Source organism: Chrysochloris asiatica, unplaced genomic scaffold (assembly GCF_000296735.1).
Source record: "Chrysochloris asiatica unplaced genomic scaffold, ChrAsi1.0 scaffold00027, whole genome shotgun sequence".
In the NCBI taxonomy this organism is placed as follows: domain Eukaryota; kingdom Metazoa; phylum Chordata; class Mammalia; order Afrosoricida; family Chrysochloridae; genus Chrysochloris; species Chrysochloris asiatica.
This window is the reverse complement of record NW_006408545.1, coordinates 23,062,115-23,123,066: the sequence shown is the minus strand read 5'-3', so window position 1 is coordinate 23,123,066 and position 60,952 is coordinate 23,062,115. Positions and strand designations below refer to the sequence as shown.

The 60,952-nt window shown below is 40.4% G+C and overlaps 1 protein-coding gene across 3 annotated transcripts; it reads left to right on the top strand.

Moving 5' to 3' along the window:
* Positions 1 to 21,967: 21,967 nt before the first annotated feature.
* On the top strand, positions 21,968 to 43,725 carry PRDM1 (PR domain containing 1, with ZNF domain). Of its 3 annotated transcripts, none has more exons than XM_006839963.1 (7): positions 21,968 to 22,106; positions 23,821 to 24,069; positions 30,589 to 30,708; positions 34,601 to 34,853; positions 40,226 to 41,334; positions 41,840 to 41,968; positions 42,371 to 42,959. In XM_006839963.1, the coding sequence occupies exons 2-7, from the start codon at positions 23,887 to 23,889 to the stop codon at positions 42,944 to 42,946; spliced, it is 2,370 nt and encodes a 789-aa protein (XP_006840026.1). In that variant the 5' UTR covers positions 21,968 to 22,106; positions 23,821 to 23,886; the 3' UTR covers positions 42,947 to 42,959. The 3 variants fall into 3 exon arrangements, with proteins under 3 accessions (XP_006840026.1, XP_006840025.1, XP_006840027.1); XM_006839962.1 differs by lacking the exon at positions 21,968 to 22,106 and adding an exon at positions 22,191 to 22,232 and having other exon boundaries at positions 42,371 to 42,946; XM_006839964.1 differs by lacking the exons at positions 21,968 to 22,106; positions 23,821 to 24,069; positions 30,589 to 30,708 and adding an exon at positions 34,164 to 34,392 and having other exon boundaries at positions 42,371 to 43,725.
* Positions 43,726 to 60,952: the final 17,227 nt, after the last annotated feature.

The window sequence follows — 60,952 nt, the reverse complement described above, 5'->3', positions numbered from 1 at the left end:
TACTTTGGACATATTGTCAGGAGGAAACAGTCGCTGGAGAAGGATGTCATGCTGGGTAAGATGGAGGGTCAGAGAAAAGAGGAAGACCCCTAACGAGATGGATCAGTCAGGTGGCATCATTGATGGACTCAAGTGTGGCAGCAGTAGTGAGGTTGGCCCAGGATCGGACATTGTTTTGTTCTGCTGTGCATGGGATCACTATGAGTCGGTTCTGACTCGATGGCACCTGACAACAACAATGTTACCAAAGCTCCTTTGTATATATATGTGTGTGTGTGTGTGTATTTGACATATATGACCTTTGAATCAGTTCCAACTCATAGCGACCCTATATAGGGTTTCAGAGTAGCAGCTAATGAGTTTGAAGTGCTGGCCTTGGGGTTCAAACCAGCCTTGTAGTCCAGAGCTTATCTTAAGTGTTGTAAAGTTAGTTCCAACACGTAACGATCCTGTTTCGGGTTTCTGAGAACAACTGGTAGGTTTGAACCACCAACCTTTCAATGAACAGTCCAGGGCTTATCCTACAGTGCCTCACCAGGATCTGTATCTATCTGTCTGTCTATCTCAAAGGTAAGCACTGCCCTGTGAACCCCAATGTCAGCAGTTATAGCCCACCCACCTCTAACAGAAGAAAGATGAGATTTTCTGCTCCTGCAAAGATTTACAGCCTCAGAAATTCTATACAGGGTCACTTTGAGTTGAAACCGGCTCAAGGGCATTTCAGCAATATATATCCCAAGATAATGGTGAAAGAAACTGCACACTTTAAATGCACACAAGTACATACACACCTCTGGTTGTTTTTCCTCTTGTTAACTACCAGGAGATGAAATCTGGGATGGGAGTTAGGGAGGCATATAGAGACAAAAGCTAGGGCCTCGCTGCTTTGGGATACCCAGATGCTGACATTTAGAGCATATTTTGGCTTACTTTGGGAATGTAAGCAAATATAAGGAGGGAGAGATGAAGGATGCAAAGATGGAGGAAGTAGAGAGAGGGAGAAAAGAAATCTGGCTCCGCCCTCCTCCTCTGGTACTTCCCACATCCCAGTTGTCTTTTCTCGACCGGATTACCAATTTGAGCGTGTCACATTTGGAGGTTCTGCCCAGATGTGTGCGTGACCTCTCCTGCTGTCTGTGGTGCTGCCTGCGTGGGGGAGCTGCAAGGCAACCTTCTCAACATTTATGCCGTGAGCTGCGGGTAAATGAGAACAGAAACGTGGTGGGGTGGATTTAGCTCTTCCCTGGAAAGGGATGGTTTCAATACTCTTCATCCCACACAGACTTCCAGGAGAGCTTTGAAGGGAACCTTATGCCAGCAGGCCTTTGAGCTTTCCCGGAAGAGAGGGCCTGTGTTGTGTACAGATTTGACTCTGGTGGGCTGGGGAAGGGGAAGTGGCCGGTTTACAAGGGAGTAGAAGGGGTGAGAACTGGCTGCTAGCTAGTCTCTTTACCATGAAGTGTCCAACAGGAAATAGTCATCTAAAATTTCAGTGGTAAATGAATGTGCTGGCCTGTGAACATATGTGTCATTGTGGATCTTCAGTAGCTCTGATTTCCTTTCATTGAGGGATGATAAAGGAGTCTGGTGGCACGTACACAACTAAAGTTGGTATCACCCAGTGCAGTGTCCACACCATGAATGGTGTCCACCCCATGAATCTCCTCCTGTACCAGACCATACAGAATCCTTAGTTATTGTCCATTTTAATCATTGAATAATAATTTTGTGAGGGATATAGTTACAAATGGCTTAAATGCAATATTTTTTTAGATTATATGAATAAAGCAAAACTAAACCAAACCCTTACATGATGCACTAGACTGCTAACTGCAGGTTGGCAGTTCAAATCCACCAACTATTCCTTGGAAACATTATACAGGTTAACTGCTCATTTGACAGCACTTAACAACGACAAACCAAATACACTGCCTTCGAATCGATTCAGACTCACAGCCCCCTTCTATAGGGTTCCAGGGACTATAAATCTTTAAGGTAGCAGACAGTCTCATTTTTCTCCCACAGAGCAGTTGGTGGGTTTGAACCACTGACCTTGTGGTTAGCAGTCCAAAACCTCACCTAAAGTACCATGCCTACTATTGTTATTGTTAGGTACCACTGAAACATTTCCAACTCATAACAACCCTAATTACAACAGAAAGACATACTGCCGGGTCCCACACCATCCTCACAATTGTTGTTGTGTTTGAGCCCATTGTTGTTGCCACTGTGTCAATCCATGTCATTGAAGATCTACTTCTTTTTCACAGACCCTCCACTGTAGGAAAAACACAAAACTACAAGACTGGTTTGAACCACAAGGTCAGTTTGAACCACACAGTTGGCAGTTGAAAGTCACCAGCCGCTCCTCAGAACCCCTATACAGGATCTCTATTCAGTGGAATCTACTCGAAGGCACTTAAAAACAACAACCACTTTACCAAGCATGATATCCTTCTCTAGGACCAGTCCTTCCTGACAACATATCCAAAGTATGAGAGAGCCATCTGGCTGTACTTCTTCCAAAGCAGCTTTGTTCATTCTTCTGGAGATGGTTATGTGCTATGGAGATGGTTCTGACTCATAGCGACCCTGTACCGCGTTTCCAAGGTTGTAAATCTTTACAGGAGCAGAAAGCCTCATCTTTTCCCTGAGGAACAGCTAGTAGTTTCTAACTGCTGAACTTGAAGTTAGCAGCCTGACTCATAGCCACTATACTACCATTCTTCTGGTGGTGGTGTTCAGTGCCGCCGAGTCGATCCTGACCCATAACGACCCTGTGTAAGGTTTCTGAGGAGCAGCTGATGAGTTTGAACCACCAACCTTGCAGTTCAATGGCTTTGCAGTCTGGCGCATTAACCCACAGCGCCACACCAGGACTCCCTATTCTTCTGGTAGCTCATGGTATATTAAAAATTCTTCACCAGTGTCATAATGAAAAAGCATTGATTCGTCAACAGTCTTTCTTAATCGTTGCCCAGCTTTCACATGTATTTGAGACCATTGAAAATACCATGGCTTGAGTCAGATGCACCTTAGTCCTCAAAATGATGGTCTTTTGAAGCAGATTTGCCTCATGCAATAAATAGGTCTTTTGATTTCTTAACTGCTGTTTCCAGTATAATTCTATGAATGTTGACTATGGGACCAAATAAAATGAAATCTCTTGACAGCTTCAATATTTTCTCCACTTGTCATGCTATTATTTATTGATCCAATTGTGAGGTTTGTTTTGCTTTACATTGAATACTAACAAAGTGGTTTTGTAATATCTTTCTATATTGAATTACAATGTTACTAGCTATAGCATTACTAGTAACTAAGTAGAAGCCTTTTATAATTTCTCTCCTTTTTCTTTAAATATTACTTCATTCTCAAAAAAGATTGATAAAGGCAATTACTATTTACCATAATGTTGTAAAGTAAAACACCAAGATATTTGTCAAAATTAGTAACTTTAAAAATGCAGCAACAAACACAAACACTGTTCTGGTGAGTTCAGAGAAAACTAAAATGTCATTATAATTGGATAATAATGACAGCTCTGACCAGAGCATATTAGGTATATTAGTGTAGCATTTTAGCCTTGTAGGTGTATGGGTACATGTAAGCTGGATTTATAAAAACTGTTTGGTTGTTTTAGCTAACGACAGGGATATTTTCATAAAAAATAAAATTTCTGCTGAAGCACTGTGCCAAAATTTTATAGACAGTCATTTTGCTGTAACCCCTCTGACATTGTTGATGGTGTTGTCTGCACCCCTCTACACATATCCCTCATGACTCTGCACTGCCTGGTGGTGCTATGGTTAAAGCACTGAGCTGCTAACTGAAGGGTCAGTGGTTCAAACCCACCAGATTAAGATATAGCAGTCTTCTTCCATGAAGATTTAGAGCTTTGAAAACTTTCTGGGACAGTCTACTTTGTCCTGGCAGAATCAACTTGATGGCCATAGGTTTGGTTTGGAGGGTTTAGTGATATTAACGAAAGATATGTATCACAATATTTTCTATTATTTCTTCAATTTATAAAAAGAGTTCTAAAAAATTATTAAGGAAAATTATTGTCATGTCCTATATGTCAGCTTGGAGTCTTGGTGTTGCACTCTAGGATAAGCACTGTATTACTAAATACAAAGTCGGCCGTTCAAACCCATCACCTACTCCTCAAAAACCCTATACAGTGTCATTACAAATGGGACGCCACTGGACGGCAAACAACATATAGTCAGCTGAACAGTTTTCCTGGAGTATTATTTTATTTATTGGTTTGCCTAAATACATAAGTGACCAAGTTATCTTATGATTGTTTAACATTTCTTGTGGTTTTAAAGTTTCTGTGAAAAGAGAAAGAATGAAAACTTTGTAATTGATTCCAATAGATTTATGAAGTGAATATTGTGACCATGATTAGTCACTGTACTTGTTTCAACTAGAATTTCAGGCTCAGTGACCAACTGAAGATTGAGACCAGGCCCTAGACTTGATATGGATGCAGAGCCTCATTCCACTCAGATCCTTTGGGGTTGAATGTGATTTGAAATTCGGACTTTTTACAGTTTCGAGAAGTACTATTGAAATATTGTTATTGTTAGATACCTTCGAGATGGTGCAACTCAGAGTGGCCCTATCTATGCACAACAAAACGAGACACTGTTGGGTCTTGCACATCCTCGCTGTACTGATATACATACCCATAGACAGTCAGTGACTACTGATGTGGCACTATAGGATCAGCACTGAACAGTGAGCCTCAAGGTCATCAGTTCAAACCTACTAGTTGCTCCCCAGAAACCCTATATAGGTTCACTATGAGTCAGAACTGATTCGACAGCATTTAACAACAACAGCATACAGTCAATGAGGTATTTGTACTTAATCATGAGTGTTTTCTGCAACAGAAAACAGACTGAAGATTCTCTCAAGTGAGACAAAGACCATAGCCAGAGGGAACTGTCTGAGGTTTCGGAGAGGGAAGGATGAATATGGGGAGGCTGTGATTCAGAAGGATCATTCTGGGAACATTGGAGGGTAGTGAAAATTACAAAGGAATCAGGCTGGAAACGGAGAGACCAATTAGAAAGCCACTGCAGTACTCTCAGTGGTGAGAGGTGAACTATGGGAATAAAAAGTGAAAACACTCAGTTTTCAGAGTTTTTTGAGTTTAAGAGTTGCAGATATGATACGGTAAGCCTATACTAGGAACTGGGTAAGCAAAAGCAAAATTTTTTCCTTGTATGAATGTCAGTGTCTTCCCCTTTGAGATTAAGTTAGGCAAGAAATGACTGGATGGCACTCAACAACTACAAAAGAATTTTAGAGTGTAACTTTCCACGGACTGAACACTCTCCTAAACTTCACACTCGAATAGCTAATGGCATCCTGTGTAATTGTTAAACATGAATAATAGCAACTTATGCAGACATAGGAAGATGTTTACAGTTTTGTTGCTCTTGTTAGGTGCTGTCGAGTTGGTTCCAACTCAAAGTGACCTTATTGCACAACAGAAAAAATTCTGGTCCTGTGCCATCCTCACAATTGTTCTGTTTGAGCCTATTGTGGCTGCCACTGTGTCATTCCACACTGTTGGGGGTCTCCCTCTTTTTCTCTGACTCTCCACTTTCCTAAGCATGATGTCCTTCTCTAGGGACTGATCCCTCCTAATAATTTTTTTTTTTTTTAAAGTTTTTATTGTGAATTGAGTGAAAGTTTACAGGGCAGATCATCAGTTTTACATTCAACAAATCATATACTTTGTTTCATTACAATGATTGTAATCTGCTCCATGTACCATCAGTTAACAATATTTCTCTCTATTCATTTTAGCTCTTAAGGGCACATTCTGCAAGTCTGCCTCCTGGCCACCAGCTTAGTCCCTCTCTCCCTCCCTCCATGTCCCCATCTCTGCCTCCATCTCTGGTGTTGCTGCTTCTCTGGATAAAGGTCCCGCATTCTGCTTGTGCTCTTCTCCCTTGATGGTCCTAGGGTCCTCTGTTTTTGGACTGTAAGATTAACTACTCTCCCGTTTTTTTTTTGTTTTGTTTTTTAATTAAATGTTTTTATTTGGGATTGAGTGAAAGTTTACAGGGCACATCATCAGCTTCACATTCAACCATTCATATAGCTTGTTTCATTGCATTGATTATTATCCCCTCCATATATCATTAGTTAACAGTGTTTCTCTCTATCCTCTTTAGCTTTTTTTTTTTTTTGGATGAGGTGGGGGACTTGCCTTTTTGGAATTTACAGTCTCGGTTTTTAGGGAAGGTTTTTACATTTGTCTGTGGATATCCAGGGCTCATGTATGAGATTACTAACAAGCATTACTGAATAATCAGATGAGGGACAGTTTGCTATGTCTACTAGGTAGCTAAAGTCTGATCCTCAGAGCCTATGGTTTGGATGGTCAGCAACGCTTGGGCCCACAGGGGCTTGGCCTCCTGACCGGGTCTGCATGGTCTGCATCCGAATCCTCCTTATTTATTGTTTGTTTAAGGGACGCTGCCTGTCTTAAGCGGTCAGTGCGAATTCCTCAGTCTTACCAGTCATTGAAACTCATTGCAACATGGCAATGGCTCTGTCTTAAGTTGCCGAGGTTCCACGTGATCCTTACCCGTCTCTGGCCACACGTCCAGCATAAACAGCCGCCATCCAAGGAAGGCAGGGAGGGAGGAGATCGGCTCCTCCTGATAATTTGTCCAAAGTGCAAGAAGTGAAGTCTGGCCATCCTGGCTTCTAAGGGACATTCTGGCTGTACTCCTTCCAACACAGATTGATATGTTCTGGCAGTCAATGGGACTTTTAATATTCTTCAACAACACATTGATTCAAATGCATTAATTTTCCGATGTCTTCCTTAGTCACTGTCCAACTTTCACATGCATATGAGGCTATTGAAAATGCCATGGGTTGGGTCAGGTGCACCTTAGTCCTCAAACTGACATCTTGCTCTTGAACACTTTAAAGAGGTCTTTTCCAGCAGGTTTTCCTAATGAAATACATACTTTGATTTCTTAACTGCTGCTTCCATGAGCATTGATTGTGGATCCAAGTAAATTGAAGCCTTTGATAGCTTCAGTTTTCATTTATTGTGATTTGTTTATTGGTCCAGTTGTGAGGATTTAACAATGACTTAGCAATGTTTTCTTAAGAGTTATTCCTTGGTAACAAGGAATAATAAACCCATTCAAATAATCTCAAGTATACTGATACTTTTGGGGAGTTTCCAAACAGGGCACACTAGATAATCTCCTCCAGGGGCCTTAAAATGAGGAACTGGAAACTCAAGAACCAAGACTATGATTCTTCCTCATTCTGGATCCACATTTTGACATTCTTTGACATCTCTTCCTTTTAAGTTGGCTTTCCCTGTCTGTTCATTATTCATCTACTCAATAGGACCACCAGACTTGATCTTTTTCATGATCAGAGCCTTTCAGTTCCAGTATTGCCACCCAGTACCAACAGTCTTGGTTTCACAAAGACATGATTGGCACAATCTACATTGGGATGCTTTCTCTACACCATCACCACACCTTGTCCAAGTTATATCTAGATGGTAACATTTTTAGGAAATACTCATTTCTTTCTTGTTTACAGAAAATTACCACAAGTACACTGATTGGTGTTGATTTTAAATGCTGCTGAGTTGATTTCAACTCGTAGTGGCCTCATGTGACACAAAGAAAAACTGCTTCATTGGGCTTTCTTGGCTATAATTTTTATGAAAGCAGATCACTAGGTCTTTTGCCAGTAGTGCCTCTGAGTTAATTCTAACTGCCAACCTTTGGCAGTTAAATGATTAATTGTTTGTGCCACTTGAGCTCTTTGAAAACAAAATGCTTGTGTATTAAAAATAAAGCGTCATTTACTTTTAAATGTAAGTTGTTGTTTTTTAATTGTAGCTGCCAGTTGAGTAATTCCTTTATCAGCATTACTACTGATTCAACTCCACAAACACATCCTTAGAAATGCCTTGCTTCTGGTCTGAGTAGCTGTTTGTGTATTCAATGAATGTGTGATAGATAATTCTACATATACATTATTTTGTATTAGTATAGCTTTTTATGGTTTTGGCAGTTCAAGTTCACCAACCGCTCCTCGGAAACACTATACAGGGTTGCTATGAGTCAGAAGTAACTCGACCGCACTTAACAACAGCAACAACAATTCTATCCTTTTACATCTTAGATCATGGAATTATGGAGTTAATATTTCAAGTTTGTTAATTTTAAAATCCTCAGAAGAGATGTGGACAGTGAAAAAAATTAAATAATATTTGAATTATAACTCCTTCTTGGTGCTTAATATTATCAGCTGCTTCAAAACAATTTATTGACCCAGATGAGATTGTTTAGAAGAATACAGTGCTCTTAAATAACCTCTACTTAATGGACTTGATGAAATTTTCATAGTGTCCATGCCCTTTGTAAAACACATTTTCTTTTTACCCATGATACCTCTCTACTAGATGCCCTCTCTAATATAGTAGGCTTCTCTCTAATATTCCTGAACATTTTTTGCTTTATTTTTTCTACTTTGTATGCTTACTATGAGTTATTTATATTTGTTTCCAAACTTAATTAGCTAGTTGAAATTACGTAAACCAGTGAATTGTAAGTAATCATCTCTATTCAAATCAAATAGTCCATTTTGGAAAGATTTAATACTAGTCTAAAAATTATGTACTAGAAAAGGCAGAGGTTAAACAACTATAAAATATTGAGGGGATGATATAAATACAGGAGAATTTTGTACTCAGGTTCCTTGGGAAGAAGAACAATGCATTATGGAGGATTTATGCAGGAAAGACATGTAGACTTCCAGCAAGAAGAGGTCCCTTCTTTTCTTAGAAGTCCTATATGGGAGACACGAAACTTGACATTTGTTGATATGTGATAAGTTTCAGATACTGTGTTTAAGATTAGTATTTATCACTCTTTTATGAGTCTCTGATTTAACTATCTGTACATATAATTTTAAAACTATCAGTCCCAATTGCATTGAATAAGAAAGCTTCGATTGTATTGACTGTCAACTAAATTGGGTGAGGGGAAAGGAAAAGAAAGATCATTTTAATCATCATAACAGAACTTAATTTGTATTATCAATATCCCTTAATATGCCAATCTACCTCACTGTTAGAAATTTTCTCTGTAGACAAAGTTTTGTCAATTGAGTCATGTTTTTAAAGCAAGGACAGTTTACTACTTAAAGGAACCCTTCAGTAGCTTCATTTCTAAAAGAAACAATTTTCAAGATTCTTCAATTTTCCGTACTAAATTAGGCTTCTGGAAGCTTGAAGTAGTATCCCTAGCTATGGTTTTAGCTTTATATATTTTGAGACAGTTGGATTTTTATTTCCAGTGGTTCTGGGTCTTTCAACATAAGCACCTAATAGTTAGCAACAAAGGCTTCTTGAGAAATAGAAAAGATAATAAAGCTTTACATAGCCTTCTATTAACCATAAAATTTCCATTGGTTTTGTTAAGTCTCTTCCCTGACCTCAGAGGCGATTATGTTTGCTTTCCTATAGGATTGTCCCAGTTTATAACACAGAGAGAATTGTATTAATGTTAGATGCTCATCAAAACTTGTAGTGGAAAGAAAGCCAAACTTCCAATTGAATGTAGAGATTTCCTTTTTAAATAAAGTTGCTGAAGGCTTTTTTATTCCTTCAACTCCATGATTTCCAAAAGTCAGGGAAGTGATAAAAAGACTATCATAAAAATCACTATAGCTGAAATAAAATAAAAGTATTTAAGACTCCAAGTATATACCTAAATCTTACTGAATAATAAAACATTGGAATCATGCTATATTTTTGGCTTACAGGGAAAAAAAAATCACAGTATTGTTGTCTTGAAAAAATTAGATTTGAAGTAATATTGTAAGTACAAAGCATTCAGAAAAATGGATGGTGTTGAACATCTTTATAGCAATCATCTATTTATAAAAAGCATATAAAGCTACTTTTCCTGTTGAGAAAAACTAAGACAGTTGTCTCTGAATCATTTAAAACTCTAACACTGGAAAAAATAATCCAAATTATATTCATTAGATCAGAATTAATAGTATATGAGGAAGGTATAATACTTAGTAAAATGTAGTTTAAATGTAATGATAATTTTAGACTACAGTATTTAAGAAATGGAATTGTCTCAAACACACCAACATTTGGATTATGTGCAAAATGGTTGCGTAACTTATTTATCTTTTTAAACTGCTTTGCACATCCTAAAACAATTTTGCAATCAGAATTATCAACCCAGTAAGCAGCAAGAAGTTTGTTTTCTTAATTGCTCTTGTTAAACCTAATTACTGTGGGGTGGAGTATGACTGTGGAGGGAAGGAAGGCCCTAAAACTGGCAAGGGAAAATCTTTGGAAGAGATTGTGTTGGTATGTGTCCATGTGGGAGAAAGGACCCATAGTAGACTTGACAAGAGCTCTGTAAGTCACTTCTGCAGGAAAATCTATTTTGTTTGTTGTTAGTGGATGGACATATTTCCAAGTGCTGTTGTCAGAGAGAAGGAGCTCTGTTAGCATAGTGTTTAGGATTCGGGCTGCTAACCTCAAGGTCAGCAGTTCAAAACGACCAGCCATTCCACAGGAGAAAGATGAGGTTTTCTGCTCCAGTGAAGATGTATAGCCTCAGAAACCCTCACAGCCTCGGAAACCCTCGACCCCTATTCAGGGTCACTATGAGTAGAAACTGACTCTGTAGCACACAACCACCATTGTCAGAGATGGAGCCCTGGTGTGACACCATAGAATAACCACTTGTTCTCAAAGTGAGTTTGTACCGAAAGGTTGGCAGTTCAAACTCATTAGCCACTCCTCAGGAAAACTATATACAGTGTTGCTCTAATTCAGAACCGACAGACTACACTTAACAACAACAGTAACACTGTCAGAGATAAATTCCTCCCTTCCACCATAAACATGTACATTTTTATGTCTGTGGTGGCTTCTGTCCGCAATCACTTCTTAAAGTTACATGAACAAGGGCTGAGCAGTATGCTTTCTATAGTGTTTCTGACCCTACCACAGCACCTTCTTCAAATGTGGGACCTGAGCAATATTTGTAATCCATTCATTCAGCACACATAACAGACCATCTAATTCATTGAAGAGGCTAAATGTTGCCTCTTCAAAGGTGCCAGTGACTGCTCACAGTCCTGGGAGAGAAAACCCCGGACACAGATTAAGATGTACTGTGAAGATGGATTCCTTTGCAGAGCATGAGCACAAAAGTGGTATCATGAGGAAATGGAGCCACACCCCCTGATCACCAGAGGCACAGCAAGGACTAGAAGGCATGCCCCACAACTTCTTAGCGATGCATGTTTTCATAACATAATACTATGTGCTGGCTTCTATGCTACTGCTTTCCTTGCAGAACTTCTGAAATTAACATTTCAGAGAGTCCAGAATCCTAAGAATGAGCATATAAATTTGAAGAATAATTTCCCACACTATTTTTTTCTATGTATAATGGTATTTTGGAAAACCTTCTTTCTTCTAAGGAGTGGAGGAACATTGTCATCCAAGTCTGACAGAACTTGTGAACTAGCCTAACTATAAACTAGTTAACCAAACAGAGGGCAGTAAAGGAAAGAAAACTTTGTTTTATTTAAATATACTCTGGGCAGTTCATCAGGACAATTGGGGTTACTTGTCTGATGAGGCAAACACTTTGGGAAGAACATTGAGTTAAGCAGCGAGGTCCTTGTATAATGACTCCTTTCTTGCTGGGTAAATGTGTTTACTTTTTTTCCACTGGTATTTATACTAGTTAATGTGTTGCACCAGATAAATCTATTTCCTGAGTCCCTCTTTCAGCTTGCTCTCTCTCTTTAGAGCTGACAAATGGTTTGGGTTTGACACAGTTTATCAGTTACGCCCCTGCTGGGTGCAGCGCTTGGTCAGACAACCTCGGAGGAAAGTGAGTTATCTGTAATATTTTGTTCCTAATTCCTTTATCTTAAGGAGAGGACCTTGCTCAGGGACAGATCACATGGCTGTGAGGAGGTCTACCTCCTGTAATATATGCTTTCAGTTCAATCACATTTTCAAACTTTTAATTATCTGTTGTACATTACCCCTACCAATTGTGAAAACTTCTTGGTTAAGGATATCAGAAGTGTAAAGTTAAATGTTGTTTGGTGGCTCATGTCATACTTCTGACACTGAAGGCCACTGAGGATGCCTTAAGTTTGCTGAGGATGGAAAGAATGTCTCTCAAAAATGGTTGTAATACCAGAGACTGTCTTTACTGACAGGGACAAGACAGCAAGCAGATGCCTGCTGCATTTTCTATCAGTGTTTCTAAATTTAACATTCATTCACACTAATGCAAAGGTGACAAACTAGAGTTAAACAGTCTGAAAGCCTAGAGTGGGTCAAATGAGGTTTCTGGAATTTCAAGCTTTTTTAAAAAAAAAAAAACAAACACAACTTTTTATCATAGAGTATTTAAAAATACACAAATGTGAGGATAATACTATAACACACTCCATCAGCCAGTTCAACAATGATGATGAATTCAAGACTTAAGTTGTTGCATGTATTTTCCGGCCCTATCCCTAACAATTTTGATGAAAATCCCAGATAGTTTATAATTTCATATGCAAATATTTCAATATGAAAGTCTGAAGGACAAGAATTTCTTTCGGAAACAACCAACATCAAATCATTGTTGTATTCTGAAATTACTGTTAATTCCAAAATTTGATTTCTTAAGGACAGATTACTACATGCATGTATTCATTAGGCAACTGAGTGAGGGGTTGGAAAAGATGATTCTATAAAATAGAGTTTTCAATACTAAAAGCACAAAAAGGAAGAAATAAATACTCTAGGAGTCAAACTTGAACTGCAAAGCTGTTTCATGGATTCTGGGAAAAGCGCACACGCATGTAGGCAGGCACCAAACTGACATTTGAAGCTCAGTTGCTTAGATAGAATTATATCCTTTGGGGTGTTCTGGGAGAATGAACACTTTACTCTAGCTGGTGGTGACAGCGTAATTAGTGAGACATCAGCTACAAATAGAATCACTGAGGCATCTACTCTATACACATAAGCACATGCAAATTTGGCAGCTAGCAGGGATCTAGCAGTTGGATCTAAGTGTGCCCTGTGACACTTGTTGAGGCTAATGCAAAGTACAGTTTAATCACTGTGTGCCATCCGTGATTAGCTGTTGTTACCACAATTAGTGTGCCGGCTGAGGCCCCAGAGTTATTGAGTGGGACACAGCCTTCTGTTCAACCCCCTCCAACATCCTTCCTTATCCTCCCCTCAAGCTATGAGGAAGAGGGGAGAAGAAGTATCAGAGGAAAAGGGGGTCCAGATGGGAAGAAAATTGTGCTGAAAAGATTCTGTAGGAACTAGGTCAGGTACTTTGGAGATTAGAGTAGCTGCTTCATCCCTGAATGCAGGAGCCAGGGCCAAGTAGCACACAATTAGGAGGAATTAGAGCAGCAACAAGTAGCTTGGATTTATCTGCTTTAATTGTCTCTTGTCAGGATAGAGCTCTCCTCCTGAGGATCACGGTGACTTGGTAGCCATCTCTGTCCTAATACTTTTAATGGATCTCCATTGTGGGATTACCTCTCTAAGGACAGTGTCCATTCTTTTAAAAGGAGTTGTTGTCTGAAAGGGATCACATTAGAAAGTCCTGCATAGAGTGGGAGAAAATATGGGATAAAACTCAAAATCATAAACAAGAAAAGACCAGCCATACTGATCAGATAGAGACTGGTGGAACCCTGAGACTATGGCCGTGGTAACTTTCAGCCCTGGAAAGGAACTCATCCCCATGAATCAATTTCAGCCAAGAAATAGATAGGGGAAACAACAATACTGGTGAGATAAACACACCATAGACTAGTAAACCATTTGAGATCCAAAGAGTAGAATTTACCCAAGGACACAATTCAGAAAGGTGAGGAAAGAAGGATTCTTGGGAATAAGAAACCCAGGGAGGAAGTGGGAGCAGCGATGGGACATTGTGGGGATTGCGATCATGGATATGGAATGAAGAGTATGATTTGTTGAAGGTAAAACTGATGCTCTGCTCTAAACCTTCACTCGGTTCACAATAAAAAGGTTAAAAACAAAATAAAGGAGCTGTTGGGAAGCTGTTGCTTTCTTTGTGATAAGAGAGAACAGGATCAGAGAGAATCCCATTCTAGACAACTGGAGTGTGCCCTTCTACCTCCAGAGGGGAAGACATCTATTGAACATTAACTCCTCTGCCCCTTCTTTTCCTGCATGTATGTTTGGGAAACAATGGGTTGTAGATGGAGACCTGATAGGCCAAGCTGAGGGCTTCAGCCTCCTCACCCTATCTTCACATTAAGAGGTTTCCTGCTTTATGCTTAGTCAACTTTAGTTTTTCAAAAGATAAGGTGTCTATTAAATGAGCTTTTTCATTGTATTACCATTGCCACCTTTTCCCCCCATTACTTCCCAACCACCCAAGTGGAAAAGGAGACAATGAAGGGGCCAGTCAACTTCCTCCAAACTTAGGCACTGAATTGTCGTTTTTGTGTGCTTTTGAGTTTATTCTGACTCATAGAGACCATGTCTGACAGAGGAAAACTTGCCCCATACTTTTCCCATGCTGTAATTTTTATGGTAGCAGCTCATCAGCTCTTGGTTCCCACAGAGACACTGGTGGGTTCCAAGCACTGAGCTTTTAACCATTGTACCACCATGGCTCTTTTAGGATCTGAATTTGGTGGGTTCAATTTTATCTTAGGAGTCCTGGTGGCTCTGTGGGGTAGACATTAGAGTGCTAACTGAAAAGTCACTAGTTCAAAGACAACAACTGCTCCTCAGGAGAAAGATTAGGCTGTCTGGTAAAGATGTAAAAGTTGGAGGTTCTAGATCACCCAAAGGTGTTTTAAAATAAAATTCTGGTGATCTCTTTCAAAAAATTCAGCCACTGAAAACCCTTTGAACTTCAATTCTACTCTGACACACATGGGGTCATCAGGAGTCTCAATGGATTCCATGGCAACTAGTTTACTGCCTAAAAATTTCTTTGAATATCACCACTAGTTTAACATCTAAGTGGTTCTACAATAGGTGGTAGTACTGGTGTGGTGCTGTGGGTTAATGCGCCAGACTGCAAAGTCATTTGAACTCAAGGTTGGTGATTCAAACTTACCAGCTGCTCCTAGGAAACCCTATACAGGGTCGCTGTGGCTCAGAATTGACTAGACAGCACTTCACAACAACAACAACAGAAGATGGGAAGTCCTGGTATAGCACTATAAGATAAGTGCAGGACTACAAGGTTGGTTTGAACTACAAAGTCAGCAGTTCAAACCGACCAGCTGCTCCTTGGAAACCCTATACTGGGTCACTATGATTCAGAACCAACTCCACAGCACTTAACAAGAACAACAGTAGGTGGATGCCCTCTTTTCCCTTTTTCTACCTTTTCTGATAGGAGAAAAAAACAACATTACGGTTATGTCAATTCTGACTCATGGTAACCCCACATGTTTCAGCATAGGACTACCCCATAGGTTTTCTTGTAATTTATATGGAAGCAGATCCTCAGGCCTTTCTTATGGGGTGATGCTAGGTAGCAACCTTTAAGCTAGCTGTTGTTAAGCGCTGTAGAGTCAGTTCTGACTCATAGCAACCCTGTATAGGGTTTCTGAGGAGCGGCTGGTGGGTTTGAACCACCTATCTTGCAGTTAGTCGCCCAGTGCTTATTCTACAGCACCACACCAGAACTGTCTTTAAATTAGTAGTACAAACTATTTGTGCCACCCAGAGACCTATCTCTTAGACTCAGTAGCTGTTCACTCTTACTTTGGGGATCCAACACAGAAATCTAGACTGGAAATCCTGTGAGCCAGGTTCTGTCTTGGTCTCTGTATGAGTTGCAGTGTGTCTAAGAGTTGGCTGCACCCAGGTTCCAATGTGTTGTACCTAAGAATCACGTATACAGAGGAGGGCCTAGAGAGATGAACTTTCAGCTTCCTATCTCTCTGATCCTTAGTTTTCTGAACTAGATCTGTCGTTCTCAACCCACTAAACCTCTTATGGGGTGGAACTGGGGTGGGAGGGATCTGTCTTTAAAAAGATGACTAAAGCCCAAACTTTTTTTTTTTCTTTATGGGGAGTTGAAATGACTTCATGCTTAACCTTTCTAATTCTGCCTTTCTATACTAAATCATCCTGGTTCATAAAATTCAAGCCTCTACAGTCTAGTATCTTCCCTTAGAAAGGTTGAAAAGGAATATTCAATTCTATTTTTAACAAGAAAAGGTTTTTGCTTTTTTCCTTCATCCTTTTTGACATTCTGACCACTCTGACTTCCGTCCATCACACTGCTTCCTTTTGCTCTTTCTACCACCTTCAGAGCTACCTTATACCTTTGTTTGTAAGTAGACTGGCCCCTCTTTAATCTTGATCTAGTAAAACATTCCTATCTACTAGCTTTCTTTTTATTCCTCTTGAATCCTCCCCTCTGTGTGAGAGTCCCCCCCACCTTTTACTGAAAGGTGAAAGAAGCAAACATGGGTCACAGCCTTCCATTCTCATGTGTGGAGGCTACTCTTCCTCTTCCCTCCGTGAAGAGAAGACGTAACAGAAAGCTGAGTTTCAGTGTATACACCTTTCCTGTTTCTTTCTTCCTTATTTCCAGTCGTGTTTTGTCTTCCTTTAAGTAGTTCAGTTTAATTCCTCTTTTCCACCAAATGTAAGATTAAGAAATGCCTTCTGGGTTCAGAAATTAGGTTCCTCCCCTTGTCCTTCCCCACAGCCTTTTCAGAAATTAAAATTCTTCTCATTTCTGAATACTTGTCTACAACAAGAACATAATTAGAGAGAAAAACAAACATTGGACACCCACCTTGGTTTCTACACAAATCATATGGGAATGATTATTAATGCCATTGTTATTTATTAAGCTGGTGGATGTAAAAATACAACACGGTAAAGATTAGATAACACAACTGTGTGTCTGAAGACACTTGTGTGTTTCTTTGTAAATACCTCAGACACTGTATTAGTTTAATAATGGCCTTTACAGGGCACTTATCGCATCTTTATTTCTAATGAGACAGAGAAAGCTCTACTTTGGTTCTTCAGTTTGCTTAATTTTTGTATCCCTTGTTTAGGAAGTCTTAACTCTGACCTCATTTCAAAGTATCTACAGCATACTAGGATCACCATCCCAAGGATTAGGCCCTGAATAGGGAGGTGTGAGCTGTGTCATTAGAAGGAGGACTTGTTCTATTTTTAAATTGATTTAACACATCATTGAAATATACCATACACATATCATACCAGTGACACACACACTGCATTGTAATATAGCATGTGTCATACATACATTCTCTCTCACTCATACACACATACTTGCTCTTCTTGTCCAGCTTTAAAAGAGGAAGGCAGCTGGAAAGCCGAGTCCAATGATGTGAGTTGAAAAGGCTGTTAAAGTTTAAAAACAAAGTGGCTCTCTAGTTCTCAGCCTGGCTTTGAGACATGTGGGAGGGCTTCAAAGGCGTGGTGCGGTGCCCCTCTTTAGAGCTTAGGCTTGCAGTTGGTCCCCAAATGTTTACCAGCATGAAGATGCCTAACTTACAGGAAGTGGGAAATGGGTGTGGGGGGTGAGGGTGGGTGGATGGGTAGGGAGTGGGGAGAAGAGGGTGGGGGGGGGGTGTTCTCTTGATGTGGTTAGTCTGTCATTGGCCTTGTTTGGGTATAGCAGGAGTTGAATTAGAAAATGAGACCACGTTTCATCTTGGGCACATTTCATCCCATTTTTTACTTTCCTTGGGGAATTCTTATCCCCCCTAGCCCCCCAAACTAGTGTCAGGTCTCCAGATTTGGTACTCAGCCTCCCTTCCTTCTATGATAATTCTCTCTCCACACAGTCATCTGACCTCCTACATTGTAACTCCTTAACTCACCCAAAGACTTGGGGTCACAGCTACCCCAGAAATTGCGACTAAATAGTATTGACTTGCTGAGCTATTGTGATGATGCAAACAGAGGAAATGATTGGGACTTCTGACAGTTGTTTGGATCATTCAAGATTTGCTGAACTGTGTTGCCATTGTAAACACTCTTTTTTTTCCCTAAAAATTGTACTAAATTTTTATCCCAGATCACACTTTGCTATTCTCCTAGGGGTGCTATTTAACACATGGGACCATCATCCACACAAAAGCATTTCTTTGATTTGTCACAATTATGTGGCAATAGTTGGGCTGCGAACCTTAAGGTCAGCGGTTCGAAACTACCAGCCGCTCCGCGGGAGAAAGATGAGGCTTTCTACTCCCGTAAGGATTTACACCCTAGGAAACCCTGTACAGGGTCGCTATGGGTCGGAACCGACTCGATGGCACTTAACAACAACAACAGTAACCATTACCTTGAGTGTTATTGGGGTCATTCGTTTTTATCTAAAATGTTTCAAATGTTCAGACTTCCCAAGTAATGTTCCTTTAAATTTATTTTCCCCTAATTAAAAAAAAAAAAAAAAGATTGTTGTCGTGAATATGCACAGTGAAATATACACCAATTCCACAGTTTCTACATGTACAATTTATGGGCATCAATTACATTCTCTTTAGTTCTCACCTTCTTTGTCTGAGTTGTTCCTCCTTTATTAATAAACTCACTGCCCCCTAAGCTTCTTATCTAATCTTTAATGTTGTTGTTGTCAATTTGATCCTATATAGATAGTACTAAAAGAGCACTGTGCTCAAGGCAGACAGTTTTTACTAGTTAAGCTAAACTGTTGTTCCATTAAGATGACTTCAGGGGATATTCCTGGTTTAAGGTTTAAAGGTCATCTCAGGGCAATGTTTCAGAGTTTCATCCACCTTCTATGACTCCAGAAAACCTAAAGTCCATGAGAATTTGAAATTCTGTGCTTTGTTTTCCCCCTTTTGATCAGCATTCTTCTATGAAATTGTTGATCAAAAATGGCAAGCATTCTTAATAAGAGAACTCTGCATGAAAAATGCTGATTAATGAAGGTAACAGATTGTTTTGGTTTCTAACAGGGGAGGAAATAATATAATGTCTAACAATGCACCACTTACTTAAAAGTAAACATTTTGAGGCTTTAGATTCCAGACTGCCACAGCCTCAGCTAGCTCTCTGTGCAGTTGTAGAAATGACAACGTCTCCCTACTTTCGTCAGCTTTCTTAATGTGTCATGCTTGTGCCTTCTGGAAGGGGTGAAGTTCATAAGGTCAGCTCCCCTTTTATCTCCCCTTAACTTTTTTTTTTTTTTTTTAATTGGAGAGTATCTAAACATTATAATAAACCCAAAACCAAATCAGTTACCATCAAGTTGATTCTGACACATGGTGACCTCACCTGATGCAGAGTAGAACTGAGCTTCATAGGCTTTTCAAAGCTGCAATGCTTGGAAAGTAATCCACCAGACTTTTCTTTCAAGGACCCTCTGGATGAGTTCCGACAGCTCATCCTTAAGTTAGTGGTCAAGACTTACCTTCTTTGCCATTCAGGAAGTCTAAATTGTATGATGGGAGCGTGTTAGGGACATGTGTTTTTTTCTTATTATTATTATGAGGTCTGCTTCCTTTCCTTTCTTTTTAAATTATATTATTATCTACCCTTGATTTCTTTGATCATAGTCAGAAAGTTGGTTTAGTTTAGAGGTTTTTGTTTTGTTTTGTTTTTGACTTAATTTTAGACAAGAAGCAAACATTTGAAGGATTTTGTATTCTAACACTTGGTGTCTCAAAATTTACTTTTCCTTAAAGTGCCACTTGTGGCCTTCTCTAGCTCAGCTGGAACACCTGGAACTAATTTTAGGGTTGCCTGGAGAAGCCCCACAGTGGTATTTGAAGTTTGTGTCCTCCCTACACTCAAGCCTATTTCACCACCTCTGAAGGTGAGTGCAGGCTGATATTAATTAACAGTGAGTTGATTCACTGGCATCTTCCAGTCATTAAAGTAAAATATTCAGCTTAAAATAGCCTTCTTCCCACCTCAAATATCAAAGTGTTTTTTTTTTTTTTTTTGACTCTTCCCTTTCTTTACTCCATCGTGGTGGTTGACTCACCAGCAATTGTATGGTATATGTGGCCTAAGAACAGATTTTGATTCTAAAAGGGAAGTGAAATACTTGTTAACAAGTGAGACTGTTGAACAGCAGGCCGGACTTGAGTATGACCACTTTGTTTTTGTGTCCATTGCAGTGCTGACTCAGCATCCGTGAATAAAGCCTCTCTAGAAGGCTGGATGTCTCTCATTTAATTATCATCTTGGAACACTTTAGGAATTATGTGCTCAGTTTTATACCCCCAGTCCATGTGCTATCTAGAATTCCTGTTGATGTTAGCGTCCCCTCTGGCATAGCATGCAATAACAGGTGAACCAGGCAGACAGTGGGGGTGTGTGTTACTTACTTATGTCCCCTACTGGGAATTGAACTGTTCCTTATACAGAGATTGTAGACAGACTAGACCCAGATATCATTTCCTGGAAATATTCGTTTGCCTCCTTACCCACCCCAACCCCAGCTTTCACACTCACACACTCACACACACACCAGAACTTCCCAGAAAATCTCTTTAGAAAGGAAGAAATACTTTTTTTTTAAAAAAAAACTAAACTAAACAAACATATTTGTATGATTGTGAGTTGGGTTTTTGTTTTGCTTTGCTTTTGTTTCTTCCTGTAAACAAATACTCAAATGTCCACTTCATTGTATGACTAAGTTGGTATCATTAGGCTGGGACTGGGTGTGTGTTTGTGGGGGCGGGCGCATGTGTGGGTGTGTATGTACCACGTGTATTTAAGATGTTAAAAAAGACATTGCAATCTAAGGTGGAAGGAAAGATGATTTTCAAAACAACTGCACATATGAGGCAAGCAGGAAAAGTTGGAGACTTAGGCTTTCAGTGATCTAAATAGTAATTGTAATGGGGTGCTGGCTATAAATGGACCCTTTGCATCATTGTTTCTCTGAATTAGAGGATTCCTTGCTGAAGGCACAAGACCATTGAAGGAAGTAAAGCATCTGGTTTGTTTTGTAATGAGAAGCAGGAATGCAAGGTCCACGCTCTTAATAATAAACAAACAGGACATTGTATGCCATCATCACAGGATGTCCTTCCTTCAACAGAGGACAGACTGGGGCTGGAGGAAAAGCCTGTCCTGGCTCAGAACCTGGTAATTACTGCCTGGGCTGCCTTCCACTGGTAGTGATCAGTTCAATATTCTCCTTAACTGTGAAACAATTAATGCTCCATAGCTTGCTTACACACACCTCTGAAGTCTGGCTGTGAATTGGGAGAGGAGGGGAAAAGCAAAAGTTAGTTCGATCTGGAAGACTATATAGCATTTTCCTATTTCCCTGTTTACTCCCTATTTCAAAGAGGGGACTTAGTTTCGCCAAATTCGAGTGAATTTAATTGGCAGGAGAAACAGTACATTACATGTTTGGAGGTTTTTTGGGGGGCGAGGGGGAGAAATCCATCTTTCATAGGCAATAGCCTGAGTCCTAGATAGCCGCATTTTATTATTATATTAGAAACCAAAAATAATTTGCTCTTCCCAAATTAGATTTTGTGTAATCTGTAATTGGTAATTTGAGTCTAGGGAGTCCAAAAATTTTAGGTAAATTTCTTTTATTAAAGAATGCTCGCCCCTTATTAAACCTCAGCAGGAAGGAGGGCGGTTTGGTGTATTTAGAATACAGTACAACCCAAGTAAACGTTGAAGTTAAATGTTTTCAAAGGGAAGTCGGAAGATTCCAGGAAAATGTTGAAATTCACATTAATAATGAGAGGAAGCTCGGCGGCTTCCAATATGGAGGGAAAGCCCTCGCCTGGGCTCTGCACGGCTCCGCCGAGTCCAGGTGTTGCCACGCCCCCACTCCAGGCAGCTGGTAGGAGTGAATCAGACGGCGAGTGGCTAATCTGCAGCAGGGAGGGGAAAGGAGCCGCCGGTCTGGTTAACACTGGCTGAAAGTGCTGCCGTGACACTCGGCCCTCCAGTGTTGCGGAGAGGCAAGAGCAGCGCGCGGCACCTGTCCGTTGAGAGCTGGCGCCGGCGCCCGAGCGGCGGTAGAAAAGGAGGGACCGCGGAGGTGCGCGTCAGTCCTGCCCAGCGCAGCGAGAGGACGCGGGAAGCAATGTGGACTGTGTAGAGAGATGAGCAAAACTTATCTCCGATGTTGGATTTATGCTTGGAAAAGCTTGTGGGTACGACCTTGGTAAGGAGCTTGATTTTATTTTTATTCTGAAACAGATCTTGAAAACTTTTTTTTTTTTTTTTTTCCTGGCTGACAACCCCGTCGCAGTAGAAAACAAATGCTTCGGCGTTCCTGCACTTACTGCTGTCCAACATTTATAAGACTTTTTCCTTATGAATCATTAACCCTTTCAGTTCTTGACATCATTGTCAATTCATTGAAATTTTAGTTCCTGCCCACTTCCATCAAAGAAATATGACATTCTGGGTTGGTATAATTTAATGTTTTTGCTTGAAAACAAACATTTATTTAAGATGGTGAGTGGAACTACATAAAAAAATAAGCAAGTTTGTTTAAATTTTAACTGATGGAAAGACAGCTTTGCATCTGTTTTTTAAAGAGCATCGTTTTGAAGGGAATACGTGGAGGAATATATAAGCTACCTCCAGAGTGTTGTGTTTACATTCTAGCAAGTACACGTTCTTACCTGGAAGTGATACCCATATTCCTCACTTGTTATCAAATATGTATATGAATGAGAAAACATCGGAGAACTTGTTTGCCTTTTTTTCTCTCTCTGCTTGAAAAGCGCTTTTCCTGAGCGTGAGGGACGGACTGTGTGCTATCCTGATCAATTCACAAGTGGAAGTGGAGCTTGTCCTCTGAGTCTTCCACATTCGTTATAACTTTACAGTAAACTGCAGTACATTGGTGACTTCTGGGAATTCGTATACTTTCAGATTTAAATGGAAAGTGCTATTTGTAGCCAAGGGCTCCTCAAGGAATTCTCTCGAGGGAATTCAATTGAACAGTTTTATGCTTAGTGTTGTTTTTTTTGTTTTGTTTTGTTTTTTTGGCAAGAGATGCCCACAAGTCAGAGGCAACTGCAGGCTGTTTCCCCCTTCACCCATTTCTCCAACTGTTCATCTGGTCCAAGCTATTTCTGAAAAGCTGCAGCTCAGTGATGCTGGCAGGATGCAGCCCTTCACAGCCTTCCATGAGAGAGGATGAAAGAGAGAGCGAGCGCGCAGCAGATCGGGAAGGGGGGCGCGGGGGCAGGTTGTTTTGCCTTGGGAGCTGATGGGAAAGTTCAGTCTTCCCCATTTGGAAAAGGCAGGCTGGGTTCCGCTCCTACACCACACGCGCTTTCCATTTTTAGCTTCATTGAGAGGCAGACAGAGCTCCTTCCTCTTCCTCTCCTTGTTTGTGACACTTTTCTGAGGCAGCTTTTCCACAGTGCTGAGGGTCTGGCGGCCATGACCCCAGGCATTCTTGGACATAGGACTGAGTGCCCACAGCGTTTTTCTGCCGTGAGAGGTAACGCCAGGCATTCTTTGGAGGTGTGTGTTTTGGGGTTATTTTATTTTATTGTTTTCCCTATGAGGTTGCCACTTTTATTTTTTTTTTTCAGCCTAAAGAGTAGCACTTTAAAACTTTGCCTCTTCAAGGCAATCTACTTTATACGGCTTTTTGGCTGTTACTCAACTGTACCAAGCGCTCTGCATCTACTTTTAAAGTCTTCAGACTACTGTATTAGTCATAGCCTCTCGGAGAGAGCCGCAGGAACGGCAGGACAATGGGGATTAAAGGCCTTTCCCTTCTCTTCCAGGCTGCCCCAAAGTGTAGTTCCAACGCTGTGAGGTGTCAAGAATTGGTAGAGGGGGCTGAGGGGACCATGAAAATGGACATGGAGTGTGTGGATATGACGCTGTGGACAGAGGCTGAGTTTGGAGAGAAGTGTACATACATTGTAAACGACCACCCCTGGGATTCTGGCACGGATGGAGGGGCTTCAGTTCAGGCACAGGCATCTTTGCCAAGGAATCTGCTTTTCAAACATGCCACAAACAACAAAGAGGTAAGCCTCCGATTTTTTTTCCCCCCTTTATTGCCAAAAAGATTCGTACCTAATGCCAAATCTCCCTACTTACTCTTAAGGTCTATCTGTATCAGTAAATAATCATTCCATTCCCGCCTTGCATTGCTTTCTCCTTCCCTAAGCCAATTCCTTCTTGTTTCCGCCAGCCTCCAACTCTTCCATAGTAATTAGTAAACAGTTAAATCTTTTGGCAAGTTGACATGTCACCTTGCAGCATGGGGTGGGCGAAGCGTCAGTGAGCTCAGGGAAAGCAGCTGGTCGTTCGGGTCCCACTGGCCTGAGGATGCCTTTCTTGTACAATCACTTTTGAGGGAGAACACTTTTTCTTAGAAAAAAATTTAATATTTCCTCTGTCTCTCTTTGGTCATTAGATGACTTTATTCTTTTAATGAGCTGGCTTTACTAGCTGGGTTTTGAAAATTATTCTCAAAACCTTGACGTGTTTATGAACTCAAGTGATGGGATAAACTGAGAAGAGGTTCATGTAAAAGTGTCCTCTCAGGATGACTGAAGAGCTAACCACTGTTTATCTGTGGCAGATCTTTGGCTCTGCTAGTCTGGTAAACTGATTTTCTTACTGACCTCTAAAGTGGGCATAGTCTTTGTTTCCAAAAGGCTGAGCACCCAAACTTAGAATGAGCATCTGATTTGTGTTTACCCTTTTATATAATGATTACAGCCAAGCATGATGTTTAGCTGTGAAGCCATTTGCAGAGCTACCCCTTGCTTTGAGAAATCGCCTACCGAGGTGCTCTTGCCAGTTTTAACCAATCAATCCCTCTACTGAGTTTCCAGCACCACGACTAGAGAACACTGTCAATTGGATGACTGCCTGCAGAAAGTCATGAAAAGGAGACCCTTTGCTGTAGGAATCCAGAGTTTGCTACTGGGGCTATTTATTACAGCTACATCCAATCACTTTCCCCCTTCCCTAAGGGACAGTATTTGAAGGAGTGGAGAGCCTGTTTGGGAAAAGCTTTGTCTCTTTCCTGTTTGTGTCTGAGTGCAGTGTTTTTGGTGAGGGGGAGACACAGCTGTCTAAAATTAAATAGAGCCACTCTGCTTTGAGTTTCATTAAAGCTCAGCTTTTTTTCTTTTCTCTCTTTTTTTTTTTTTTTTTTTTTTTGCTGCTGGGAGAGGGGAGACAGGTTTTATAAAATGCAAAATTTAAGTTGTAGTTATACATTAAGGTTACCAAAAATTTAACCCCAGAGGTCGGCCTTAATTATACCTTTCACTGAAAGCCATACTCTTGTAGCTAGAAAGTTTCCTAATATGTGGCCCACGGATTTAATGTTACATTTGTTTTTAGGAAGGTGTTTTAAGATTTGACTTACAGCTTAAAAAAGTAAAGTGTGTTCTCACCCCCACCGCCATCCCCCAATGCTTGTCAAATTTGACCAAATATTGGTCTGTTCCCAGGGTTAACTTGTACTGTGCTGCCTCGTTCAGTCCATTAGGGCTGAAACAAAGATCTTTGTTCTGTGGGTCAGCTTTGCCTTTTAATGCTATGATGTTCTTGCCTCGGTTCAGCTCTGAGTTAGGAATGTTTCAGTTTTTGTCCTTCTATTTAGAATTATAGTTAAGTCAAGGAAGGTTCCTAGATCAATTTGTTCAAGGCTTATAAGTCAGAGGTAGAGCCCGGACTTGGAGTGAAGTCTTCTCATTTCCTTAGCCAGAGCTTTTTGATTATACTATACTGGCCCCTCTTGGTGTCACTGTGGTTTTATTTATAATCTTAACATGTTTCAGACTGATACTTTATTAAGTTTGTTTGTATTTTTTTTTCCTGAACCTCTATTTCAGTATGCTAAGCAACTAAAAATCTGATAGTGTTCATGTTTCTAAAGAAGGATTCTTTAGTACTAACCTAGGTGTGTAGGATCTGCTGATACTATTTTCCCATATTCTCTTTAACTAAATCATTTGACTAGAACAGTATATTTTTCCATCTCTATTCATAAAAGCAACCAGGAAACAGACTATGTGCAATCCTGTCTTAAGCTTATTAAAGCTGCCATTTTTCTCCTATTTTTCTGTCTCCCTCCCTCCTTGTTTGAACTTTGGGAAAAGGACAGCTAGCTCTGTTTAAGTGGTTGAAAGAGATGGTGGGGTTAAACTTCTTAAGGATATGATAGCTGCAAACCAGTTGCAGAACAGAAACTTTTAGGGTTGATGAAATGTTTACATTATCATTATTCAGTTAGCCCTTTAAGTCTCATGAGCTGTGGAAATAGGAAAAAAAAAAAAGTCTTTCTACATGTAGTTTTTATTTGACTGATTTACCTTGCCCTCCCTTAAATAGCAGTCGATGTTACATTATGTACTGTTCTGCTGACATACTGGGGATTTTTTTTTTAACAAGACCATTTTTCATTATGAATTTGTGCTATGTGTCAGCACCTTTTTTTAAAAAAAAACAAAACATGTAAGCTATATTTCTGATCTCCACCCTCATTTCTAGATTTGGTTTAGAATCGTTCTGCACCTTTAATGAGGCTGTTCTTACTTCCTATTTCCAGAACCAAACCCAAAGATAGACATACTATTCAGAACTTTTTCAAACAGATACGTTATTCTATTATGGGGTTTTCCCCCTTGCCCTCCTGAAATAATCTTCTATGAACACTTGAATTACAGAAAGATCAATTTAGACATTTACATTTTAGAAGCGGGAACCTGTACAGGTTTCTGTCCTAAGTTGATGCCTCTTGTTTTCAGGAGGCACTGTGGCTTTGAGTCTGACCTCCCAAAGTTGGAATTGTGATAAACATCAGACTGATCACGGGGACTCGCTCAATGTCCATTTTGATTGAGGTCCATTATTAACTCAAGCCATCTGTAAAAAGTATCTCGCCATAACATGCAATTCTCTCTTCTTCATACTGCCTTTTACTTGAGAGATGATGTACCGAAGCATTACTACATTTCCTTTAATATAAAGATAATTAAGGAGGAAAGCTTCCAAAAACATTTCTGTCCACTCCACCCCTTTTTTAAAAAAATGGGGTGAATTATAGGCTGAAGGTCTTGCTCTACTACAGAGTTCTAGTCACCTCAGTGCACAAATATCCCTATATTCAAAACAGAATTTTAATCAAATGAGTCACTTTTACAGGGTGAGGTTAGGGGAGGGGGAGAGATAGCTAGTAATTAAAGTGATCTGAATGTAATTTGGGGTGAGGATGCTCATACCACATTAGACCTGGATAATGTTTGTGCTCAAAACCCACTGCTGTGGGGTTTTTTGTTAGCTTGCATACTTCCTGAAGGAAGACTTTGCTTTAATAATAATAATAACAATAAATCTCCTTGCTGTGGGGCTTTCATTGGGCACCCTAATTAATCCACCCTGAGCTGTAAAATCGACTTCATTTTGTAAAAATGAAAAGGAGCCCAAGGAGGCCACTGTTTTGTCTGGAAGCGTGCATGTCTAGATGTCTGTAACTGAGACCACTGACAGATACGGATCTGCCCAAGTATGGAGGGGTCAGCTGTGCACATAGAAAGCATGGTACATAAAGGACTTCTGTGTGAACTTCTAGGGAAGTGTTAAAACCCAGTGCCCTCATACTGATGGGTTTATAGAAGGCACACAGTAGCCTGTCCCTAGCAGTAATTCTTTAGGACCCTGGTCAGTTCCAGTGAGGTTTCCTTCCTGAGTTAGGTGAAGACATTCTTACTACTTTTCAGCACTGAAATGCAAGGCACACACTAGGTTTCTTTGGTTAATGACTTGCTCCAATGCCAGAGCTGTAAACAATGGATCATAAGAATAGGGTTGGCCAAGGTAGAAGCCCATCTGGATCTTTCTACAGCCACAGAAGAACTCTGTACTGGTCTTCCTTTTCCCAAGAAAAGCAACCTGGGTACCTATTCCCCTACCAAATTTGCTCCAGAATCTTAGAATTGTGTTGCTTATGTCCTCTTTGAATAATACCTCATACTTGTATTTGAAATAAAGGATTTTTTTGTATGTTAGAGTGCTAGACCGGGAATGGATATAATTAGGATTATAAAATACAAGATTCTTTCCAACTTCGACACCCCATGAATTTGTGTTTGTATTTCTCTGTATATGTGACCTTATCTTATACCATATAATTCTGTATTATAATAGTAATATAAATATCAGAGTCTGTGCCACTCCTAAATAGAATCTAATATTGATTCTCTTCTATTTGTTTGGGGTTTTAAGACTCTTGTAGACCTTTCTTCTACCACAGACCCTCCTTTTATACATTGTATTCACAGCTTACCTGTCTTGGATTTGTAAGGTTGTAGTTGGCAAGAACTACTTCCAGTACAACTTTACATCTCCAGTGACTTGCTCATGGTTTTACTCAAATATTTGAAGGATAGCTGTGTTCTCCCCAAGTTCCTTGGTAGGAACAAGATTCTAGTTGATTTCTTTTTGGCCATGAGAAGATGTTGTGTGTTTCTTAGTGTAGGATTGATAGTTGAAAACTAAGAGGCCCATTCTGACTTTTGTTTTAAAAAGCACTTTGAAAGAAAACCCCTGACCTCAATGTAATGCTACTTGTTGGTAATCAAGCTCTGACTCCCAAGACACTGTCTGCAGGAGACTATAATTTAAAACAAAGTTGATGAACCAGTTGAGTACCTTTCTTTAAATTAATGCTTTAAAGTGGATATGTTGAAAATATCAACTGCTAATTATTGGCTGACCAACAAATGACATTATTTGTTTTTCCTGTTTGTCATTTTAATATTATAGAACAATCACTAAAATATGAATGCCAAATAATTTACTTGTCATAGAAGCAAATTTCATGAATTATCGAAATTAATTAGTTTCAATAACTATATATGTATATATATACACACACACATACACACAGAGACTTTGAATAAGTAGATCTACTCACATTTTTATCTTGAGACTGTTCTGGAAAATTCCTCTTCCCAATAGTTCTACTGCTAACAAATATCAATAATAAAGATGACCTGTTATTGCAGGCAGAAATAGAGGATTAAATTAACACCAACATTTTTCAGCTCTCTGCTAGAAATTCATAAAGGACTAAAAATTAGCATCGTAGTCCATCAGCCTTGTTTCAGCTTGTGTTAGGTGTAGAAATTTTCTTTTCTTTCTCTCTTTTCAGTCTGTGTATTGAATATTAAATTGTTTTTAAAAAATTGATGGATTAGAAATTTATATGAGAAAGACTAGTCTGTCACAACCATGTAGGTGTGCTTCTTCCATGACCATTTAAACAGATTTAAATCTTGATGATACTTGAGATATCTGTAAATGTCATAACCAACATCTTACCATTTTGCCACATGAAATTTGTGAAACTGTATTGATTCACTTATTTGGATCTACCATGTCAGAAAGAAACAAATGCATGGAAACAACCAGAAATAATTTAAATGACGGGTGAGGGGGGGAGGCCATTTTCTCTTCCCAATGCCCAGCACATTTTAGTAAGACATCACTAAGTAGATTGATTTGAATGAGAAGAAAATAGAAAGGGAAATGTGATTGAATTAAACCGAAATCAAACTATAACTGTAAAATGTGAAGAACTACTCACAGAGGAGTGCTTATGAATAGTAATGAATTGATTCCTGATTTGTGGGTGGTGATTTTTTAACTTCTCCACCCCAAAAAGAAAGAAAGAAAGAAAGAAAGACATTAAGATCAAGGAGGAATAGGCATAGATAGTTAGCATATTCCTTTAGCAGGTATTACAAAGTCAAAACGTGTGATACATACAGTCTGAGAAGGTCATTTCCTCAGATCTTGGAACCCACAGCTCTTAGAACCTACAACGTGCCTCAGTATAAATTCTATTTCAAAGGAGGACTTTTGACCACGGTTGTTTAGAAGATATTAGAGAAGAACAAAGTTACTCGGAAGATCTTTCTTTTATTAAAGAGAGACTTACAAACTCTGAAAAAAACCTCATATGGAATGAAAAAAGAAAGAAACATAATGTGTTTGGTCTCTAGTTCCTTAGGCCTTTGTGGAAAAACCAAAGAACATTATTTTGGTTTCTGAGGTTAAAGCTATTTTATTTCCCTTAAGCACTCAGTGTTTATGGTTTGAGGGAAACTAGGAGCTTGCTGAAATGGTCTACTCTTGATCATCTAATTCATCCTGAACTATCTGATTCTTATTCTAAAACAGAATGGTCATCTGCTATGCTCTTCTAGTGTAAAAAGAATTTGAGTAAAATAAAGATTCTTTAGTTACAGGACAACAATTCTCTACACTATTTTAATATAAAAATAGTGTAGAGAATTACTTGATTGTGTGTTTGCTTAATATCTGAGTTTGTCAATTAGGTAGGCACCATTAATTGTATCACAATTTTATGATTGCTGGTTGTATTAAGCAACAACACACACCAACCCCATTTGTTGCTGAGTTGCGCTCATAGTATTACCACTTTAACAATTCAATTCCTTAAAAAAGATCAGTTAACATTGTACAGCTGAAGTAATTGTTTTATGTTTTACCCTCTTTAGGTTATTGGAGTGGTGAGTAAAGAATACATACCAAAGGGAACACGCTTTGGACCACTTATAGGAGAAATCTATACCAATGATACGGTTCCCAAGAATGCAAACAGAAAATATTTTTGGAGGGTAAGTAAGGAAACAATTTCCAGATTAATTAAGTATTAAGTCGGGGGGAAGAATGGAGCTAGAAGAGCTAGGTCAGTCCCTTCTTCAACCTGTCCTGAGAAAAGCTGGGCTCACCTACAAGTATTCAGACTCCCCACAGACCTCGGGGAATTCTGAGCAAATATGAAGAAATATGTGTGCCTCTGGAAATACAGCCCATAGGTGGTTAATGCCAGGAGAAATGGACTCTATGTGAATCTTAATTTTGACAATTAGAGCTTTGTGATGAAAGGAAACATTTTGCTGCTTGTTTCAAGGGTAGTTTTAATTTGCATTTCTCTGCAAGGAAGTAGTAATGAGTCACCAAGCGTTAGTTTTCACCCCTTCTTGATTTCTTGCTGAGTTAACGTTAACTGGATGTGTTATCATAAATGAATTGTCTTGAAAATAAATGACATGAAGGAAGGATGAAGCTTAGAAAATAGAAAAAGGACGACAGGACTAGTTCTGTATAAATGAGTCTGTATCAAAAATTGAATGTGACAGCATGTAGATTAGTCCAGGAGTCCTGGTGTGGTGCTGAGGGTTAATGAGCTGAACTGCAAAATCGGTTTGAACCAAAAGGTCGGGATCTAAGCTCAGCAGCCACTCCTTGGAAACCCTATATACAGGGTCACTATAGGTTGGAACTGACTCGATGGCACTTTACAACAGCAACAGATTCCTCCGTAGAATAAGGAAAAAAATTACTGCAAATATGTCAGATGTTATGTTTTCTTGTTTAACAAATCTGCCCAGTACAATTTCCTTTGGAATTGTTGTTAAGTACCACCAAGTCGGTTCTGGTTCATAATAACCCTGTCTAAGGTTTCTGAGGAGTAGTTGGTAGGCTTGAACTGCCGACTTTTGTGGTTCAAACCCATCTTACATTTGAAACTAACCTTACAGTCAATGCTTATTCCTACAGCTCCACACCAGGATTCTGGTGGTGGTTGGTGGTTATGTGCTGTGGAGTCAGTTCCGACTCATAGTGACCCTGTACAGGGTTTCCGAGGCTGTAAATCTTTACGGGAGCAGAAAGTCTCATCTTTCTCCCAAAGAATAGCTGGTAGTTTCGAACTGCTGACCTTGCAGTTCGCAACCCGATTCATAACCACTACACTACCAGAACTCCTTATGCCAGGACTGTAGCAGGATTAAAAAAGACCCCAGAGGTAGATTAGTGAGATGAAGTCCAGGAAATAAAGATCTTGCATTAAGGAGTGAACTGAGAAAAGTAAAACTATTCCCTACCCCCGACCCCCAACCCCGATTCCAGCATATCTTTCTGGGATATTCCTTTTCTTCACTTAGAAAATAAAGATACGCTTATTAATTTAAAAATAAAAAGTCATTTTTTATACTTATACAAAATGTACATTTCAAACAGGGAGCCATTGTTTCCATTCTTTTTAAAAAATGTTTGCATGATTAACAAGAATTAGATTATAATTACCTTGGCCAATATTTTTGCCTTGAATATTGTCACATCCATCATTATCAAAAAACTTCTGTTGGGAATCACTCAGTAGCTGTTCCTAAGGAACAAGGTTTTTTGTTTGTTTTTAATCCAGGAAGGTTTTCTTTTTTTAAAAAAAAAAAGTATTTTACTATTTCCTTAGCAAAAGAGAATCTGAACAAATTCACTAAAACCTGAGTGCTTACAGTCTTAACTTCATAATTACTCATGCATAAAGCATCTTTATATGATTTTTAATGGGGAAAATGTCAACAAGGGCATGTTTTGCCTTTATTACCAATAAACTCTTCCCTGACGTGAGCCATAGAGTTGTATTCATTCTTGGAGTCCAGGGTCAGAATTAAAGATATCCTAAATCTCATTAATTCAAGAAATCCCTAAGACCCTCCCATCCATCACCTGTCACAGTTCCCTGGTCCATTGAAGAGTTCTGACAAGTGACTGAAAGGCTTTCCTTAGGGAAGGGTTTATTTCTATTATTCTTTCACATATAAGGGATATTTGTAGGCGTTATCATCCCACATATTAAAAACATTCTGATTTTGCTGGCAGGAATACTAACATCTGTTGTGGGGAAAGAAAAAGTTTCATGCAAATTACACAGGAGAGAAGGGATGTTCAAGTTGAGAAACCAGTGGCATTATTTCTTGTAACTGCACTGTGAGTCAGCACGTTTTTAATCTTTTTGATAATATATGGAAATGTAGTGAGGTGATAGGGAACAGCGTTCATTTTATGTTTGCATTATTGTTTTATTTTCTTGTGGGTGTGTATGTGTGTGACTTCATGGCATCGACGTTGCTGGTTTTAAATGAGGATACAGTAAATTGTCATCCGTGGAAGGCTGACTGGAAGCAGCGTACCCAAAGCTTTAGAAAGCAGCTTCCGCCCCAGCGAAGAGTGCATCAGTGATGGAACCCCATGTTCCTGGAAGTTTGCACATCAGAGTAAACAAACTTGAAAACCCCTCTTGATAGCAGAATTCACCCAGCCTTGTTCCATTTTCTCTTAACAAAACACACCGCAAAAGCTCTCACAAACTGCTTTGATGAAGCCACATGTATTTCCCCCTTCACAATTTACAGGAAGTTACTCTTAAAAGAAAGTGATTCTGGTGTTTACTGCCTGTGTTAAAGGGACAGAGTTCCTTTTTACTTTTGATAAGGTTTAAGTGAAATACAGAAACAATATATAGACTAATGTAGACAGCATGTGAAGAAGACCACGGCATAAACCTGCTGCCCTGTCAGAGAAATTTTTTCTGTTACAAACAGTGGCCTTGTACTTGGAGATAAAAAGTTGTAGATGACCAGGCACTGATTGTAAAAGAAAATGTTAAGTCTAAAGAAAAGGCAGCACCTATTAAAAAGAGAGAGTGAGAAAAAAAACCTTTCTGTGGAAGGATAAAGAATTTGTTTATAAAGTCGTTTCAGTCAGACTCTCATGTTTCCTCTTCTTACCTCTCTGCCTTTTCACCCAATATCTGCAGTGTGTCTGTTCACCAGAAGTAGTATTGCTTTAATGCAAACTCTGAATTCATGATACATTGCCTTTAAAGAACATATTTTCTTCCTGTTCTTTTCCCAAAAATACACGCCTGTGGCTCTGTGTGTGGCGTTTTAGCCAACCTCCTCACAGATAAGAGGGTTCCCTCTCCTCTCCTTTGGCTTGAGAGAAAAGTACAGGGCTGAACATGTTTATCAAGAGGAAAAGTGACTTCTCAGTAGACTGTTGAATTCTGGCTTCTGTCCCGGTGTTCACTTTGTTATGGCAGGTGAAGTTCACCTTTGCCCCACCCAGTGTTTCCACAAAAAGGCAAGATTCCAAGTATTCATATGAACAAGTGTTACTTTAGGACTTGGAGGGGTGGGGGTGGAGGATGTTTGCATAGTTTAAGCCTTGGGCGGGGGTGTAGGAAACGCGAGTACAGAGGCCTTAGAAAAACTGTGAGAGACTCAGTTTGACGTAGTCATTTGTAGTCAGTCGCCTTAGTCTTGCCCAGGTGACTCAAAGCATTAAAAGTCAGCATAATCATATCCTCGCCCATTTGCCATTCACTCCGGTAGCAAAATAGTACTCTGGTGGTTTAATCAGTTGGAGGCAGCTCCTTAAATGAAATTGTGTGTTTCATTCTTCTGCTTTTTATTTCCCGAACGTGAAAAGACGATAAAACTGAAATGGAAAAGGTAACTGACCAAGTGTGCCTTATCTGTAACAGCCCTTATTTCTGCTGATTCAAGACTACTTCAGCTAAACAGATTTATTTTTCTCACTAGGCGATAGGGGACCAGAAATCACACATGGTACTTTCTATGCTTGTCCTCAGAGGTGCTAGGGGAAGCTTTCCATCGCTTTGGGGTTGACCCTCTTTTACATGTCTTCTCTTTTGGACAGATCTATTCCAGGGGAGAGCTTCACCACATCATCGATGGCTTTAATGAGCAGAAAAGCAACTGGATGCGTTATGTGAATCCTTCCCGTTCTGCCTGGGAGCAAAACCTGGCTGCATGTCAGAACGGGATGAACATCTACTTCTACACCATTAAGCCCATCCCTGCCAACCAGGAACTTCTTGTGTGGTATTGTCGGGACTTTGCAGAAAGGCTTCACTACCCTTATCCTGGAGAGCTGACAATGATGAATCTCAGTAAGTGGATTACAGAACAAAAAAAATTTTTAAATGCCAGTAATGTCAGTCCTGTTCATATGAGCTAATAACATGTTTTTAATTATACAGCTCCATCTGTTGGGCCACACTAGGTAGTTTAAACAAATGACTTGAAGAGGGGGGGATTTTTTTTTTCTTGTAAAGTTCTTAGTATAAAACTTGATCACTAGAAAATAAAGGAAGAGTTGCTTTAAGTGTTAAATTCCGAAAGTTATGGGAAGAAACACATGTCCAGTTCTAATGTGGGTGAGTGGAATACCATAATAATGAGAGCTGGTTTTGACAGTCTAAGTTCACAGGTGATAACCCCTTATTTTTGGTAATATATTGGTGCTTTTAACATACATAAAAAAAAATACTGTGAAGATTTGTGTTTGTTTTTTAAGTTATTCTCTGACATGGAACATTGTAAGACTGTTCCTAGAACAAGTCTCAGTCATGATTTTTCAAAAATTATTCTAAATGGATAACCTTAAAGATTTTGTATCTTCACTTCCTTCCTTATGGTAAAAATTTAATCATCTGATCGCCTCATCAGTATTACAGTAGCTGCCTAGATCACTTTATCTTAACAAATTCTCAGTTCCTCAGCTTTTACTTTTTTATTTGATTAAAATTTACTGTCATGACCTCTCTCTGCTGCAAATGGCTTCTTCCTTTTAGTCATTTTCAAATGTTCTCTGAATGACTTAGGAGTTTCTGATTCTAACCTCTAACTACTATGGTAGTTGTCTCATATAACACTTTTAAAAATCAGTTCTTTGGGGATTAAAAATTAAAACTGCTGAATTTGTTGTAACTTTTTGTCTTGATATAACCTGAGACTTAAAGAAAAGTTATAAGAATAATACAAAGAATCCCCATCTACCCTTTATGACATTCACCAGCATGCTGTCTCATTTGCTTTATCTGAAGGTTAAATGGTTCATTTTTTCACCTTTGAGATGTTTTTGCACAAACTGGAAGTTTGACTTAAACCTTAGTACCAATTATTTATCCTAGTTGTGTATAATCTATACAAGCTTGCTCTGAGTCTGAATCGCCTCGACAGCACTAAATGACAACATAACTATTTGGGAGGAGTTCTGGTGGTGCGGTAGGATAAGCACTGGACTGCTAATCACAAGGTCAGCAGTTCAAACCCACAGCTGCTCCATGGGAGGAAGATCAGGCTTTCTGCTCCCAGAAAGATTTATAGCCTCAGAAACCCTGTACAGGGTCGCTGTGAGTTAGAACCAACTCGATGGCACTTCACAACTATAATTGTTTGGTGGACATCTTCAGATTTACATATCTCCCCATGGTCCATTGTATATTTTTCGGTTTTCTAAAAATCTGGGACCAAAAAAGTGTAAGCGCCTCCCCCACAGGACCCGCTTAGAGTCTGTGGGTTTTGTATCTGTTGTCCCATAATTTAACGTGGAATCTTCACTGAATAATCACTGAATCTTCAGGAAAGGGTCTTGGAATGTTTAGAAACAAACACTTCTAAGATGAGCAAATCGGTTTCATCAAGTTTGACCAAAGGTGATTCTTTTCCTTCATCTGTATTCAGCACTCTGGAGATTTTCTCTGCCATTTCTTTTATGTGGAGTACCCCAGGAGCCTTTCAGATAGTTTGGCATATGTACGATCGAGACCCAGTGATAAGAGTTGGTGGTAAAAGACAAGACGCACAGTCACATTTTTCTGGAACTTATACTTCAGCAGGGTATTTCATGGGAAGACTTGCTAGTTCCTCTTTCTTAGTATATAGCAAGCCACTTCCTCTGGAGGGTCTCCTTCCAATCCCTTGAGCTTAATCATTCATAGAGTCAGAGAAAGTCTTTTTTTGTTTTTTTTGTAATAGTAACTCCATTTGAGGTGACCCAGCCCAGTGAATTTGCACCAAGCATGATGAAGCTTTGTCACATACTTCCCCCACCCAAGCCAATCACAAACTGTTCTAAAGGTCTTTCATTTTTATTCTCCAAAGAAACACTCCACACAGTATTTTAAGTTCCAAATGCATGTTCTTTTTTGTGTTCAGAAGCAACTTTCACATGTACTGAGAAAAGTAACACCCTTGTTTCCCCAAATATCTCCCTTCCTTTATGTAGAATCTTTTTTTAAAGTCCTATAAAGTGCTAGTTAAACCTTTTCTTCAGATACCCTTTACTTGTCCAGTATTCATAGTAAAGAAGAGAGTTAACAATAGCCAGTCACAGTCAGACAAGACTCTTGCTGCCAATTGTGAAACCTAAGTTGTCTTAGGTGTGGCAACTGACGATTGAGACTAGATCAGGAAATTTTCCACTGTTTCATCAGGTCTAATAGGTAGATTGTGTCTCCAAATGAGTTGTGTTGGGTTTCCATGCTTAAAACACAATGGAGTTCTGGGCCCAGATCTCCTTGAGGGTTTGGGTGGCAGTGGTGGCTAAGTTGGCTTTGACTTTTGAGGAGAAGGAATTTGAAGCAAACCGGGATAAGAGAAAGTAAGTACCAGTGATCACAAACTCTAAATGACATTTAAAAAGAGCAAAAAAAAGTTTTAAAAAAGGAGTTTGGTGGTGTTGTTAAGTGCCATTGAGTAGGTACCAACCCATAGCGACCCTGTATAGGGTTTCCAAGGAGCAGCTGGTGAGCTTAAACCACCAACCTTGCAGTTAAAAAAACTTTGCAGTCTGACGCATTAGCCCACAGCACCACACCAGGTCTCCAAAAAAAAAGGAATAAGAACTATTAAATTCCTACCCCTCCCAAAGTTTTTGATATTTTTTTTTTCTATCTATCTATCTACCCATCTAGAAAACAGTTGACCAAATTATAGACTTCTAAATGTTAATCTGCTTTCTCAGTTTCAGTTGAAAACAGGCTTTGTTTTGCTTACTGCAGAACTTCTAGGTTCTTTCTTGTAGTCTTGGGGTTCTTATTATAGATCGAAAATGTGAGTTGGCATAATTAAGCCATTCAGAGCCTTCAGAAGCAGTTCACTCTTGAAATGACTCCCGTCCGCCTACAGCCATTAAGATTTAAGAACAAAAACAGATCTTGATTTTCTTTTTCATGTTAACTCAAGCTGCTGCTGAGTGGGAGAGTCAGAAATGACACAAGTTCTACTGATTACTCAGCTGCTGTTTGAGAGATGATTTTTTTTTTTTAACGGAACCTTCATACAGACTCCAAAAGTACTACCTGTAGAACATATCCGGGAAGCTGACATTCCCCTGTGGATATCATTTCAGAATGAGATATCGTTTGATTTCTCCTTCTGAAGGCATAAAAAATGGCAAATCTTTATTGGGGGTTTACTATTTGCCAGGTACTCTCCTAAGTATTTTGCACAGAAAATTATCAATCCTAATTTTTTTGTTTTCTGGCCCCATCATCAGCTTTGTCTCAGCTCCTGTAAGCTACCTTTCTTAATGTGCTTAATAGACCGTCTTCCTGAGTATTAGAGACAGGGCCGTATATGGACTTAATTTTTTATTTGTGAAGCTTTATCTTGTTGGATTTTAGAACCAAGGGAGTTTTGAAGCCAATTGGAAAAATTTATGAGACTTCATTGGGTAAAATTTGCTGACTAAAAATGGCAGAAAGTTGAATAAAGTTTCTGTATTTCCATTTCATTAGGATGCCTTTCTTCCCCCCCCCCCCCCCCAGCCGGGGGGTTTAGGGGGGTTATGTGGAAGATGCCTCCAAATCACTTTTTCACCTCTGTGAAATTCCTTTCTGTGGCTGTTGAGATGCCTCTCCTATCAGTTTTCCAGCTTAGCTGTCTCTCTCTTCCTTTGCCATTTTAGCTTTAAAAAACAAAAGTGACAATTTGAACTTCCTGCCTGCTGGGCCTCACTAGAAGACTGATATTGGCCTGATAAGGTGTGATATTTATTTTGGTTTAGTGGCTTCAGAAATCCCTCTCCCTCACCAATCTTTCCATCACTGCCCCCATCAGCATCTTCCCTGATAGTGTTGTTTTCTGTGTTTATTCTGGGGCTGCTGGCTGGCCAAGGAGTAACTGATAACAGCTAGCCAGAGAGATAACATTCTCTGAGGAGCTCTCAAACTAGAATTGAATCCCTCAAACCTGTCAGCCAAGAGAATGGATTTGAAGCCTTCAGAATCTGGAGTTCCACATAGTTAATTTCTAGACCTATCAGATATCAGGCCTGGAGTTCTTTCTCAGTCAAATCAAGCCGAGACATTTCAAGACACTTGACAAAAGCTTCAACACATAGCCTGGACCCTACTGAAGCAAAGAGTTCTGCTGCCTCCCAAGGCATCCTCACACACACTGACTGTCTGCCCTCCAATAACCAGACCTCAGACTAAGCGTCATATGTTTTACTTTTGATTTCCAGGGAATGCTGAGCAGGGAGTTTTGCATTTCCCACCCTCTGACTGGTGTTTTCCTGAAGGCATCTTCAGTCACAGAAGATACATTTGCTTGCTCTGTGTATTGGGGGAGGGGGGGCGCAGGGGGAGGGCTGGCGGTGCTATGGATGCTCTGGAACTGTTCCTCCTCATTGCTGCTGTTACTAAATAGTATATTTACCAAGTAATCATATACCTTCTTTTGGAGTAAATGCTTTCATCTCCGCTGCCTCTGTTTTCTTTGGTGCTCTAAGTAATTGGACTGGCTCGGGAAGTGCCTGTTGTGGTTTGGCAGAGGTGACTGTATCACGCTTTGTGATTCCAGGGGACAGCCTTGCTGGGAACCTGGTTCTACCAGACCAGGCTTTAGAGAGATTATTCTTGGGTCATCAGCAAATGGAGGTTGTGAAGGGGTGGCATCCACATTGCTCATCTGTCTATTGGATGTGTAGGCAGTTTGAACAGGGCTTTATCAAATTCACATTAAATAAGAATCAAGGCAAAAATTGATGACTGCTTCTTACTTGAAATGAGTCTTAATCTTTCACATCTAGCTCACAGGGTGTGCTGATTTCCTTTAGGTAAACTGTGAACAGCAGAATGACTTTATATTAACCTCTGACACCCCCACCTCCACCCCACCCCCCACCCCCCCCCCGCCCCAGTATTTTTCCACACCATTTTAATGGAAGCCGTTGGGTCAGGCTCGAATAACACTTTGCTGTCTTAGAGTGTTTACTAGTGGAAAGAAAATAATCCAGATAGCACTATTCACTTGATAGCTGCCATCATTGTCATATTTTGCTGAGGGGAACGGAGCAGCCGTTTTTAGTGAGTGGCCCAGAGACTCTCGAATGAGCGGGCGTTAAGGGGGCCAGGTGTGCCTCCTCATGTCTCCAGCTGGTGCTCATGTTTTCTCGAGAAGAGAGAGTACGCTGGCAATTTCACTTCGGTTCTCTATATCCCTTTGAGTAATTGCCCTCTCTTCTTCATTTCAGCACACACACAGGACAACCCAAAGCAACAGAGCACTGAGAAAAGTGAACTTTGCCCAAAGAGTGCCCCCAAAAGAGAGTACAGCGTAAAAGAAATCCTAAAATTGGACTCCAACCCCTCCAAAGGAAGGGACTTGTACCGTTCCAACATTTCACCCCTTACTTCAGAAAAAGACATGGATGACTTCAGGAAAAATGGGAGCCCTGAAATGCCTTTGTATCCTCGGGTTGTTTACCCAATCCGGGCCCCTCTGCCCGAAGACTTTTTGAAAGCGTCTCTAGCCTATGGGATGGAGCGACCAACCTACATTACTCACTCTCCTATTCCATCCTCCACAACTCCAAGTCCCTCAGCAAGAAGCAGCCCTGACCAAACCCTAAAAAGCTCCAGTCCTCACAGCAGCCCAGGGAATACAGTGTCACCTCTGGCTCCTGCCTCTCAAGAACACCGAGACTCGTACACTTACTTGAATGCACCCTACGGCACTGAAGGCTTGGGCTCTTACCCTGGATACACACCTCCGCCCCATCTCCCATCAGCTTTCATCCCCTCTTACAATGCCCACTACTCCAAGTTCCTTTTACCCCCTTATGGCATGAATTGTAATGGCCTGAGTGCCGTGGGCAACATCAATGGCATCAACAACTTCGGTCTTTTCCCAAGGTTGTACCCTGTCTACAGTAACCTCCTGAGTGGGGGCAACCTGCCTCACCCCATGCTCAACCCTGCTTCTCTCCCAAGCTCACTGCCCTCAGAAGGAGCACGGAGGTTGCTTCAGCCTGAACATCCCAGGGACGTGCTTGTTCCAGCGCCCCATAGTGCCTTTTCCCTAACTGGGGCTGCCGCCAGCATGAAGGACAAGGCATGTAGCCCCACGAGCGGGTCTCCAACAGCGGGCACAGCTGCCACGTCAGAGCACGTGGTACAACCCAAAGCTACCTCAGCAGCCATGGCAGCCCCCAGCAGTGATGAAGCCATCAATCTCATTAAGAGCAAAAGAAACATGACTGGCTATAAGACACTTCCCTATCCTTTGAAGAAGCAGAATGGCAAGATTAAGTATGAGTGCAATGTTTGCGCCAAGACTTTTGGCCAGCTCTCAAACCTGAAGGTAGGCCTCCACACAAAGCAGTCAGCACATCTGCTAGTATCTGTGTGTGTGCGTGCACTCTGGTGGGTGTTTAGCTCACTTTCCATAAGTCATAAATTGCAGTCTCAGCAGTATGAGACCTAGTGGATGTGAGTTCTGCTTTTGCCACTTCTAGCTTGGTGGCTTTGAACAAGTTATTGCCCTCTCTTGAGTTTCTTTGGGGGGAAAAAGCAGGTTTGGGCTAGAAGATCCTTCTAGAGCCTGCTACATGGGGTTTCCGTGAGTCAGAATCTACTCGGTGACAACTGGCTAGGTTTTTTAAATAATTTGTTTTTAGCCTGTGATTTTGTTCCTTTGCTCAAACAGAACAAAGTATTTTGAAAACATTGGGGCTTTGTTTGTTCTGGTTAAGACTATGTTTCGGTGCTTAAGTTGTTTGTATCATGAATGCCTGAGTCTCTGAGGAGAAACATTAGGTCTAAGAGCTGGTTTGAGAACAGACCTAACACATCCATCTTCTTTCCAGGTCCACCTCCGAGTGCACAGTGGAGAACGGCCTTTCAAGTGTCAGACCTGCAACAAGGGCTTTACTCAGCTTGCCCACCTGCAGAAACACTACCTGGTACACACAGGAGAAAAGCCTCATGAATGCCAGGTGGGCAGTATTTTCTGTGTGAAACTTTGGACCTTTGTAGAACATGTCTTTGGTGTTTCCCTTCTGTGTCAGACAACCTGTAGTTTGCCAACACAGAGAGTTCTGCCTTGCCCTGGGCTGAGGGCACTGGGACCTCCCAGTGCTCTGTCCTAGCTCACAAGCTGAGATGATGACACAGCCAGCTTCCAGTGGGTGGAAAATGGCAGGGGAAATAAACACTACCTCGTGTGCAGTATGCCTGCATCGCCCTGCTTGCTAAATACCACACCGTAGGTGCCACAGGGAAGCTTCTAGCCGCCCAGGGTGCTGGCTGTTTGTTTTTTCAGCTTGCCCCTCCCATTAGCAACTTCTAATCTTCTGGTCTCTCTGTCTCCCTTCTCTGCCCTCTTCTCTATACTGTAGGTTTGCCATAAACGATTTAGTAGCACCAGCAATCTCAAGACTCACCTGCGTCTCCACTCAGGAGAGAAACCTTACCAGTGCAAGGTGTGCCCTGCCAAGTTCACCCAGTTTGTACACCTGAAGCTCCACAAGCGCCTACACACCCGGGAGCGGCCCCATAAGTGTGCCCAGTGCCATAAGAGTTACATCCACCTCTGCAGCCTCAAGGTCCACCTAAAAGGCAACTGCCCTGTGGCTCCAGCCACCGGGCTGCCCTTGGATGATCTGACTCGCATCAACGAAGAGATCGAGAAGTTTGACATCAGTGACAATGCTGACCGGCTCGAAGACATGGAGGACAATGTTGATGTGACCTCTGTGGTGGAAAAAGAAATTCTGGCCATGGTCAGAAAAGAGAAGGAAGACACTGGTCTCAAGGTTTCTTTGCAAAGAAATGTGGAGAATGGGCTCCTCTCCCCAGGGTGTAACTTTTATGAATCATCAGACCCGGCCCTCATGAAGTTCCCTCACACTCACCCACTACCTCTGGTACCTGTAAAGGTCAAACAAGAAACAGTTGAAACAATGGATCCTTAAGATTTTCAGAAAATGAAAAGTGTTTTGTTTTTTAACTTAGGACTTGGCGAGTCAGGGTGCCTGTAGCAAATTGCTTATATACAATTCCAGTTCTGCAGAGCTCTCCTGACGGCAGATGTGAGGGGAAACCTCATCACTCTGGAATTACAGAAGGAACTCCAAAGTTACTGAAATCTCAGGGCATAAACGAGGCAAAGACTATATATATACCTATTATATATACTTATTTACACCCACATCTATATATTTGAACCTGTATTTTGAGTATTTGTGTGAATATGTTTGCATAGCCTTCCCATTACTAAGACTATTGCCTAGCCATAATTATTTTTTCAATGATAATACTTCATAATTTATTATGCAATTTATCATTCAGAAAGCAATCATTAAAAAAGTTTACAATTACTGGAAAAATTCCTTGTAATTTGAGTATAAATGTTATATTTTTTTGTCTTGTGGCCATTCTTTGTAGATAATTTCTGCCCATCTGCTTAAGTACCTAAAATTTAGCAAATATATTACTTTCCTCAGCCAACTTCCACCTGTAATATTTGAAAATGAGGTTTTGGTATTGCCAAATTAGACAGTTGATGTGTCAATTCATAAGATCATATCATTTTAATGGCACTGTATGACTTGGGGGTGGGGGAGACGGGATGTGTGCAGAATTACCCAAGAGTCACTTCAGTGGAAGATACAAGAAAAAATATATATATTTTTGTAGATCATTCTGAGTTTCCCCCCAACCACCATTTTACCCAGAAAGGTGACAAGACGGCTTTGTCAGCCTACCTTTCTCTCTTAAAAAAGCAGGGTCTCCCCATCTCCCCCAAGTCATGTGACCATTCAGAATGGCCACATGACTTTTGCATCCCAATGTATTCTCTAACAATGTGAAGAAGACAGAATGCCATGTTTAAAACCACTGCGAACCATTCCCAAAGCACAGTTGGTTTTGTGTGTATGATGTTTGAGGGCTTGAGTCTTGGTGTTGTTTTTATTGTTGGTTATTTTATGTCAAAGTTGCACAGACATGGTGCTCTACTACCAAGAAGGACCTTGAGGCAGATAGGCTCAGGCCATACTTTAAAAACAAAAACAGAAAAACGGGTATTCTCGGTGTCTTAGGGTAAGAGCGGGTAATAGAACATTCCTATCCCCAACACATCCAATTTTATATTTTTCTGTAAAACTGTCCTCAGTATTTGTGTTTTTACATTTTATGGTTAATTTAATTGAAGATGAAAGAGCATTGCAAAGTTGTTCAACAACAATTACCTCATTGAGTAGTCCAGTAGTACAGGAAATGGTGTCTTATCTAATGATTTGCTACCCTAAAAAAGAAACCCAAGTGTACTCCAAAAAGATAGAGTGTGTGTCATTTTATCTTTTGTTCTGCTAAGCCCAAAGATTACTTGTTGGCATTCAAGGTGTAGCAAAGAATGATGTATATTTATAAATCTATTTATACCACTATACCATATGTATATATATTTATAACCACTTAAATTGTGAGCCAAACCATGTAAAGGAACCTACTTTTCATAAGGGCAAAAAACCAAAACGACCTTCTCTGAGACTTTGCTTAACGCTCAATAACCGAATAATTATATTGGTGTGCTTGGGGCTTGACCTAATCATTGGTGCAGAGGTGGGGACCACATAACAACCAGGAAGAAAGAGATGAATCTTTTTTTTTTTTACTATTAAGGACAATATAAAACAGCTTTATGTTTTGTTTTGCCACATTGTGATTATGTGGTCATACCCAAGTCACAAATAAAAATCTTATTATTTACTCTGTTAGCCACCCAATTTTTCTCTCTAAATAGCAATACATCTCTAATCTATCCATTTTGCATATTGAGCATATCATTCACAGAATTAACGTTAACATGCAGAGTAGAATAAATCAAGAATAATCCAGAGAAACCTAAGAGCCTTACTGATCTGTTCCTTGAAATAGCAAGACTGACAAATTTTCTGTCTCCATGTTTGACAGATAAAGTGTTTTTATTGTAGGTAAACCAAAGCATCACTACCCTAACATCAACACCAAATACTTTGTATTCTCAACCACTTATTTCTTTTTTTATCCTTTTGCGCTTTCTTATATTTGAAGACCTTTACAAAGATGCGCACAATGGCTTGAGATGTCCTGCTTTTCTGTCTGACTTTCCCTCTTTGGCCTCTTACATGTGAATGTGAGCCCACAATCAACAGTGGTTTTATTTTATTTTTTTTCCTCTATTCAAAGTTAAAACTGACCAAAGTTATTGGCTTTTTACTTTGCTAGAACAACAATCTTCTTATGTTTACGTACTGGTTTACATTGTTATTTATGTGCAAATTGTCAAATGTAAATTAAATATAAATATTCATGCTTTACCATTGCTTGTCTAGTGTCTTGAGTGACATCTTACCCATACTGGAAGCTTGGCCTTAGAACAAATTTTGAAAGCAATTCTATGTCTCCACTCTGCTTCTCTTTCTATTTCAAGCAACCAGCAAATTAGTTCAGTCCCTCCCACTCCTACCCCCATACAAGGGCTGCACTTGTGAGTGATATGCAAGCATTGACCTGTTGTCTCACAAAACTGTGGACATTGTAAGAATTTTTTTTTTTAATTTTGAGCTATAAGGGGTGCTCTTTAAAATCATTAGCCCAAAAGTGGGGAAGATTTGTTTGCTTTTGTTGTGTTTTATTTTATTGATCAACATGGGGTGATAGGAAGGTAAGGCAGACTTGGATTAATTTCAGGAATGCTATTCTAGACTTTGGGTCATTATGTATATGTGTGGAAACCCAGCCTTCTCATGGGGGAGGGGCCTTGGGGAAACCCTGGAAATTGGATCAGTTTTGTTCAATGACCCATCACAAAGAATATGGGCTTTCGTGCTTTTGCTAGCCTTCACACCTTACTTCCCATGATAACATTTTCTTTCACATCTAAACTTGTTAAGTGCCATCAACTCATAAGGAGCTGGCACCGGGTTTCTTAGGCTGTCAACCTTTGTGGGAGGAGAAAGCCTCACATCTTTCTTCCATGGATTGATTAGCTAGTAGGATTAAACCACCAGCTTTGTAGTTCCCAGTCCAGTGCTTATCCTACAAAGCTGCTATGTTCCTAGCTAAATTTTGGAAGTAGATTTGTCACTGTGTTTAGAAGAAATGTCTAGAAAGCAGATCCTTTACCAGAATCTGGGCACTGTTGGTGTCAAACCCAAGGACCATGTAAGAATGCATTGATTCTCTAGAAACCAACCTGTCTACAGAAAAAAAAAAAAAAAGGTACAAATAAATTTGGTAGATACGAATAGGAGTTACTTCTAGAAAAGTGATAGTGCCTTCTATGAGAAGAAGATGTAAAAACCCTTTGCAAGTGGTTTTTATGTTTGCTGTTTCACCCATGACCAAGTTCATAGTGTCATGATATCTTTATGTTAAAAAACAGTGCTCCTTACATTGAACACTCAGAGCTGTCTGATATTTTTTTAATGTTTCTTCTTTAAATTCACTTAGATATCTGTGCCAAGCATTTGAAATACTGCCAACATGTAACTGAAGTTAAAAAAACCAGAATGCTATTGTCCTAACTGTGCCAAATGGCGCTGGTTGCATTCCTAAATTCTACAGAACCATTATTATAATAATTTTTCAAAATTTAGCCCAGTTAGATCCAGAGAGTCACAGTAAACTGCCACAAATCATAGTTTATTTACTTGGCAAAGAACTTGAGGGTTATAAATCTTGGGAACACTTGTGAACTTAGCTGTTTAATGAAATATTACATGAAAAGATAATGTTCACTAAACACCCAAGTCAACCAGGGGAAAATCCACACTGTTGGACTGAGGTTTTATGCAGTTGTTAGTCGGGCAAGGAAAGATGAAGACATCAATTTTCTTCAACAAAACAAAAGCTCTGTGCAGAAATGATGTATTCAGTCTCCTATAAGGCAACAAGGAGCTCTGATGGTGCTGTGGACTAAGCATTGGGCAGCTAACTCCAAGGTTGATAGTTCAAATCCACCAACAGCTCCACAGGAGAAATGAGGCTGATGGTCTGCTCCTGTAAAGATTTACAATTTTGGAAATTCTAAGGAGCAGTTCTACTCTGTCCTGTATAAGATCACTGAGTCAGAATCAACTTGATGGCAGTGTGTTTTGTAGGCTAAGCACTAGACAGCTAACTGCAAGGTTGGCACTTCAAACCCACTCCTCTGAAACCCTATACAGAGTAGCCATGAGTCAGAACCGACTCAATGACACTTAACTATAATATACAATTCCATGCCAGTTTATAGGTGCATTTCTCAAGTTTTTACTCTTTAGGGGGATGAGACCAACTTAAGACCCACAAATTAATGTAAGTGAGAGTATTCCCTCATGTGTGTGTGTGTGCTTCTTTCTTATATAATCTTTAAAAGAGATATGGGGAAAAGCCAGAACAGAGGAATTAAAATAACTAGAGGCACAGGGTAAATTTCTAATATAAAACCATCCCTCCAAGAAATATGGAATCCTGGTATGGTGCTGTGGGTTAATGCACTGAACTCAAAGTCAGTTTGAACCACAAGGTCAGCGGTCCAAGCTCACTAGCTGCTCACCACCTGGAAACTATACCAGCTTACTGTGGGTCAGAACCGACTCAGTCCTGCACCAGGATTCCACAGTCTTTTCTTCTAGACCATATTATCTTGTTTGTTGTTGTTAACAAGATAATATGGTCTAGAAAAAAAGGCTGTGGAATCCTGGTGCAGCACTTAGGATAAGCACTGGACTGCTAACCACAAGGTTGGCAGTTCAAACCCACCAGCTACTCCTTGGGAACCCTATACAGCATCGCTATAAGTCGGAACCAACTTGATGGCACACAACCACACAGAGGGTGGCAGCTTAAAGAATGAATGTCCACTGAACTGATGGTATATGGAGGGGATTATAATCAATGTAATGAAACAAGTCATATGAATGGTTGAATGTGAAACTGATGATGTGCCCTGTAAACTTTCACTCAATCCACAATAAAAACCTTAAAAAAAAAAAAATGAATGTCTAGGAGAGAAGTTAGTATGTCTCTATAACCAATCCAGGAGATGCTTGTATTCCCTTTAAGAGATCATAGAGTTCTTGATTCATGATAAGTCCATTTCATTACAGCTCTTATCAGAAGAAATCTGACCATTTTGAGCATTGTTTATCACCTTTAGAGTCCACTTTTTAAGTGGACAGCATCTAAGTGAAAAGTTTTAGGGCCCATGGATAAGTCTCCCTTCACATTATTTCTCAAGCTTCAAGTTCTCAGAATCCAGTCTCTTTGTTCAGAGTGCTGCTTAACAGCTTCTCGCTACATAAGTAAAAAGTGATTTCCATGTCAGTACAGTCTTGATCATGTAATTCAGGCAAAAACTCAGCAAGACTGAAAAATTACTTTTAGCTTGACTTTCACAAATACTCTTCATTGCCCAATTCACAGAATACTATAAACTAATAAACCCTCTCCTAGTTTGTTCTTCTTTATAGGATTGAGAAGTAGGGAATCAAAGTTGGCCACGTACAAATTTCCTTCTTTCTAAATTTAAGAAAGGTTGTATTCAACACAAACCTAAATGTAATCATCTTGTACTTTCCCACTAAATCTATCATGAAGAAAAGAGGAAGTGATAGGTAAAGGTAATTTTGGTAAGAGATTTTTCAGTGTGTTAACACAAGGATCACCCTAATGGAACTGTGGCAGTAAGTTCTCTTCATCTTTAAGTATCTGAATGATTTAGATGGATAATGGTAACCAGTTGTTCTCCATTGCAAATGAGGAATGAAATCAAATCACAGCTGAAGGGATGTTGATTTCAAAGACAAAGAGAAAGACCTATTGTTAAGGTCTGTAATCCAACATATTCCTTTCCTTGGGAAGGAATATAGTTTCCTTCCTTGAAGGACTTACAGTTTGTTTGAAAGCACAGTATGAACACTCTGGTAAGCCCTTCCTAAGTCTATAATTCAAAATTGTCACACATCTGGGAAAAAGATCAATGTAAGACTGGTAGGAGGCAGTTAAGTTTCCTTTATCTTCCTGGGTGGTGCAAATGGTTAATGTACTCATTTTGACTGTTCTAATCTATCCAACCAAGCCAACAACCAGACTCGTGGCCATTGAGTGGATTCCAGTTCATGACTACCCTAGAGGACAGTGTAAGATTGCCCCCCATAGGGTGTTTAAGGCTGTAATCCTTATGGAAGCAGATATCTTTTTCCCACAGAACAACTGTTGGGTTTGAACAATTGACCTTTTGATTAGCTGCCAAGTACTTTAATGACTATGTTGCCAGGACCCCTTTAATTTACCTGCAGGCACCTCAAAAGAAAGTTCTGGCCACTTACTTCTAAAAACAGGAGCCATTATAACATAGTTCACAAAGGCAATGTTCTACATCGTCTACAATGTTCTACATCGTCTTTTGTCAGTAGTGCCTGGGATCTTAAAAGCTCATGAGCAAACACCTAAGGTACAGCGATTGGTCTCTCCATGTGCAGAAGAAAGAAGGGTGATGAGAACTGAAGATGCTTGGAATCAGTTAGGCCAATGGACTAATGGAACATGTGAGCATCAGTCTCCATGACTCTGAGACCATAAGAACTAGAAGGTGCCCAACTGCTACTACCAACTGCTCTGAAAGGGATCACATTAGAGGATGTTGGACAGAGTAGGGAAAAAATGTAGAACAAAACTCAAAATTGTAAAAAGAAGATTGAACTTACTAGTCAGAAAGAGTCTGAATGAACCTGAGATTATGACTCTTGACCACCCTTCTGGTCTGGAATGGAACTCACCTCTCATGACCTAATTTCCAGCCAAGCAATAGATAGGTACACAAGGAGGACAACAACACTAGTGAGGTACGCTCACCATGGAATAGTCAACCATTCCAATCAAAAGGGCAACACTTATCTAAGGATAAAGTTGAGAAGGGATGGCAAGGTGTGTGGACTGGAAATTGGAACCTCAGGGAGGAAAAGGGATAACTGTTGTTTCATGAAGGGGATTGCAATCATTGAGATGAAACAAAATGTATGGCTTGTTAACACAAGGATCACCCTACCTAATGAAGCTGTAGCAGATCTCTTCATCTTAGAACGGTTTAGATAGATGATGGTAATATAAAACTGAGGATCTTTTCTGTAAACCTTCACTCAATTCACAATAAAAAGTTAAAAAAAAAAAAATTTGCCATTGACAACTTTGTGGAGTGCAGTTCTGCTCCAACACACATGGGGTTACCGTGAGTTAAAAGTGACTTCAAGACAACTAGGCTTCCTGTGGCTTATTAAGCTATGTTGTACATTTAAAAAGTAATCATATGAACAATGTGTCTGGAGAATCTATCTAATTCTGAGGAAGTGTCCATAATACTATGAAATGAAGTATGCTGAGCAAATAATACGAGAAGCTGGGTTCTATGAAGAAAAACGTGGCATCAGGATTGGAGGAAGATTCACTAACAACCTGCGATATGCAGATGATACAACCTTGCTTGCTGAAAGCGAAGAGGACTTGAAACATTTACTAACGAAGTTCAAAGAACACAACCTTCGGTATGGGTTGCATCTCAATGTCAAGAAAACAAAAATCCTCACCACTGGACCAATAAACAACATTCTTACCCACGGAGAAAAGATTAAAGTTGTCAAGGACTTCATTCTTCTTGGATCAACTATCAACACTCGCGGAAGTAGCAGTCAAGAGATCAGACGACGTATTGCATTGGGCAAATCTGCTGCACAGGAACTTTTTAAAGTGTTGAAGAGCAGAGATGTCAGCTTGAGGACTAAGGTGCGCCTGACCCAAGCCATGGTATTTTCAATAACCTCATTTGGATGCGAAAGCTGGACAGTGAATAAGGAAGACTGTAGAAGAATTGATGCCTTTGAGTTGTGGTGTTGGAGGAGAATACTAAAAGTGCCATGGACTGCCAAAAGAACCAATAGGTCTATTTTGGAAGAAATGCAGCCAGAGTGCTCCTTGGAGGCCAGGATGGCTAAGCTTCGTCTCTCATACTTTGGACATATTGTCAGGAGGAAACAGTCGCTGGAGAAGGATGTCATGCTGGGTAAGATGGAGGGTCAGAGAAAAAGAGGAAGACCCCCAACGAGATGGATCAGCCAGGTGGCATCCTTGATGATGTCAAGTGTGGCAGTGGTGGTGGGGTTGGCCCAGGATTGGACATTGTTTCGTTCTGCTGTGCATGGGGTCGCTATGAGTCGGTTCTGATTCGATGGCACCTGACAACAACAACAACAACATCTTTTTGAAAACGTTTGCAAAGCTATCATATATTTGATTCCAAATTTCCCAGGAATTCTGAAAGGCGGTGGAAAATTATACATGGTACCACTCTCACATTGTATCTGATATTCTAAAAAAAGCAAACTCCAAGGCCTTTCAATACAGTTATTACTTGGGAAGAAAAGGAGTCATCTCCACTTTCTTTTTTTCCATCAGAACTACTTCCCTTGAGTAGTACTTTCCATCTACATAGGCAAAGGAAGTGAGAGACACCCTTGTCCCCTCCCATGTGACCCTCTCTTGCCTCCCCAGTTTTAGTATAAGCAATTGACAGGGATTAGTTTTGAGACTAACCAACTAAGGATTATTAACGGAGTGACTGCACCTCCTTCAATGGCTTCCAGGTTGAGTAGTATCTAAGGTATGGTAGGTAGGGCACATGTTTTGGCCGCCACTTGAGTGGAGGCACCAAGGAGATGTTTCTATCAGCCATGGCCGTTTCCATTGCCAGCTGTGAGAGATCAGCTAATTGCCATAGGCATTATTTACCTAGATAGTCTCTGATCCCCAAACCAGAGCTTGAAAGCACACTCAACAAAGGAACTGAAATCATGAACGCCTGCTCTCCTGGAAAGAGTAATGAACCTGGAAAGAGTCTGAAAGCTTGGTGCAAGTCTTGGTTCAACCCCTAGTTAACTGTGTGCTCCGAGAAAGTCCTGGAACCTCCCCGGCCCTGAGTTTTCGGATTCATAAAGCAAAGGACAACCTGGGTTGTCTTCCAGATCATTTGGAAGTCTCGCATCTCTTAATACGCTTTGTTGTTGTCACATGCTGGCAAGTGGATTCCAACGCATAGCAACCCGATGTATAACAGAACAAAACACTGCCAGGTCTGCTCCATCTTCAATCGTTGCTCTATTTGAGCCCATTGTTGTAGCCACTGTGTCAGTCCATCGCATTGAAAGGCTTCCTCTTCTCGACCCCCACCCCCTCCAACCTTCTTAATATGCTAAGATTCCATATTTCTTTTATTTCCTTTTTGTTTGTTTTCTTTGGAACTCTGACTTTTGCTATAGGCAGATATTTGTAATTTAGAGAGCAGATGTCAGAGAATATGGAAATGAGAGGCAGGCCTGTATGGAAACAACTATTGTGGCTTCTTTTGGCAAAAAGAGAGTGGGCTTGTTCAAGGGTTCTGCTAATTTGTGAGAACCATGAACTTTCTCCAGGAATTAATATGCTCATCTGAAAGGAATCAAGATTCTTTTAATGGAAATAATGGGTTGTGCTTAAATCGAACTTCTGCTGGAATAAAATTCCATGAATTCTAGGATGTTTAATTTAGTGGGTTTTGTTTCTTTCTTTTTTTTTTTTAAGTAAAGGTATACTCGTGAGACAACTGAAAAACCTTTAGGCTTGTTGCCACAAAAAGGAAAGGGGGACCAAAATGCTGGTAGTTAGAGGAATAGATTAATAATAATAACTAAGAACCAAAGAAGATGTTGAAAGAAGCATTTCAGTTAGCAAAGCAAAACAATCAGGGCCTCAATACTGTTTTAACGGTTCAAGGTTTAAAAAAGGGAGTAAAGAAAAATTAAACAGAAAGAGGGAGGAGGAGAGAGAGAAAGGTTAAGCCAAGACAGAAACTGTGAACACATAGATGTGAAAGGAGTTGAAAATAAGTGAAAAGTGAAAAATTGCTTTATGAATAAACCGTTAAAAAAATAGTGAGTGAAAAAGCAATGATGCTTCCAGTTATTACTGAATCACGAGCTCGTGGAAGCCAGAGTCTGACCCGAGCGGCAACTCCGTGCTTAACCTACATTGCAGCAGTTGGTGCATCGCCGTTCCTGTGGGCGGCCTCTGCTTTCTACTTGAGTGTTTGGTTTCAAAGTGATTACCCTCTATCACAGACACATGTGGGCTATCTTACCACCTTACACCCAAAAAAACATGACTTGGTCATCTCTTCAACCTGCTGGCATTATACGGCAGGTGATACACTCCAGAGGATGAAAAAAACACAGAAAAACCAAGCAGTGAGGGTGAGGGCAAAGTAAGCAAACCTTAGAGTTAAGAAGCAGAAGCCGGAAAGTTCATGAGCCCTGAACTCATGGGGCCATGGCCTGCCACTGCCTTTTTCTGAAAACGAAAATGATCTGCTTCAAGATGGTTGCAGAACCTTGTGTGCAGGAGTCCAAAATCCCTGATTTTGTATTCTATGCCCCCTGTCATTCCCTGGTAGCTCTCTGGCCCTGCTCTTCCAGCTGAGAGCTGACAGAATATTCTCAGGTTACCACAGATTGGCTCAGGTCTGGCAAACCAAATGCCAGTCATAGAAGCTCTCCACAAACTTGAGGAAGTGCAGGGATCACGAGGAAGTGGACCAGTTCTACCAGTGTGGCCCCACCCTCGGAGCATCCAGGAAGAAAAGTGATGGAATGGAAGTGCTCAGGGACTGTCCAGAGGATAGGCAAAACCATCATGAAGCTGAGCTTGCCCCAAGTGGGACAAGCCATTTCCAAAGTTGTAGGTCTGTTTCTTGTCTTATTCCAAACATAGAGCTGATTGCCCAGTTGCCATCCAGTGGACTCATGTGTGTCACATGTCTGGCATCATGTGAAGTAGCACTGTACTTCATAGGGTTTGTAATGGTTGATTTTTTGGAAGTTGATTACCAAGTCTTTCATCTGAGGTGCCTGTGGGTAGATTCAAGCTTCCAGGCTTGTGTGTGTGTTAACTGTCTGCACCACCCAAGGACTTAAGTGTAGAACACACACTTCTCTATCTAAACTGCTCTCCTCAGCTATGTTTGCTTATTTGTTTTAACAGAAAGGACATGGGCATTGATGGTCACAAACTCTAAGAGAATTATCTCAGATGTGCTTTCCAGCATTTTATTGGTAAACATTAGCCCTCACTGAGTATACCGTCCTCTCTGTAGCAGGCTCCAGGGAAGCAGGCCCCCTTCTGGGCTAGGGAAACCAGTCCAGGAGAACAGTTGACCCAGGTGACCTAAGGAGCAAATAACCCATGTTCACAGTTGACTGTACACTCAAAGAATGAACAGCAATTTTAATGAATCCATTTCATTTTTAATAACCAGGGTAAGCCCATAGTTCATATATCTGGCCAATGGGGTTGAAGTCTTCCTCAAAGCCCCACGCAAATCTTGATATCCACTCTTGCTATTGCTGCAAAAAGTACCAGGCCTTGTGCAAGTGGGCAGGTTTAAGGCAATGTACTTCCCTCCTTGAGTGTTTTCAGGAAAGACGGTTTGAGTATCATCATCCTAGAAATGGTAAAATTAGGGCACAGGAGATCAAGGGAGATGCCCAAGCCACCCAGCAAGTTCATACTGGAACTGGAAACCAAATTCCAGCTTCCTGACTCTGCTTCCTACGTTAGCAGATTAGACAATGCTCCTATTGCCGAGCTGGGTAGGGCCCAAAGGAGCCACTGATGTTGTTTATACTTATGGCAGGCTTGCCAAAACAGCAGTTTTATAGCATTAAATTACTGTCTTTTGCCTGGTCAGAAGCTTGACTCTTAACTAGTTCTGCAGACATTTCAATAAAGAAAGGAGGAGATGGGGAGTCTTGGAGAACCCCGGCCTTCTGTGGCCCATCATTATTTTGAATCCACCCCAGTTCTAACTCCTCACACCATCTGTGTCTCTAAAGCTGAGCTCATTCCACATGCCTCCTCATTGAAAGGTTCTCATCACTCTGGGGGTGGCCAGTTCCCTGTGAAGTGCCAGATTGAGGTGGCATTTCCGTGTGCTTTAGCAGAAAGGTAGGTGTCAGGCTTCAGCGGTTCTGTGTCAGCCACAGGTCAACAGTGCACCAAAAAGGAAACTGAGGAACAGAGCTAGCCCCATCTCCTCAAAGAAGTCCTCAGATACTGGGAGGCAGCTAAAGGACACAATGGTCCTCAGACAGAAGGCATTGGGTGAATGTAAAAATTCCTACACTCTTTTGGATAAATGATTTCATTCCACTTTAAAGCACAAAGGGCGTGTGTTTTCTACAAAGGAGAGGAAATGTATAAGCGGACATATTTTCTGCTTCAAGTGCATGTAAAAAAAAAAAAGTTGTTGCTTCTGAGTTTAAGGAGGTATGCTCTCTGTTTTAAATACTGCCCATATATAGTTAACCAATATACCTGGAAGCAGAGATGAAAGTTGAGAAAGAGCCATCTGTTCTATCTCCCCCCACCCCCACCCCAAGGCAATGTAATCCCAACAGGCATGATTCTCCTAAGCAGTATCTGAAGACTTTCAGTATGCCCACCTGTTATACAGCTTTTGCAACCAACAGAAACCCTAGAAGATTTATAGTTGTATTGCTTCAAATTGGTAGTTTTTGTCTTTTCTAGTCTTGACCTACACGTGGATTCCAGACTGAAAATTACATTACCCAAAGCCAACCATTCAGCCCATCTCAGATAGGTTACAGCTGTTTCAACCCTCCCTCCAACTTCAATGTAATGGTATAATATATTATTGCTCATCTGTAGTCTGAAGAATTATATACTCTTAGAGGATTGGCTGGGGAAAAAAAAATAAAAAAGAAAGAAAAGGAAGGAAGCTTCCAAGACTGGCTGTATAATTTAGAAATAAGTGCAATGTCTCTTAAATTTAGACCTGAATCTTGTTCCAATCAGAGGAATGAGAGTTTGAAAGTGCTAGACTGGAAGTGAACATTTGCTCTCAATCCCATCTCTGTGGACTCTGCTAAGGTCCATTGCAAAGATAGGCTTCTCCAAAAGATGAGGCATGTCTTTCTGAAAGACTGAAAAAAAAAAAGAGGCTGAGTAGAGCTGGGGCTCGAAGTACACTCACTTCCTTCCGTACTTGGGCTTTTCTCCCTCCTAAGGGCTGTTTGAAAGTTTTTCCTGTTCTTCTAACTGAGTAGAAACCACATCACGCTTTTTGTCACTGTCTTTGCTTACCACTGGAGACCCTGGTGGTTAGAGAGGGAAAGTCCCTTCTGATAGTGCAAATGGGGGTAGAAGGTGTTGGGGGCCAGGATAGGGGGTTTGCTGGAAATGGGGGGTAGGAGAGATCGTTAAACGTGTGTCTCTGGTCAAGATGACATACTTGTCCTGGCTGGACGGTCGATCCTCAGAGCAGCAGAGCCTACTGATTTGGTAATCCACTATGCCCCTGATCATCTTGGAGCAATGGGAAAAATATTTAAACAAAGGAAAGAACACTCACTTGGAGAAGTTGTACTAGATGGTGGATTGAAAGGAAAAGGAGTTGGAACATTGCTGGATATCTGGTTTGACATTTCTTGATCCTGCTACTAATCAGGAGTGCTTTTCTTGGTTAAGTCTGTAAACATGATTTCCATATGGCCGCCTGTATTGAGTTCACTCACCAGCCAACTTGTTCAGGGAGAAGTTCAGATTCACTTTGCCATGAATATTCATCACTTGCTATGGATCATGTTCACAAATGCATGTCCTCAGCACTTCAACGAGGCTTCAGCAGTTTATGGAGTTGTTATTTGCACCACCAAACCAGTCAGGAATGAAAATAACAATCAACTTCTTAAATGTTTACAAGCCTCCTGGGCTATTGCACATGTAATTTAGAGCTGCCATCTTGTCTCCCTTCTCTCTCTCTCAGTGGAATGGAATGTCCTCTCCAGCAACCTGGTGGCATTAGAATCATGGGGTGGGGGGGGAAGGAGGGAAGGCCCCTTGACTCAAATTTCCCACTCAAGCCTTGGTTGAGGTCCTCTTTGGCAACAACGACACTTCTTCATACAAGTCACTCTTAAACAAATCCTCCCTGCAGGTTGTCCTTGGAACCAGAGCAGGAGGCAGGTAAGTACTCTCACCCAATCATCACAATCAATTTGTCATTCCCTGAAATAGAGTCGTCCCTCCAGTCTGTCCAGTTCCCGCCCCCGTGCTCTTGGTCGGTGGGGATGGAGAGGACGGCCCAATCGCCTTTAAGCAGTGCCACATTCCAGGGCGAGTGGTTCCTCCACATTCACCGCACACTTGGGCGTGTTATGCCTCGTGCCTGCAGCCACCCTTGAAGTGTTGTTGTTACACAACAGTCATGAACTCTGGAATGTCTCTGGTCATTTACAGCATGACTGTGTCACTCCATAAATGACACTGTCAAGCTTCAAGGCCCAGAATGAGGTTGACTTGTTTTTCAAAAGGCCATTTTCTGTGGTCCAGAACAAAGCTTCTAGGCTTTTATGATGTACTTTTTACATTGAGACTCCTAAGAGAACAGAAAGATGAGAGAAATAAAATGCAGGAATAGATTGTAAATCACACTCCAATAGTCCTACAAATCCTTGAAAAGCATTGAACAATTTGACCATGCCATTTGCAGTTGAGAAGCTTTCTAGAAATTAGCAGGACACTTCATAGAGCAACTCTTTATTACCTCTCACTCTTGGCTTGACATTTTCCTTCTTTGGTTCATTTCCTTCATGAGATAAATGAAGAGAACAAAAGATGAACATTCCAAAGAGCATATGATTCGTGAGTCACGTCTATTTTTTCTCTATAGTGTTCATTTGAAATGGCATTGTTCCAATAGAAGAAACAGAAAGTAAAAATGCACCTTAAATCTTGATTTTGGTGTGGCTGTAATGCATTAATAATTATGAAAATAATGCCTCTCATTTGTTTTATACTCTATAAGTTATTAGGCTCTGTCCTAATAATTATCTCATTTTACCCTCTCAAATATCCTTTGAGGTAGGTTTTACTACCCTCATTTTACATACAAGGAAACAGAAGCCCAGAGAGATTAAATAAATGAGTTAAATACAGGGAAAAAAACCTTAGCCCAGTGAACATTGTAAGTACTCTCTCAATAGTGGTGGTGGTGGTTACGTGCCGTGGAGTCAGTTCCGACTCATAGCCATGCTGTACAGAGTTTCTGAGGCTTTAAATCTTTACAGGAACAGAAAGCTTCATATTTATCCTGTGGAACAGCTGGTAGTTTCTAACTGCTTACCTTTCAGTTGGCAGCCTGATTCCTAACCCACTAGGTTATCAGTGTTCCTTCTACCAATAGTAACTAGTCTTAAACAAATTCTTTATTGTTATAAAACTGATGCTCCCTAGAGATCTAATGGTTCAGATTCGGTGCTCTCACCTCTGTGACCCAGATTTAATTCCTGGTCAGAGAAGCCTTTTGTGGACTCCTGGTGTGGTGTTGTAGGATCAGCACTGGACTGCAAACCACAAAGTCGTCAGTTCAAACTTACCAGCTGCTTCTTGGAGACCCTATCCACGTTCACTATGAGTCAGAATCGACTTGGTGGTATACAACAACAGCTCTGTCTAGGACCTTGGCCTTTCTATACAATGGCCACTACTCTCCACCTCAGCGCAGCACCTTAGTCCACAAAATACACCAAGCTTTGAAGATAGATCAGTTTTAAAACATATTCTGGAACCTACACTTTACTACATATTAGTTATAGAATTAGAGCGTTTCTGAGGACTCCACTGGACTGCTAACCACAAGGTCAGTAGTCCAAATGCACCAGCCTGTATACAGGGTTACTATGAGTCTGAACTGACTCAACAGCACTTAGCAAGACAACAACAGCATTAACTGTAAAGTACATGGTCACATGTTCTTTTGACCCATTTCCTCCAGGGGAAAAAATGTGTAAATGATCCTCCCTACTCTAATTTTTAATCCTTTTATCAGATAAGTTGATCCAATATATGAATCCTAAGATCCCTTCATATATTTGTCTCAGGTGTCAGCTTTTCCATGCTAATAACGAAAGAAAAATCCAGCCCATGTACTTACTCATTTACCCATTCATTCAATGAACTTTCATTGCCTATCTAGTATGCTTCAAATACTCATTTGGGGGCAGCCTGCGGGTGAGGGTCATGTATGAATAAGACTGGACCCTGCTCTCAAAGAGTTTCTTGCCCCCGGGGTGAGAGTGCTGTGTACAATTTGATTAGTATTAGTGGCTTCTTTTAGATAAGTTATTTCTGTTTTCTGCTAATAGGGATCAAATTGAATTAGAAATGCTAATATCCAGATTTCATTTTGTAGCATTTCATTTTACCAGCATTTTGAGTACCCCTCATTTATAAATCATCTTTGGCTCAAAGTAAGAATAGTGTATATCAGGGGCTATATTTGGATTTTGATGTTTAATAGAAATTCCATATTTTACTTCCTGGGGTCATGCTAGAACAGAATGTCAACAAAAAACATTGCTACATCTAGCCATGCCTTCACATTCCAATTGGAAATCTAAGTTGTTCCAAATTGGTGATAGTTTAAGAGTAGGCAGTCAGTTGATGAAATAGAACTACAATTATCCTGTTTATGTAGACTATCAGAAAAATGAGTTTCTAGGTAAGACCATAACCAAAAGAAGCTCTAAGTGTTAGAGTTTTTAGCATTAGAACAAATGCTTTATACTGAAATGTCCTAAGTTTTAGTGTCAGCCACCCAAGTATCTTAGAAAGATGTGTAAAATCATGTCAATTTTAAAAGAATGCACTCCAGTAGTGTGGGGGAGGGAAAGATATGTTGGTGCCACAAAATGCAAAGAATACTATACTGGGGTAACAGTTGGGAGGCAGGTCATCAAGATACCTGGGTTTCTTCCTGGTTTGACCAGCTAGGTGACTTTAGCAAGACAAGCCACCATTCTAGCTCTGTTTCCACATCTGTAAAATATCACAGTTAACCCAGCCGATCTCTAAGTTCATTTCTACACATCAATGAATGTAAAAAGTTGTTGCTCATTTATATAAAGTTGTAGTAACATTAAAAGTTTTCATTGAAGCATCAGCTAATGGTGCTTCCTTCTTTAGCCATTCTGCACAGCACCGTGTTATGGTCAGGGTGACAAAAGAAAGCAGGGGGGAGATATCCTGCAGCTCTTGGTTCACAGCTTTGGAAGGTATTGATGACTCAGCATGTGGCTCTCTGCCCTGTGGGTCAGGGCGGTAGATGCCCAGGTGGGCCTTGTTATGAGGGAGCTGCCAGCCCTTTGGGGTGAGGCAGGAACTTGAAAATGTGGACCATTTATAACCATTCAGATTCCAGGACACTTTACTCAAGCTTAGGAGTGTCATCCTCCATCCCCTCATCAAACTGCAACCTTGGATAATTAGGCTCCTCAAATTATTCTTGCATTTCAATGCTGTGTGGTATTCATGCTTCCTATTACATGGTGTTGTGTTGTTTCCTTGTTGTTTTTCAACCCATAAATCTGATGAAAAGCTCTTATTGATTGAGGAGTGGAAAAAGAGGGGAATCAGATATTCTCCTTAGTCCCAATGTTGAGTCTTCAGATTACTAAAGAGAAAAGAGAAAAATAAAAAACACTCTTCCCGGGAGACCTGGTGTGTCACTGTGGGATAAAGCACTGAATCACAAGGTCTGTTTGAACCACAAGTTTGGGTTGGTAGTTAAAACTTACCAGCTGCTCCTTGGATACCCTATACAGGATGGCTGTGAGTTGGAAACAACTTGAAGGCACTTAACAATAACAACAACATACTCTTTCTAAGCCCTGGTGTGGCCAATGTAGGATAAGCAATGAACTGGTAATGACAAGGTATATGGCTCAAACCCACTAGCTACTCATGGGAACCCTATACAGAGTTGCTAAGAGCCAGAACCAAATCAATGGCACTTAACAACAACAACAACAGACTTTGTTGTTGGAATGTTTGTTGTTGTTGTTGTTGTT

What these genes read in the sequence shown, in the direction of transcription:
- PRDM1 (XM_006839962.1), top strand. Translation starts at nt 22,191, where the DNA reads ATGTTGGATTTATGCTTGGAAAAGCTTGTGGGTACGACCTTG. An exon ending in AGCTTGTGGGTACGACCTTG is followed by an intron (nt 22,233 to 23,820) that starts GTAAGGAGCTTG and finishes CTTCTCTTCCAG; the next exon opens with GCTGCCCCAAAGTGTAGTTC. An exon ending in ACAGAAAATATTTTTGGAGG is followed by an intron (nt 30,709 to 34,600) that starts GTAAGTAAGGAA and finishes TCTTTTGGACAG; the next exon opens with ATCTATTCCAGGGGAGAGCT.